The following is a 72089-nucleotide window of genomic DNA, read 5'->3' on the forward strand; positions in this document are numbered from 1 at the left end:
CTCAACTAATGCAGGGACAATAGAAAATAATTTCTCCTTTACTCCTCATTGGCGGAGTGTTTTTAGGGCGCCCCCATTGGTCCGCCACTGCGTCGAATTCCTTGGAAAATAGAAACTATGCCTCAGTTAAACATGAGATAAGGGTGAGATTCTGACAATAATATACAACCGCACAGCATATTTTAGGAAATTTTCTTTTCTCAAGTTCTCAAAAAGACCATCTAAGATTAAACATCTCTTAAAAACACATGTCACCCAAAATATCATGATTAACAACCATCGTAGCTAAAAAAATGTCAACTTGGAAAAACGAATTTCGCGTCCGCTCTAGAAGTTCACCCAATGTAGGGCCCACGGTTCATCATTCTTTAAAATATCTATAAAAATAAGTCAACGTTTCCGGAATGCTCTGATAAGAGACATAGTGATATATGACCTGGATATGTCGGCTTGGACGTATGGTATGCCGGGTCTTGATTAGGACGCAATGTCAAGGCGATTGCGTTAGTGATAGAAACCGATTTGGGAATAAGTTTGTTTTATGAAGTAGTTGGTGAGAAGTGACAGAGATTTATTGATAGAGGCTACAGTCATACCAACGAAACCAACTCTAAATCGGCCGATGATATGCCACTGAAAATAACGTATCAGCTTTGGTCGATATGGAGTCGGTTTTGTTGTCCTGACTGCGGCAAGAGCGCGCCCGTGAGGTGTCTGTGATGCCCTCCTAAAATGTTTGTTCCGACTCCGGTCATGCCGGTGCTAAATTAATCGTGTCCATTAAGATAAAATTGTAACACGAATCCCTCTTGATTTTCAGAAAGACTTCAGATCATTGATATATCACGTCTTTGAAGACAAAGGTTTTGCTTTATTGAGTCAGGGATAAACTTATTTACCTTGTATAGATTAAATGGTTAAAATATAATGTAGGGCGATGCGATCTCCCAAATTGGATACTCACGATATATCTTAATAAATTGGGACATGAAGATCCATGATTGGGATAACCTTTTTATAGATGTAAAATTAATTGACAAAGCATTGGCGAAGTCTACATGAATTCATTGCTTTTAAAAAAAGGAAGTGATTAGGACGGCGTCGACATAAGTATCCAAAGTATTACTTACAAGACCAAGCCAGAAATACATTTTCTGCAAACCTCTATTTTCTTTTCATTTACAAGAAGGCAAGATGGCCTCAACATGGTTATCAAAACTAACGGGGAAAAGAGAACTTTCTTTTGAAACTTCTAAATTTGTTCATTATTTAGTAAGAAGGTAAGATGATGGCAACCCCATTAAAACAATCAAACAAACCCAAAACTATAACGACCAAAAAGAACGTTCTTTGAAAACATCTTTTTTTTCATTTATAAGAAAGTTGATGCTTATATTTTCTTTTTGATAAATTGTTTGTTTGTTCTTGTTTTTCTTTTATATACAAAGAATACTCCGGAAATTATAGAGTTTCTGCTACAATTCTTGCACGCAAGAAGGGAAACGTACATTTTTGCGGAATTTTGTCTTTGATGATATTTCAAACGAAATAAATATCGTATCCATTGTATGGCTTCTCATTAAAATGAGTTTTCTGCGTGGTAAATTTATTATCTTTCCCTCGAATTAACATATTTCCTTTTCTATATATTTTCTTATTTTATTTGATGTATCGGAAATTATTATTGTATGGCTTCTTATTGAAATGTCTTGTCTGTGTAGCAAATGTATGTTCTTTCCCTCGAATTAACATGTTTCCTTTTCTATATATTTTCTTATTTTATTTGATGTATCGGAAATTATTATTGTATGGCTTCTTATTGAAATGTCTTGTCTGTGTAGCAATGTATGTTCTTCCCCTGGAATTCTCTTTCACATTATTTTTTTTTCATATCTTTTCTTATTTTTTATTTGATGAATCGGCAATTATTTTAATTTCTTTCATTCAATTTCTTTACGTTTGTGTGATCTCCTACAAGATAACGCCGCCAAATACAGTAGGACTTTTTTCGTTTCATGTCAACCCATTTGAGTTTTTTTTTTGGCATTGATATTTAGAGAACGGCAGTTATACAGTGATGTATGGCTTTGTAGTACTTCGCGATTTTTTTATAAAAAAATAGATTTGTGAACCCAGAGTAATATAAAAATGAGCTATTGAATAATGATTATTGGCAAATTCTTTGAAAATGCACGTTCTGACGAAGAATAGTGGATAAAACAACGAGTAAAAAGTACATTTTACGCTCTTTAAAATGTTTGTAGCGACGATAATGATCACCGATGGCCTTGCCTGACTTGTATACAATTATTCAACGATTCTATTCGTGGAACGAATCCTTGAAGAATTCATTCTCAGAGTATATTCTTAAACTAATCGAAATTCAATGGGAACGAATCCGTCGCAAAGTCGAGTGATCGAAATTCAGTAAATCGTATTTATTACTAGTTGAGAACAAAAACATGCACGATAAAACTGTGTCGGTTCACTATTTTATCTATACATTGCAAACGATCATAGTTTAACTTCATGCAGTTATCAACTAAATGACATGTAGGTTTAACCCCTTCTGTTATGATTGCGAAAAAGGATGTAATGTGTCGATAAACATGATAAAGAGAAAAGGTAACAGAAGAAGATTTCAGAACTACTGCCAAATAGATCGAGAAAATTCCGATAGCTTCCGACTCTAAAGATAAACTCTTGCAACGCAGGAAAACAGTGCATTCCTGCTGCTGATAAACTGGTTGTAAATGAAAGCATTGGGGACATATTCTCATTGGCTGATAGGGGTGCGTGGAGGGAAATCTGCGCATGACGTAGCCAGTGCGACGAGTAAGGACAAGTGGAGCTTGAAATGCGCATGCCCAGAAAACACTTGTTCTGAATTTATTAAATATGCTAGACCTCCACCCATCTCTTCTTCTTCCGCCATTTTTTTCTCTCTTTGTCTTTCACTGTCGTTAAATCACTCCGACCTCGTCTTTTTTGTATCTCGGTCTTTCTGTCTTCTCTCTCCCCATCCCTCTCTCCCTGTCCTTCTCTCCCCTTCTTTCCATCTCTCTCTCTCGTCCCGTCACCGGACAAGGTATTCCGGGCGGCAATTGAGTTATACGTCACCAAGCCCTTCCCACTATCTACCAATCGGTGTATATTACCTTCCATTCCCCCTTTTTTTACTTTCTAACTCCTTCCTTCCCGCTTTCGGAATGCTGGATGTCGGTGTCATCCGTCCGTTAATAAAATCCACTGTTCCCATCCGTACTGGTCGCATTTCAATTCATGCTTTCAATCGCATCACTTCACCCGCAAAACTGCTCTCCCTCTCGATCACCAATGTGCTTTTCTTCACTGACACTGCGGCTTTAATCAACTCTTCTCTTGCAAAGTTGATTTTAATTTTCTTTTTGCTTTTCCTCCGAGCCCCTTCGATCGCAAAGTTGCATCGAGGTGTCGTCATCGTAGACATCAGATTCATTCATAAAAAGGCCGATTTGGGACAAAATGCTGGACGGCATCTGTGTGATTTCTTCCCTGTGGATAGGTACTATCATCTAGTCTTCAGGCCCTGAATTTTGTTACCAGAAATTGACTTTGAAAGAAAAGGTAAAGCGAAGCCAACCTTCCAACATCTCTTCACGAGGATTCGACAGGAGGAAAATCATCTCATGGAATAGTATTTTGGAAACATTAGATTGCATGCCATCGCTGAATAAAGACGAGTCTTTATTGATATAATTTTTTCATTTGGATATCTACACACGAGAGCCTGATCTGTGGCGAAAGAAAGACCAGTGGTATTTACCGGGAAACGGTCATCCTTTCTTCCAGAACCACTGTATTTTATAAATGTACGTATTGTATTGCTTTTACGATTATTACATTATTACACCATCCCTTATTGTAAAGGCTAAAATAAAGATGATCACCTAACAAATAGTAGGCGCGTCCGTACACCAACCTGTTATTTCTGTGGTAAGGTGTTAGGATCGGTCCTTGCCTGGGTTGGCTGGTGTGGTGAAGACCAGAGTTTTCTGCTCCTGGCTCTGGCGTTCAGTTATCTGTTAAATGCAGTTTAATCATGTATGGTGAGCGGACTGTGTAATAGTTTCTTATATTCACCCGGGTAGAGAGTACATAATTTTTTTCTAGTTTTTTTTTTTAAACAAGAGCACACCAAGTTACCATAGCATTTCCATTTATTTGAAAGCAAGATAAAAGAGCATTGTAGATTAAATGCCTTGCTCACGGGCATAGGTGCCGCGGCCGGGGATCGAACCCCGGTTTTTCTATGTATAGCCAGGCGCCTTAGACCACTCGGCCAGGGCACCTCCACCTCTAGTGACTGGAGTATCGATGGCGGGATGCGATATCCATTAAAACTCCTAATATCGTCTTTATGTTCATGTTTCAATTGTATTTTTTGAGGTAAGGCAATTTAATGAGGACCATAGATATAGCAGTAATAGTGAATCATGAATGACAAAAATAACCATAACGATGACGATATTACTTTAAATAATGATGATGATAATTGTAAAAATGATCATAATATAATCATAATATTTAAAGTAATTATTACAAACATGAGGACTATAATTTCGATTATACTTACTCCAATAATGCTCATGAAGATACAGAACTTGACTAGGTGGATGCGATGACACCATATGGATGGGAACACTAACTGCACATGGTAATAGAAAAATCATTCCATCAGCAATTAACTGAATAGATTGAAATATGTATACCAAATTTGTGAAAGTAATAGAGATGAAATGAAAATATGACAAAATATAATATCGTGAAAGCAAATAATAACATGAATCAATATTTCAGTAGATTGAAAACGATCAAAATCCGAAAATTTGCAATTTCCACATATGCATTTCTTAAACTATATAATTGCATTCTTATATTAAGGTGATGCAATTAAAAAAAAAAAAAAATCATAATTTCTAAAATTGAAACGCAGCAAAATGAAGCAGAATAGCGTAATAATAGAATAGAGCAGTATTCATCTTTCACATGAAAATATAAAGTAGACAAACAAACACGGAAAGCAGCTTGTTTACAAACACACTTCAATATTCTGTAGTAAACGTAAAATTTGAAATCACCCCCACCTTTGAATTAGCCATCATCACATATACTTTACTGATCAGGATATCACCCATTGCAATTTTGAGGTATCACTGTGACATGTATCGGTATTAGGTGTATTTCGTCATATCGCAACTTATTCATTCATATATAAAAGAGAGAGAGATGGAAAACTGTCTAGTATTAATAACGATAATAACCATCCGAAATTATAAGTGCACTGTGGGCATGTTGGGATTTGCATTTTGATTGGCAATTTTAAACTAGTGATCGTTCATATTTTGCGATATATAATTCCACCCCTTCCGTCCTAACTTATCCTCAATCTTTAGCGCGCCGTTTTCATGTCGCACCCTAGCTTATTCCCCCCTCTTTCCCCATCTTATCTACAATTGCCTATTTAGACTCTCTCACATACATGATACATGACATATTTCTTGTACTTATCCCTGACCCTAATTAGCCTAGAAAAAAAAAACACCTTGTCAACCCCTGCAGTGTCTGCCTTATTTCTAATTCTCTCTCTTTCGTTAATGGAAGAAATGAAGAGAAAGTGTTAGACGCCGGACTCTCTGCATTGATGGCTATATAATGAGTTTTGCTGATTGGTCTTGAGTATGTCCTTCCAAAACTAAGGTGTCGTGTGCGCAATCTCGCCATGGAAAGCTATTGGATGCTTTACCCATTCACTCCGCAAAAAATGAATTAGAAATCAGAGTAAAACACGTGGGCGCAGGATACTAACTAAGGCGCGAAACCAAACACATTGAAGAAAATGCATATCAATAAATAAATAATCAACATAAGAAATAAGGATTTGGAACTGTAATAGAAATGCCGGTAGTGGAGTTAGGGTAGGGTGATTAGAAATACAGTGCAATAGCGTTTTGTAATCGCATGCCCACCTGCAAGCATTTATTTTGTAGGCGAACTTGGGAGAACAAATATTATTCCAAACGCAGTAAAATTACTGCCTGGTCCCCAAAATTATTTTCATATAAGAGATATGCATTTTTTTTGCTTTTTAATAGAGAGGAAAATTATCTAATGTATATGTTTTACAAACATTAAATAATTATTATATTTAGGATAAGTTTGAAAAGTACAACAGCTGCTGTATATATAATATACGCAAGGGAGCAATGCTTTTAAATTACCGTTTTCGCTTTACACATAATCTTGTAAGATTGCACGAGTCGATGAAACCGTATTAATGCCAAATCAATTCCCGTTTTTGTGCATGTCTGATTTAGCAAAGTAAGAATGGCACGTTGCAATAGATACAAGCTGAAATTTCTCACTCGTTATAAGAAAATATATTCTCTATAAATGTGGATAATTATTGTTCTTGGTTCGGGAAATTTGAAATAAGAAATGTATGAATTGTGATTTCCGTATAGTGTGTCACTGCTTGCCATATTGATTTATTTTAATCAATATTCTCTCATTGCACACTCCATATTTCTTTAAAGATGAAACACCAAAGTAATCAAATTCCACCAATCATAAAATTAAAAGTCTTCAATCGATCAACAAAATCATTATTTTTGGAAAAAATTAATGTAACTATAATATAAACCCTGATAATAAATGTATTGGAAATGTGGAAAAAGCAAATGAAAAAAATCAAGATGATTAGTCATGAGTAATGATTTAAAAAAATGATATATTTTAACAAGGAGATTTCATCAATCGCACCTTTTCCTGATAGCGAACGTGGGCGAGACATATTGGATAAAAGCAAGTATAGTGTTTGCTCAGCGATAGACATTTAATTTGCTTTCATTTTAATGTGTCTAAAAATATCTTTAACCACTCTCACTCGCTGTTGTTGTAATCTCATAACCTCTTAAATGAGACAGGAATGCGATTGAATTTACCTCCATCCATTAGTAAGGGCGAAGGCTGCGTTACGTCACCGCAGAATCATATTTATTACATTATATTTATATTAATTCAGTGAACAGCGATATGTCACTGCAATGAATGTAAGCGGGAGCATCACTCCTCCATCAGATCGACGGGGGATGGTTGGGTGTTGCTAAATGTTCATTCGTGAGCTTGAATAAAGTGGATTACTGGCAAGGAAGAAGACAAGCAGCGGATCATATTTAAATCAAATCTTGAAATCGATTAGAACATTATATCATTCGAAAGAAAGGTTTTGTGCTATTTATATATTATTTCGCGGAATTCTAGAGTCAGTTATTACCTGCGAAAATAGGATTTTCATAATAGGATTTGAAATGTATTCATTATAAAAGATAACATTTAAGCGCACAATAGAGTTTCCTGGAATAAAAAAAGCAGTCGTTAGAAAGGAATATACATACATACAAACCACTCAACAGTAAACCCCCCGATAAAATGAAATAATAAATGTTATCAACATTGTTAAACAAATTCATAAATGATAATTGATTGAACACGTAGCATAAAAATACCAAAATACATAAATATATAAACGAAACGAAATGAGTAAATTCATTTTTTTTATCAATTATGTACGGATGGAGTAGGCCTACTGTTTTTGCTCATTCGGCTGTTTTGGATGTACTTTTATGTAAAGTTATTAGGCTATAGTTAAAAAAAAAAAATGTTCTCACTAGCTCGTATCATGATGTATCCAGCTTGTTTAACTATTTCTCCGTTGGAGATAAGGAATAAGCGGATATTTGATTTATGGATTTATATTGAAATATATTGTTTAAAAACGACTTTTTCTTTTCATTTATATTTCACACTTATTAGTTCATTTCATATTTTATCAAAGTAATTACGCTACATGTTTCATTTTATTGTATCCCCTTCTGCAGATATAACCTATTTTCGTACACCCCACTGTACACCACCAATCCACAAATCATGTCATCATCTACGCTATCATCGCAGACGTCATCGACGTCGTCGTCATCGAGACCGCGGTCATCATGGCTCCAGGTCATATGCTTGACGGTCATCGTGTACATTTTTATTTTCTCTACTGCATGCTGCCAAGCCGTGCCCATCTGGAAGTCCACCTCACCTCACCAGCTGAGATCAATGAGTGCTAACAAGATCGACGACGATATCGCGACGGCCGCCGGCGGCGGAATCCCGAGTTTGCCGGCTGGTGACGGCGAGTTCGACAGCCCCGAGTCGATACTGGAGAGATGCATACAGGCTTCAGCGGATGGGGATATTGAGGAGAATGTTTTTGTAAAAACTCTGTGTACGCTGGCACTAATTCATACCCGACATACTAATGACCAAACAAATCATCAAGGATATGTTAAAAGAGGTGGGTACCATAAACTATTACCATGGTTACTGTGTGTTTGGTGAAAGGGCGGGGAAATTGGGATAGGGTAATTCGGCTCCGGTATTTTCTGGTGTTAAAAAGATGTACCTTTGAATACGTGATTTTCAACAGACTTGTGTCTTGGCGACATGTGAATTTTCAAACACTGATAATATTAATGTCACGAATATAACTTGTATACATACTTATTAAAGCAGCTAAATAGTTATAATCTTCAACTAAAAGAGATCGATAAAAATAGCAATGGCTAAAATTATCATTGCCATTTTTTGCAGCAGGTCCATGACCATCAAAACAAAACAATGTAACTTGTACATGTATTAGATTGACCATTGACATCGAACGTAAGGGTGAGAAGTCTGCGTTTTTTGGTTTTCTCTCTCATCATTTATTAATATATTTCCATCCTTCTTGTCTTCTTTTATTATTCAACAGGTGCCTCATCGGATAGATCTGCCTTTGGCGCGTTTGGTCGGTTTGTGACCCGGTTACGGTTACATGCCGACGAGGTAGCCGACTACCAAGAAAAACTGAACCGACTACAAGCACTGGGCATACTCGATCCGGATTACAACCTCATATCCGTGCCATCCGAAACAGCGAGTCTGATGAAACAACAGGGATAAATTATCACCTATTGACTAATTGTCCAAAATTTTCTTGTCCCAGTCGTTTTCCAGAGAGAACGCTTTAGCCAGTTTTTCGGTTTGAATTAAGCTCGACTCACGTTTAAACCGGCCAACTGGAGAACCGCAAATTCGAATGAATTCAACGTAAAATAAAGACTCATCTCCTTGAATTTCAAAGCCAGTTTCTTTCTTTGATTTGAACAAAGAAAATGCTGTTGCTCAGTTTTTTTTTCCGATGTCAGCCTGTTGATGCATTTTCAAGTCGGACTGATGACAGAGAAAAGACACCATATCTCAGACTTAGGCAACATTGCTCATAATTTGGGAGAATTAATAACGAAATCGTCAATTATTCAATCGCTTGATCAACTACTTTATTTTACGAGTATCTCTTCGTATTCAATATGGTGAATGAGTAAACCGATGGGTCTTATGAGAGAGAAGCCTGAACTTTCCCTAGAACTATTGGATTTTATCATGTTTCATTGTGTAGGCCTAAATATTATGATTCGAAGGACTTCGCTTTTTTTCTTAGCTGGTAAATTAATGTACCCTAAATGGACACATTCCCAATCGCTTGAGGGTTTTTTTTTGCCAAGAGATCGACTGTCCATTAAACTATTCCAAAAATATTAGGCACTAATCTGCACACCAGATGGCGCTCTTACTAATAATTCAATTTGACGATAAATTATTGTCAACGGTCGGAGCGCTTGAATGGACTCTGTGTTCATCAAAACCATTTTCATGAACTGGCTATTTATAGCTCTGGATTGCTTCTATTTATTTTATGATGTCCAATAGATAATCTCAATTTGCTTTATACTATCATATTTTCTCTTTTCTTATAGATATTTCTTTGTTTTGGCGATAGTGCAATATTACGTATTTATGAAGGTTTTGTATAGTAAAAGTATTCTTTGCGTCTGAAAATATATTTTTTTTGTTAAAGCTATGCGAATACTTGAATTATTTGGTTGAAAATGTCCGGGTCTAATTGATTTTGATATTAAAAATGACTAGTCTTAACGACCATGAGTAAACCATTCCAAGCTAATATGAGTGGTTGATCATTGTAATAATTTTCAGTTACATTACTAATCATGTTCCTGTATCACAGTAATCTATTGAATAAAAATAAACGGTTAAGATTTACCCATATGCTTAAGTTGGATGTCTTGTATCAAGCAAGCAAATCAAAATGGTCACGGACATTACTATGTACTACTCAATGGCCCCTCCTTGTCCGAATTTGGCATATAATCTTCAGCCAACAATCATTAAAAATGGATAGCGTCTTATAAAAAGTCGCACAAACGAGACAAATTATATCCCGTTTTAATTCCATGTAAAGTCGAATGCGTGTGATAAGCATGGTGTAATTCAATATGTGATGACGTAATGTGTGATGACGTAGGCGATCACATGATAACGAACAGAAGTTATTTTATGTATTAACAAACAAAAGCAAAACAAACGTCCAAGAAAGTACTACTATATGCACCGTTCTCTGCCGATGATGCACGCTTGTAGCAGTTCTATTTATTTCTCTATAAAATAAATAAAGTACTACGGTTTCATTTCTAAAACGTCAACTTGTTATGGAACGTACTTATTGAGCTTTAAAACGATTATAGGCAAAAAAGCTGCAATTAGCACGGATGTATGACAGTATGTCTAAATAATAATAAATAAATGTCTAAATATTGTGATCAAGCAATTCTTGATGTTTTTGACAGAGTATTTACAAGGAAAACAAACAACTCGTTGGCATGTTTAAAAAAAATGCAAAAATTCCGTTTTCTATATTACAAACTTCGAGACACTTTGCAAATAATATCGCACTCATTTAGTAAGCCTCCTGTTTTTTTATGTCTCATATCAGAATTCAAACTTATTTGATAGAAGATAAAAACTAATATCAGGGAAGTTATATTCCTCTTTTGAAAAAAAAGTGTAGACTCACTTGTGTTTGCATGTTAGAATAAACGAAGATATTAATGCGATTACGTTTTTTTTTATCTGAATATACTTTCTATCACACTAAACTGACGATACAATTTTCGAGCAGTTTCTTTGACAGAATGATAACGATGACCACTCAATGTGGTTAAAACTCTACTACTTAACAAATTAACTTATATTCTCCTTTAAGTCTCTGTTAAGTATTACGTGGTAATGAAATACATTACGTAATAGCTGACAAACTATGCTAACCATATTGAATGGCAATGACCCGGTTATGATATAGTTATGTTAGTATCACTGTAATTGCAATGTACATACAAATTATTTTTTATGTGTTTGCTGACTGTTCATAAAGTATAAGAAACATCAGAAGATTTACATTTGAGTCCCAGAAAATGTGTATGGAGTGTGGTTTCCCTTCTCACTATAGAATTGTAAATAACATAGATGATTATCAACGGAGGGAAAACGACAAGTATTTAACGATCGTAGATGGCGCTGCCAAGCTCTGGTATTCAACTGTTTCTCAACCAAAATAATGTTATGATGGTTCGTCAAAACGATTTTATATTCACCTTTTAAATGTTGAACAATTAAGGTGCACAAACGTATCACCAAAGGGTTATTTATTTCCATGTTATCATCAAGTTATGTAAGTTATGTGATTAAAACTTACACCTACCGTAAAACAACCCAAACCAGTCAATCGTTTAGTCAGAAAACAATCGGATTGAACATTGCTTTCCTAAAGCTTAATAAAAAAAAAACACGCGGTGCTTTACCAGTTTAGAATCCGTTTAAAATCCATATTTTTAAAGCCATCGTCACGCCATTGTCGATCGTATCTTTATGTGAGAATTTTGTTTGATGAAGAAAGTCTGAAATAAATTGCATGATCTGAGTAAAATTAAAGACATATAATTTCTGGATTTTTTGTGTGTGCATGTGTCATGTGCTTGGGTTTGATGCACTTTTGTGTAATGAGTGAATGTCTAGTGTTGAGTTGATCGATGGATTGGAAGGAATTTATTTCGCTTCAAACTTTCAACAATAAGATTACGAAGGAATGCGTAATAAAAGAAAACAAAAGTGGAAGTGGGAGAAGTATAAGATGTAGAAAAAGAGGGAAGAGAAAATGGAACCAAGAACAGAATTTGAAGGAGAAGGAATAAAAGGTAAGCCAGGGAAATATCGATATAGAGAGAATGCAATCCGTTTGCCAATAAATAAATAAGAGAAAAAGGGAAACACAAAGGGATGTGGAATCGAGAGAGCAAGAGAGAGAGATGGATAGAGAGAGGGGAGGGATAGAGGAGGGGAGATATCAAGAGGGGGGTTATAAATTAAACATAGACGTAAGAAATCCATAAAACATGTGTTTATAAAACTTGGAGAAAAATATGTATTATTTAACAGATTACTTATGGATAAAACGACATTTGGAAATTACTGAACACACTAAAATCTTAGGATTGCAGTGGGGGTCAATTAATACTCCAATTAATACTCCAATCTCACAAGTGGTAGTCTTCACTGGATAAGTCTGATAAAATTAAAGATCGAGTCCACCCAGAAAAAATGTTGATTTGAATAAATAGAGAATAATCAAACTAGCATAAAGCTGAAAATTTCATCAAAATCGGATGTAAAATAAGAAAGTTATGACATTCTAAAGTTTTGGTTAATTTCACAAAAATAGTTATATGCATATCCAGGTCGATATGCAAATGAGGAGACTGATGACGTCATCCATTCACTATTTCTTTTGTATTTTGTTATATGAAATACGAAATATTATAATTTTGTCCTCATTGTCAAGTGAAACATCGATGAATTCCTCGCTGAACTGTGGAACTAGCATTGTTTAATTTTATATGGTTCAGTCAAGTTGGTCCTTATTTTCAAATTTGTAAAAAATGAAATATTGTGTAATTCAAATAATGAAGAACAAAAGAAACAGTGAGTGAGGAAACTCGTCGACTGTCTCATTTGCATATCACTGAGATGTTTATATGACTGTTTTGTGAAAATTAAGCGAAACTTTAAAATGCCCTATATAACTTTGTTATTTTACATCCGATTTTGATTAAACAAATTAGCGTTATGATTCTCTATTTATTCAAATCAACATTTTCTGGGGTTGACTTGACCTTTAAAAAACCCCAAGATGTTTTGGCGATCACAACAACCAACCTGCGGATAGCCGCTGATCCTCGAATACCGGGGGAAGAACAACAAAGAAGAAGATCTATATTCAAATTCATTCTTGTCCCCAGTCATTTGGATTAATGTAAGATCTATGAAATGAAGCACAAATTATGCTACCATAATTGAATATAATAGAACACGTTAATTACCATATCAAAGTGAAAATAATGAACATAAACCGTTTACTTTTTTCAATCGAAAATCTACAGATGGCGCTAGACCATTTTTATGTGGTAGAAATATAGACTCGATGAGATCAGGATCATTTCTTTTAACTTTTTAACTTTCAAAGTATTCACCAATTAACAGAGATGTGCTCGAGGTCGCCGGAGAATACCTTCTCTCACAGATTTTTTTTATGTGACACGGGCCGAGGCCAATACCGGCAAATTGTGGCCTCGATTGCATCCCTGACAAGTAAAGCGGAAGTTCAGCCTAAAAAAAGTTTGTTGTTAAAATAGCAAAAAACTCATTGGTGAAGATTTAAAGAAAATCCGTAACACATTAAGAAAGTTATTTATTTCTGACGTCATAAACGAGCAGCTGCCCCATGAGTGAGCAGCTTTTCTACATATCGTAATACTATGAGAAAAAATCAATGAAATGTCATTTTTTTGTCAGAAAATTGAAAATGTTTTTTTTATTTTACCTTCAGTATATCAATACACAAATCATTTTACACCAGTTCAGACTAAAAAAGAAAATTAAAAACAAGCCATCATGAACCATGACAAATGTGAAATTTATGTATTTCATATGTAACATATGAGTCAGCTGCTCGTTTATGACGTCACAAATCCAAAAATTAAAAATTCTCATAGCTTTCTTAATCTTAAGTGGATTTTCCTCAAATCTTCTCCAATAATATTTCACAACATAAATTTCTTCAGGGTGAACTTCCCCTGTAACATGTCAAATGAGGTCTATTATTTGCTATTTTACCTTGCATCAAATAGATAAACTATGCTTTAATATATTGATACCAACCTTTATGCCTACTTGTTAAAAATATACCATCATATCACCCATTCCATCACTATTATTGTAAGTAAACATACTTTTAATACTTTATTTTGATATAATTAATGGCAATGTAGGCCTACTTCTATTAAATAGGCACCGTTAATCATAACAGAGCTATGTTCAATTCACTTCGTATCTCGACGTTAACCCATTAAAAACAACCAACAAACATAAAATATACATGAATACACAAGAATATATATATATATATATAATGCGCATGAAGCGTTGTCGAGAATACATGTTGACATGCTTTTTATGTTTTGCAAACTCTCAGTGAAACGGCGTACGTAAAAGTTGAAATGAAATAATGCTTGATGAAAGACTAGTAGGTCAGTTGTTGATAAACAACAACTGACCGAATATATCTCCGCTCAGCTCCAGTTCTCGTCTTTACTGGAAATGCGTGGTCAGTCTGACCATGTAATAAACTCAATGGTCTGACCTATTGATAATAGTTCAGAAGCATTTTGCAAACAATAAACAAGGAGCTCGAATCCGCTGGAATAGGTCAATATTACATACTGGGTACGACTACGACTACGAGTCTTTGTATAGCGTGTTGGACCTGTGCGAACAGTATCAGTGATTAGTGAATTTATAACACGCGGTGCAATCAGTATTCCCGTACAGTATTGGATATACACCGTATAGTACTGTCCTGCATTATTTCTGTACGCCGTGAAATCAGGTGAGGCCCTGTTTTATAATAACACTTGTCAATTTAATACATCGTTCTTTCGTTGCATGTAAACTCGCAATGTATGTATGGTCGTGTGTAGAGAGAAGCCTTGTTAAACTGCTAAGGGGGTGTGTCTGCAATAAAACACGATGTTATGTAATGTTGGCAACTTGGCATAATATCTGTTACTTAAAAAAAGTGCACACCGGGTTACCAAGAATGCGAATAGCATTTCCATTTACATGCTGGATAAAAGAGCATTGTCAATCGGATAACAAATAACGAAGCCTTTTGTTATTGAATTTTAAAGTTTATCAATATCTTGTGAAAACAGTTATATGCACATGGTCATGAATATTCATTAGGTGGGCTGATGTTGTCATATCCCCACTTTCCTTTTTCTTATGTTATTACATGAAATCTTTAATGTTTCATTTTTTCATACATGTGTAAATGATGCGTCTCCATCGAATATTAAGTTACAGCAATAAATAGCTAACGCACTTAATCAGTTGTCAATACGATTGTTTTAGTTCTTGGTAGAATTTTTTTGAATAAACCTAAATTTCATAAAATAAACTACAAAAGAACAAGTGGGAATATGACATCTTCAGCCCAACTAATGAATATTCATGACGACATGCCTAGAATTGTTTCACCGGGATAATGCACATCTTTAAAATTTAATAACTTCGTTATTTGTTATCAGATTTTGATCAAACTTTCAGCATTTTGCTCTGTGAATTTTACTCTATTTACCAAGATATAAATATCTCCAGCATGGACCATCCCTTTAAATGCCTTGCTCACGGGCGCGGGCGATGCACTGGTGCCGCGGACTTTCCAGTCAGGCGCCTCATACCTCAGACCACTCGGCCACGGAACCTCCTTTGATATACAACATCGATATTCAAATGCAAATATTTGAATCGCGAATAAGCTGTTCAATTCGGAGATCTATTTAACGACATATTGGTAAACAACCAACTTCTTATTTCAGTCTGAATATACATGATAAACATTAAATTCATTTACCAGTATAAGTCTCTTTATAAAGGACGTGAGTATGGAGAAAGAACAAGGATGAAAAGAAAAAAAATATTTATTGACACATTGTTTTTAGTGGGAAAGCATATATGGGATTTCCCTATTTTTTTCCTGCAGTTTCTTTATTTCTTATTTCTCATTGCGTCAAATGTTTTCTTATTTTGTTTACATCCTTGTGCTTTCTCCGCATATGATCTTCAAAAGAGATGTTACGGTTATATGAATTCTAATAAATGTTTATCATGTTTATTGTTTAATTTCATACCCATTAGTTACGAAGTCCTACCATGCCTATAGACCTATTCATTCACGTCATTTACACTTATTAGGCCTACTTGTTGCAATGGGTAATACCTCATCAAGCTTTCAGATCGAAACATACGTATACGAAGAGTTTCTAATTGTTAGTGTCAGTGATCGGGTATATAGCTGTCACAAGGGAACTCGATCCACCTACGTTAATGTTATCATTATTCTATTAAAGCGTGCATGTATGCCCTTCATAAGAAGTTCACAGCAAACATTGGTGGGGGCAAAGTTTAGTGGAATGATGTAGATCAAATCCTTAATGTAAATGTTACTCTCATTATTGCATAATTGAATTTGGACTTCGTATCCAATCGAACTCAATGTTGACTTTGTACTTTGTATCTAATCGAACTCAATAATTACATTCAACATGCTGTCTGCCAATGTTTCAATTTTATTATGCGCTATATAAGAGAAGTATTATTATTATTATTTCATTCATTTGTGTGAAGTTTCATTTGAATTTGAAACAAGACGAAGGCTCAATAGGTTCCAAAAATCTACCTGGGCTCTCACTTAACTTTGGAGTAAACAAACGTGCAGGGACCGCGGTAAGGTTTTGAAGGGGGGGGGGGCTGAGCCAAAAGTGGGGGAGGAGGGGGTCTGACCATGCACAAAATCACAATCAGACGGTCGTTTTAAGTTTTGGTGCACGGTTGTGGGGGGAAAAATTGGGGGAGGGGGCTGAAGCCCACTCAGCCCCCCTGTTTCCGCTGCCCCTGATGTGTGGTGTGAATCGTAAAGACTAAGCTGCTCTTTCCCATGTCATGACGATCCCAAATCAAACAGTCACAGAACGCGATAGCATTCCATTTTCTATTCATAGTCGATTACTTTATTCATATTTAGTCTTCTTGAATCTCATTTGAATTAAAGTCCGTTTAAAGCCTCCATAAAAAAGTTAAATTAATGTGAATCGTACTCGAATATCACGTAATAATCAAATCCAACACTAGTTCAGTGGCCTTCTATTTTGTTTTATTTATTTATTTATTTATATATTTATTTATTTATTTATATATTATTCATTAATTCATCTGTGTGTTATTACTATTATTATTATTGTTTTCATTATCATTTTTATTAACATTATTTAGTCGTTTATCTATTTATTATAATATTATTTATATTATTATTGTCATTTGTCAGTACTATCATTATTACTATTGTCATTATCATTTTTGTTTGTTTGGGGGAGGGGTCCCCGAAGTCCAAGTTAAAAGTAAAGACAAAGCTTAAAACGAGATGATCAGAATTGTAAATGAAATAAACCTTTGAATGATGATGAAAAAATGTAAACTCTTATGACCCTTTTTTCCACTTGTACCTTTTTATCAAATTGTCTGATTTATGTGTATTTCTATAATATTTTTTTTTCAATGTGATATCCCTGTTATCGTTATTCATTAGGCATATCATCATTCATTATGCATTTTATGTTTTTACTTTCTGTACTGTCTTCAAAATGATAAACAATAAATTGATTAATTTTTATTTCTTTGTATTCATTATTATTCTTTTGTGGAGTGGGAATGATTCTTTCTGCATGAAAGTACTAAATGTGGTTGTGTCCTTATTTACAAATCTCCACACTTTTCCCAGATATAGATATCTTGAAACATGGCTGACGTGATAACAAAACTCAAACGGGATGATGACAAGGCTTGGTTCAATGTAGAATGGTCTGATGGTTACAAGGCTCGGTTCCCATACGTCTTCCTATTTGATAACTGCCGATGTCCGAAATGTTTCCACCCGAATTCCTACCAACGGTCCGTTCTCATGGCTAACATCGACCCGGATATCCGACCGGCCGGACACGAGATCATAGAGGGAGGAAAGGTTATTCAAGTCACGTGGCCGAATGGTAACGTGAGTCCGTACCCCGCTAAATGGCTCAAGGTAAGTCAATAGTTAATTAGTGGGTGACAGTAAAGATTAGTAAGTTGACATTCTTATTCATGAACCAGCAAACTTATAACAGATCACGGGGAAGTTTGATAAACATTTCTGCATGGTACACTTAAATTTATAAGAAAGAATAGGACAACATTGGCCCTGTTGCTCTGTCTTGGTAACAAAAATTAAATATTACCCAAAAGGCTCTAAATTGGGCATTTTCACTGTGCAGCACATGTTTATTCATTGAGACCATGCTATGACTAGGGGGGGGGGGGGGGCTTGTGGATCATCGACCCCCCCCCCCCCCGCCCGCCGTTTAGAAAGTTTACCCTAAACATTTCTGGCTAATTGCGCCACCTAATTCATATACATATACGATTGGGGTAAAATGTTTCATTTATGTATCGACTCAAATCAAAATCACTTCATATAAGGCCTATACTATTTTCTTTTTCAACCTGTCAGATGCATCAATTCGGCAAGAAACCGTACGACCCCTTAGAGTCCCTTGAAATCAAATCATGGGGAAAGGAAAAACAACAAGATATTCCAACATTCAACTACAAAGAAGTCATGGAAGACAACAATGTTCTTTATGAGTGGCTAGTCAAATTACTCACAGACGGCATCACTTTGATCAAAGGAACTCCGGGCGTAGAGGGCGTAGTAGCAAAACTTCATGAGAGGGTGTCATGGACAAGAAGGACTATATACGGGTAAGTCTGGTTCGAGAGAATGGTTAAAGAAAAATCGTTCTGAAGTGGAGGAGGTTGTAGGTAGGGTTGAGTTATTGGGATCACGGAGAACAGGGCCAGCAAACCCCTCTGAGAAGGTCTCACATACAAGAAGGACTATACATGTATATGGGTAAGTCTTATTCGAAAGAATGGTTCAAAGTATCTTCTCTAACTAGGGGAGTTTGTTCAATGATCTGTATAAAAGAGATCATTGGGTTTGTTAGGAATAGGGATGAGTAATGGGGATTATAAAGAATATGGCGTCTTAGCAAAGATACATGAGAGGGTGTCGTGGACAAGGATGACTGATGATAAAAGATTAGTCTGACTCGGAAGAATGGTCCAGGGGTCCGTTTCATAAAACTTGTTACAATAACAAATTGACACTAACAGTTATAAGCTACTGAAACCGTTTATTTGTTATAAAAATCAATCATTAATTATCATAGCAAGTATTTATGAAACAGGGCCCAGATGGTCGTTCTAATATGACAGTTTTGTTTACCCCCCCAAAAAATGGTAGAGTTATATGAATCAAGACAAAGAGGGCATCTTAAGGCTCTGTCACATCGCCCGTATCTCACGCGCAGTTGCCCGCAGAAGCGCACGCAAGTCTGGTTTGCACACAGAAAAGTTTTAAAGATGCCAAAAACTTTGTTGCGGGTGAGTTGCGGGCAATCACCCACAGGGCCTTTAGCAGATCGCCATCAGATGATGTCACGGACAAAAAAAGATTATACGGGTGAGATTCAAAAGTCTATTGAGGATCGTTCTAAAATGGAGAAATGTGATGTCCTTCGATTGAAAGGGCAGCTGCTCCAATGAAGCACTTGCTTGTTGTAATTCCAGTGCTAGAAATTCACCGGTTAAACCATGATCAAAATAATGGGCAATACTGCAACGCGTGAACATTTGTTTTAATGTTCCTTATATTAGTGTTATAATTATGGAATTGATATCAATTTTTCTTATATTCTGTAGCGAGATATTCAACGTGATCACGATGTACGATGCCTGCAGTTTGGCTTACACTGCTAAGCAGCTCGGATTGCATGTTGATCTCCCAGGCTTTTACCAGACTCCGGGGGTAAGAATGCACTCTGACACATTTTTAGTCAAAATTTAATTTAAGTATTAATCGGAGATGACCATGTAGATTTGACTAGTCGGAATGACTCTCACTCAGATCATTAGATCTCACCATCAGGTGCTACTTTTTAGGTTTCCATATACTTTATTTTGACAAGACCTAGTAAGATTTGACTCTTCATTGAGTGTGATTAAACAAGATTACCAGAAATCACGCCAATAATCCTACCCTACCATCCTATTCTTACTGTATTTCAACTGAATTCATATCACTGTGCAATACTACTTTTTAAACATAAACACAATTTACTTCATAAATCATTATCTTCGATGCTTATTGTAAATTCATCTGTGCATGATTATCACACAAGAAATAAAAATAAATATCATTTATGGACTGTTAATAGAAATTATGTATCATTTTCATTTAGACACCATGCACCAGTTGTGTGGAATAATCTCCCCATTGCAATACAGTCTCTCAACTCAATGTATGCTTTTAAAAGCGTACTTAAATTCTGTCTTTACTGCACTGCCTGTTTTTGTTTTGGGTTTGTGCGGACTTTGTATCTTGTTGTGTTCTGCTTTGTTTTCATTGTACAATTATCATGATTATATGCCCATTACCTATTCATACATTTTCTTTACTTAAATATGATTTATAACTGCATTTAATCTAATTATATACTGTATTTATCAAGGGTGGTTATCCAGACAATTCCTTTTGGTTTTTTTATGACTGCCCTATTCCAATACTGATGTGTTCTTTTTATATTGTATATCATATTTTAATATTATATTTTAAATCTTTCACTGCTCAAGTTTTCACGCAATTGTATGATATGTGTATATTTTATTGGAATTAAATAAATAACTTGAATTGAATTGAACCATTGATATGATTCTAGCAAAGTATTATTCAAATCGAAATGACCAGCGTTTTAGTAATGTCCTCAAAGAAAAGAAAACACTCATATTAGTCAAAATTGATGAGAGTAGTAACCAGTTTAGATGATCAATCTCGGCATCGTTTTTCTGGGACGCTTTTATAGTTTTTTTAAAACAATAATGATGATCTACTTCCTTTCCCCTTGCATTGTCTTTTTCCGTTTTATTCGTTTTCACTACGTGAAATATCATAAGGGGGCGGTCGCCCGTAGCCACTTCCTGACATGAGAATGTTTATTTTCATTTATGTATGCCATATTTTCACTACTTTGAAAAACAAAATAGAACTGGTGGGTTTAGTAATCGGTGGTGTATCTGTTAATAGGCATTCAGGAAGCAGGGACCAATGAAGAAATGCTGCTCACATGAAAAAAGGTTTCTGTTTTAGAAACCCAGAGTGATACAAAATAACAGAAAAAAATCTACAGTTTAATGAACAATACCAATGGTAACACACACGAATAATCATCCAATTACTGGTGGATCTTTTGAATTGATCGCAAACTTCAGTATCCAAGGCCCTGTTATCCATTTAAAAAAGATTTCAATATAATTTTCATTATTATATTTACCACATCTTGGGCCCATTGCATAAAAACTTTGCCATAAAATACTCTGGCAAATTTTTTACGAGTAATTTTCAATGGCATAATATTAACGGTCGCTCTTAAATGCCGATGCGTGCATGATATGCAACGCGCGATCTTATTGATAGATAAGCAGTAGTGCGCGTCCTCATGACACGATCTGACCAATGCGGTCAAGTCTTTCATACCGTATACGCAACTTGGTATTTAAGTGCGACTCTATGTCATACTTAAATCTTTGTGAAACACCCCCAGGACTCATCAGCCAATCAAAACAAAGGGACCGTTTCATAAAAACTCCAGCTAGACGCCATCTCTATGGAAAGCCAAACTGAACAATTATCGTGTTTGATGACGGGCATAAGGTTTCCATAGAAGCTACCATTATCTTTAATCTTAATGAAACATCCCCTGATTTCTTTTAAATTGTCATGTAATGTTCATCGTTCCAGGTTCAGATGTTGCATTGTATCAAGCAAGTCGATTCTGAAGGAGGTGATAATGAGTTTGTTGATGGGCTTCGGGTAGCTGAACAGCTTGAGCAGGAGTATCCTAAGATCTTTCAGAGATTAACCACCATGAAGGTTGACTTCAGGACACTAGGGGCTGAGTTTGTACCTTACCATACTATGACGCAACGTCCTGTTATTGAGTGAGTTCATTTTGAAATCATTGTTACCAAAGATACTACAAGGGAAAGATCGGACAGTACACAGAGCGCGCAATGAAACGTTCGGGAAGAGCGCCCTACAGCGTTCAGTAAGATTTGTGTATCGCGATATGGGGTATCCCAGGCCTAATTCATTTCCCATAGACTCTTGTGTTAAGGTGGCACTTAAAAAAATTTCATAAAAAATAAGGAGGAAATTCGAGGGTTGAATGTTTACTACCAGTGGACAAGATATATGTCTGACATTTCATATCTGACCAGAAAAGGGTACCTCGACCGGCTCATTTTAAAAAGAAATCGGCATTTATGAAGACTACACCCGACAGGATCAAATTCATCACTGGAGAGAGTAAAATGGCCCTAATCATTCCGCCAGTAAAAAAATAGTTCCAAAGTAGTGATATATCTTTCCAATTTAGAAAAAGGAAGTTCAGTAGGTACCCTCCCTTGAATCAGTGTTAAATTGTCCATCATATTCATTTTTGTCAATCAGCAATATCAAATTTAAAATTGAGCAATGGGTTGGCTCGAAGAATATCTTTGGCCTGCCAGTTGTAGTTAGGCCCGTGTGACCATGGTTGTGTACAAAACATAATTATGAGAGAAATGGTGGAGGGTGAAGGAATAGACGATTCGTGCATCTTAAGATTTTTTTCTTCCATTTTTTTTTGGAAATTAGAGATGAATTTATTTCACAGGTTTCTGGGTAATAAAAGGTGGAATTATTCCCATGCGCTGCCCTTGTGCCCTCTCCAAAATCCCCCATCTCATTTCCCCATATGTTTTCTACACAGCAGCGTGCCGATGTGCGATGGTTTACTTACTCAATGCTAGTTGGGCGCCCTTCCCCATGAACATTAATCGTGCGTTTCAAATATCGTCGAAGTGTCCAATCTTTCTCTTATAGTATCTTTGTTGTTAACTATCATGGGAACTGTTTCATAAAGAATTACAACTGCCTTTAGCCATGATGTCATGTTGTAAACCCATATCCTATTTCCACATAGCAGTGTTATAGACAGGTCTTCATACCGGGGGGGGGGGGGGGGGGGGTTGAGGTGAAGACGACCCTAAATTCATGCCATTTTTTCTCGATTTGTTTTCTTTTCGCAATTATGGCAACATAATTGGTTATGTTGATTGCGACTGACTGCCAAGTCATGCTATCACGGTAGCTACCCTGATGGTAAAAGTATAATAGTTGTATAATTATTTACTTTAAACCAAACAGGCCTCTGGTTACCATTGTGCTGTTGTATTTCAAACACTAGGAATCAGTTGCATGTTTTTCCTTTTTTCCACTAGAAAAATGGCATCATAATATTTCTATTTTTCATCATCATCGTAAAATACATTTAGTCACTAAAGAGACTGCAAATATAAAAAAAAGTTGCATTTTCTACCCATGAACTGCTCTAGTAATATTTAGACGTTGCTTTATGCGAGTATCATTTATTTGACCAAAGGCATGCCCTGTCCTTTCTGTAAGATTATTCCGTACAAATATCATGTATATGCCTGTCTCAAATCCATATCTTATTCACACTGGGCAGTGGCATGGACAGGCCGTCATACCTGGAAGAGGGGAGGGGGGGGGGGGTGGCAAGACTGCTTAAAGGTGACATCATTTTTTTATGAATTAAACTATAAGAGTACACCTCCCGAACTTCTCATATGAGTTGTCTTCTTTCCTCTTTTTCCTTATCTGCACCACTTTTTTTATACTCCTCTTTTTCACCCCACCCCCCTACCGTGACACCGCTCCTGAATAAATGCCTTGTAACATTGATACCCGTTTCAGGTACGACCGAGAAGGCGTCTTTCAAGGTATAAACTACAATGATGGTGTGAGGGCGCCCTACTGGTCTCTGCCCGTTGAGGAAATCACGGAAGGATACAGGGCTATGAAGACGTTTCATCGAGCAATGTACGATAAGAGAAACTGCATCTACTACAAAATGGAAAAAGGTATCTACTTATTTACTTCATACAAACGCCTATCCTATTTTTGAGCATCTGTTTTCATTTGTGATGAAATCACCTCTGGTAATATCTCAATTGTATTTTTATGGTTTCGTTGATCAAGAATGAGAAGTAATTTCTAACGTGCAATGTACCTGCTTCAGATAGGATGCGTAGCTTCCAAACTGTAGTTGTTGCTATTAAAATACTTTAAAGCTTGTTTACAGTCTACTTTCTTTCTTTTATTTTCCTTCAATGGACATTATGTTTGTGTGTGGTAAATGCAACCAAGCTTTGCCATTAAATGGGGGTCAATTTTTAGACGATGCAAAGATAAAAATAAAACCCTGTGCATAATGTGAACCACTGCTCGAGGACTGCTGAGGGTTTCACGATTATTTTTCACCAAATGAATTTTTCACTTTTATAACAAATTACTAAGCATGTCCATTCCATAAAGAGTGAACTAAAAAGATTATGGAGTGAAAATTTATGTTTTTCATTCATTTTTGAGTGATTGTTGGGAACTTCAAATTTGTGTTTTTCGTTCATTTTCTTCTGATGGATCATTGTTCAGGTCATTTAAAATGATCAGAATTTTCACTCCCAGTCCAATCATTTTATGGTTATGTACTAGGGAAACCACTCTTGTGAATGAACATTTTCCACTATTTCCCCGCTCCTCTCAGGTGACATGGTTATCTTTGACAACCGTCGAGTCCTCCATGGTCGTCTTGGCTTTGAGGTTCACGTCAAGGAAGGAGAAGAGAGCAAGAAGAGACATCTAGAAGGAGGATACCTTGATTGGGATGGCATCAAATCAAAGATGAGACTCCTACACGAGGAGATACATGGACTAGAACGGTTTTAATGATTTTTCAAAACGGACGGGGATGTCTTTTGTTGGTAGATTTGTGCATATCAAAAAAGGGAATCCATTCCAAACTGAAAGTTGTTTTTACATGAAAAGGAAGAATCAGACAGATAGGTGAACGTTCGAACAATATCAAACAAGAAAATAAGATAATTATGAATTTTCGAAAGTGGTTAAAAGTTTTAATCATTATACCTATGAAGATTTCAAATTGGCCACATTGTTGATGTCAATGTGGTGAAGGGTATCATGGTCAACTCTTTCGTTTTCAAAAGTTATACTTCAAATTATATTTTTATTGATGAGGATATGACACGATATGCCCTGATGATAAATGGTGATTATTTTTACATGATCAATACGAAAGCATGATTGCTTGTAAATAAGCAACCATAGGACCGACGGCTTCAGGTCCTCTCCGAGTGATCTGGTAATGAGGATAAATGCCTACTAAAAGGGCACCAGAGCGCTAAATTGGGGTAATAATAATAATAAGCCGGGGTAATAATAATATTAACAACGCGCCTCGGAATAGAATATTTCTAGATAGATGGCGCTATATAAATGCCTATTATTATTATTATTATTATTATTATTATTATTATTAATCGAACCAGGGTCCGAAATGCCTGCTCCACCGATTGAGCTATCGCGCCTCACTCTCTGTAATGTATTTATATATTTTGATTACCTTTCCAGATGAATAGGTGCTCATGGAAAAAAAAAACAAATCCTTGATAATCAAGTACACAGCCAATTGTCCCTACCACTTGTCATAATTAACTTACTGAATAAGTTGTCAATTTGAAATTCTCATAACATCATTATTTAAATGGCCATGACGTTCTTATTTCTTGTCCATTTTCTTAAATCTCCACCAATCAGATTTCTCCCCTCTCCAACACAATTTTATGGCCACGATTTGAATCTCTAATCTCTAATAGTTTGAATCTCTAATCATGATTTTACATTATTTTTACATCATTATTTTTACAACATTATTTTACATGTAGTGTTTCTTGCATTTTGATTTCTATTTGGTGCATTTCAGGAAAAAAAGATAAGTTTCCATGGAAGTAATAAGATTGACATGTGAAGAGTTTAACTGTGTATACAAAAACAGTGTGTGATATTTTATGTGTGTTCTGACAAGATGGATTTAAGCATTTTCAATGAAAATGAAGGTACGGACCTGAAATTGCTCCCGTAATATTTTAATAACTTCAAATTAATGTATATAGACTTGCCATTTTCTACCCGTAATTAATCTCGGAAATACATAATGTTAGTTCACCATTTAAAATGGCAGAGTATTTTTTTCTTAAACACTTTGAACATGCCGGATTTAACATGGTAATGATGATTTCAATCCAATGTGTTGAATTTCAGCACAGAAAATTACAATACATTTTATGCTGATGTTTGAAGGAGAATGAAATACATGTATATTCATTGATGATACCTCATTATTATTCGAGTACAGTTTTTGTAATTGTATATAGAAAGATATTTTATTTCAGATTTATATAAAGCTAGATATGAAATTTTAATTCACATAAAACTAATATTCCATCTGATTCTCAAATGTATTTTTATAAATTCTTTTTAAAGTTCGTGTCTTTAAGATGGCCAATGTATAATTGAAAGTAAAAGGCTAATTTTTGAACGTCGAGATTTTAGTATTATAGTTTTCAATGGGCAATTTCATAACGATTTGAATGTATCTAATGTGAGTTTTTCAATGGCAATACTCGATAAGAATATTCAGGTTGAAGCTTCAAATTTGAATATAAGGGATGATGCAAATATTAATTGTAATAATACAAAATATTTCGATAGAGCACGTATCCACCTTTTTAGGTGCCCAAGGCGCTCCTATAGTTACCCCGGCTAAGCCTCGGCTACCGATTCCGATATAATGCAGATAATATAATGTTGATATGATTTGGTTACTAGATATGCTTTCAATGCAAAATATACATTGACCTTGAAATCAAAAGTCTCTTTTGTGTGTGTGTGTGTGTGTAGTGATGTGTAATCCTGTGTTAATCAAGAAAGGATAAATATCTGTGTATGTTGGGAAGGGGGACTGGGTGGGCTTTACCCCCACTTTTTTTTCCAAAACCGTCTATAAAAACAAAAAAAATGACTATTTGATTTGTTTTTGCATAGTCAGCCCCCCACTCTGGGCTCAGCCCCCACCCCCACTGTCGAAACCGTTCCGCGGCCCCTGGATCCATGCACTATTAAAACAGATAACAGTAAGATAATTCATTAAGAACTTGTCGGGTTACCCCAGTTGTTAATGGGGGGTTTGAAAACTCCCAGCAATTTTTTTTTTTATTCAAATGCCTTTGACCCCCCCCCCCAAAAAAAAAAAAAAAAAGACCCGTAAAAGAGCAAAATGCGTCTGAGATGTCCACGCATATATCACGTTTAATGTTATGGTTAACCGCTCATGCCTCATTGCGGCCTTAGCATAATTTTAACAATTTTACCTTGTACCTTGTAGTTCCATTCCCTGAAGTCCTCCACCAGGAAGGGTAACTCAGGGCTGACGAGAGTGGGAGTATTATTACTCTGTTTTGTTTTGTTGCAGGTTTTGCATGTTTAGTTTTAATTAAAGTATGTCAGTGCTTTTGGAGAATACCGTATCGGCTGTGAGACTATTCCAGTGGGAGCTTCAGGGAAGAAGGAATTAGCCAGTTGGGTGGTTGTGATGGAATAATTTATTTGTTTATTTATTTATTTTTTAAATTTATTTATTCATGCATTTATTTATTTATTTATTTATTCATTCATTTATTTATTGAATTTTATTTTTATTTATACAGGTTACCTTGAGAAATCACATCGTAAAACAAAAACACATTAAAACATAATTTCAAAACTATGTGTCATTTGATTCCCTATTTCAATGTAGAATAAAATGTAAATGAAGTTAATTGAAGTGAACATTATTGTACGCGGAGGTACCCGTCTTATGTGGCATCAAAACTACTAAGAAAAGATTTCCCTGTCGTAGAGAGAAGGGAGTCTTTGCAAGAGCCATGCAAACGCTTTCTGGAACGTAGATAATGAATTGTCAAATGCCCTTTATGATAATGAAGTCTTTGTCGAGGGTCGTCGGTGACTTTGGGCAAACGACATATTTTCGACTTTCGTCAGCTCTAAAAGGTCGGATGAAACTTCTGTTCCGATTACCGACCCTCGATAACAGCTTCATCTTGATTTGACGTGCATTGTCAATGCGTTTGCTGTGTATTCCGTGTAGCTGACCAAAAATTTGCTAATAACGTATCATGGAACAGTCAGTGAGTTTAACCGACGATTTGATTTAAGCTACTGAAATCCTTGCATCTGATTGGCTCAGAGCAAAACAGTCGGTGGAAATCATTCCTATTTTTTTCATGAAACGCTTCCCAGGTCTCAGGCATTTGGAGAGAAATATTATTCCAACATGGCTTCAGGGTTGTAGATCCTTATGCTGAAGATCTATCTTTACATATATAAAGATAATAAGAATTAAAGAATTAAATGAAAGGTTAAGAACCCACTGCACTGTTCGTATAACAGTAGGAGGAAACCCCGGTGTAGTGGTCCACCTGCACTCCCCCAATCAGTTATATCGGGAGGAGAGACCTGCGGGTCATAGTGATTCAGTTCGCCTTTCGCCTCCCGGGCACAGGTGACGCCAAACAAATAATAATAATAATAATAAAAGATTTGGTCCTTTGTTAAATACAACCCTCGACTCTACATCTATCGTAATCATTTTCTCCAGACCCCCTTTTACATGTTTTAATATCAATCACTTTCTTCCTTCCCTTTACATGAATATTTCGTGAGAAGAGGGGGGGGGGGGGTGGGGGTGGGCGGCATGGCCCGGTTGATTTGTTTAGCTTGCCACAGCACTTGTCAAGAAATTATGGACCTAATCTGGTTATAAATGCAACATCTGACTTGCACTTTCAAACTTTATCTTTCAACTTTTTTGCATCTTTTCTTATCTTTCACACCTCCTTCTTTATCTCGTCTAATCTCTTATACTCTTTTTTACTTCATTTTTATAATTTTAATATTGACCCTCGTCATCACCACCACGACCACAACCACCACCACCACCACCATCATCATCATCATACCACCCACCAACACCATCGTCATCATCATCATTACTATCAGCACCATGATCATCATCACCAACCATCACCATCATCGTCAACATCATCGTCATCATAATCGTCGTCCTTAGAATAATTTTTCTTGGATTGGAGATTATTGAAAATAATGCGATTATCAATAAATTATCTGAATTGTTATCAATAAATTATCTGCACAATTCAAATCATGTCATGCATTTGTCTTTTTCAAAGAGCGCCATCAAATTCAAGGCCAGTCACAATATCTTCTCTAAACCAATTGTCGACAGTGACAAAATAAAAAGGGTAAGAAAAGAAAAGTACAACTGAATGTGATAAACTTTATTGGTCTAAATATATGTACACAAATAAAAACGGCTATATAATTGGCATATACACATAAAGATGTAAAAGCGTTAACTTTTTCATAGAAATCGGGCAAGAAAATGAACAGGGAACACTCATAAAAAAACATTTTGAACTCAACATGAGAAAACCTGAACAGCTCTATACACACATTGATATAACATTTAAATAAATTAACAAAACAAAGTCTAAATGAAAACAAAACAAATACGATTTTATAGTATCATTACGTTTTCAAAAATTAAATCATACTTAAACATAATGAAGTTTCCCATCAAACTATAAGTAATATTACTATTCTTTAATGAATTTCTGTAATAAAATTTCGTTTTGATACAGCCAAGTACAGATAAAGGATCTTGAAATTATCTTATAATTTACTGTCACATTCCAGGAATGCTGTCGTCATTCTGTTCTTCAGTTCAGTTTACTTATGTTTTTTTCTATGGTCTCCTCTAAAATGAGGTTGTTTCTTCACAGAGTAAAGAGCGTCGATCTAAAATGTAGTTTATCTAAGATGACTAAGTAATGTACTCGTATATGAAATTTATTGAGATGAATTTCAAATTATCCAAAACAATATACCTTGAACTGTAAAATGCCTTGACCAAACATTTTTAGAAACTTTAACATGAATTTTCCCAGGACATCAATGAATAATTTCGACAGTTCTTCAGGGGGGGGGGGGGGGGGGGCTGCGAGATGAAGGGAGATCAAAAAGGAGATTCTGTTTCAAACATGAGTGGTGAATGTAGTCCTCGTTCTTTAAATATGACATGCCACGTTCATAATCGATGCTAATTTAGTGTGCTAGGGCTAAACCTTCCCCAAAATGGAGTTTATCCAGATCTAGGTCCTGTTCTGGATCATGGACCCGTTGAATAAAAGTTACCATTATTGTAACTTTGTCATCCAATGGTAACTTGTCTGGAATCCTTGATTTTGATTGGCTGTTGATCATCGTTACAATGGTAGTTACCACTTGATAGCAAAGTTACCATAATGATAACTTTTATGCAAGGGGTCCTGGTCTTCGTATCTTGTGCAGAGTGATTCTAAAACTAAGGCCAATACAAATGATAAGGCTTGTTCTAAACTCCAGACTGTATTTCTTTCTTTTGGCTATTAAAACCGTTATATATTCTACGATTCATTCTGTATGCCTAGCACCTGGTCTAATTACTGTTTGGTTAAATGCAATTTCCTAATAGTTGCATTAAAATAACCTGAACATTTTGGAACAAATAGGTAATGTCAAACAGGGTAACAAGAGAAATTACTACTACGTCAGAAGACAATGAAAGGAAAGTGTAAGTTGACAAAGTGGTTGCAAACAAACCAAAGTTAGGCCACTTGCAGAGGTCAACTAATAATTATACCGAATGGCGTATACCATGTGTAAGTGTAACATTCCCAAGGGCATAATCAAAACAAATGAATCAGAAATTTTGCATCTGCATCGGTAAGATGCAGAGCCTGACAACCTAGACAACCATCTTGCATCTATTATCAAGTAATATTCCGACATTTACATGAAATGCTTTGTTACTGCATCATCATCAACATGGATATCACAGAGGTATTATCCTCGATATTTTAATTTCAGATCAAATGTACTGCATTTAGAAGATCTATATTCATTTCACAAAGCTGGGGCCCGTTTGATAATCAGTTACAACTATTGGAGCTTTGCTATTTTGTCTACTACCATGGCAACAGGTCTAGTATCATAATGGCCAAGTTACCACAATAACTGGTCGTTATTGAACCGGACCATTGCTGAGGTAATAAATGTATAGCGAGGAAATTTCTCAATATATAAAAATTGCCAATTCGTCTACTTCCAACTCGTCTACTCACCACATGGTCTATCTTCACTTAGTCTAATGCCATTCCGTCCATCAACGTTTTGTATACCAACCATTTGGTCCAAACATCACTTCGTCTATGACCATTTCGTCTCATAACTAGTTGGTCTAATATTCGATTTATTTTCATTCATTTCCCCAATCAACACTTGGTCTAATTAGACCAAATGGTATAAGGACTAATTGGCTATTGGACCAACTGGTTATTAGACAAAATGGCAATTAGACCATGTGGATATTGGACGAACTAATGGTAGACCAAATGATGGTAGACCAGATGGCAATTGGACAAATTGGCATTGGACCAAATTAAAATAAACCAATTTGTTCTTCACCCATGCTACAAACATCTTTTTCTCAGTGAGTCTTTAGTTAGTGGCACTAAGCAGCTCTGTTCTTTCACCGACATAATTATGCTACACTACCTGTCAATAATATGAATTTTGTTGAAAATGAGGGTAGCACCTTAATTTGCCAGGGAACTGACAGATATCCTGATAATGCTCACTATGCTAAATTACACTAAAGTCTCTGCAATATTGTACACCATTTGTTCTGAATCGTCTTGACTGTGAAGTGAGCTCAGTCCGGTGTCTGAGCTAGAGTCCGTGTCACATGACCTCGACGGCGATTTCCTATTGGTCATATCAATCGGTGAGAAGTCATGGTCAATACCCTGATCGAGGCTCGATTCCATTGAGCTGTTCTTACTGCGCATGTTCACCGGGCTTGAATGATTCTGTTCCACGCATACGCGGATTTCGTCATCTTCAGTCGACCTTTCATGGACATCCTTCTCCAGTTGTGCTAATTCATTGGTCAGTTTGTTCAATCGATCACATTTATCGTTATAAACTTTCTCAGTCTCGTGGAGCTCACCTTGCAAAGTGTCAATCTCACTGCATTTCGCTACGGATGCTTGTGCGGACCGTTCTAACTGCGTTCTTGCAACGCCTATATCCTTCGCCGCTCGGTTTTGCGTTAACTTTGTACTACAAGCACCTCGTTTCTTTTCATACCGTCTCGGTCTCGTGCTAGGTTTTATTTCACTCATATCAGTAGGGTCAGCCTGCTGCTCAGAGGTTTCCTGAAATATTTCCTGGGCCAAATCGGAAACGACATCCTGAGTTTGTCTTAATTGTTCATCTGCGTGAAAGAGTCTGTCGCAGAGTGCCGTGTACTCCTCCAGATCACGAATGGCTACTTCGTGAGGAGCTGAAGGAACCCGCGTGTTTGGATCAGGACTCTGATCTCCCAAGCTCAAATGTCCAAAGGATTTGGCAAAGTGACCCGCACTATTGCCTTCAGCCGCCTCACCATCATTACCTGAACCTGATAGATAAGCTTCTTGAACATAATTCCTGCCATCAGCATGCATTCTAAAATTGTGCAGCCTTGTTTCATACATATCAATATCGGTGTCTACAGATGATATTGTTTCTAGGAGATTGTGCAACTGGTGACTCTGCTTTAAGATCCTCTGGATGAGGGCCTCAGAGTCTTGTTCGTTTAACAGGAGTTTCGCCTTCCCTTCGACTTCCTCTGCGAGTGTTGTTGGACCCTCTGCTGTGACTTTCCCGCTTGAACTGGATGTCGAAGCGCTAGAATCACAATCTAACGGCGGCGGGCACAGAATGCGGACGTCAGAGAAACCAACGTCACTCTCATCCGCCCAACTTCGTCTTCGCTTTTCCTTTTTCTTACTTTCGCGATTAACCCGACCTTCACCACTGCTAGTCTTTTTCTTCAGGTCAAAGGCTACAATCCCTTCTTTAAGGTTGTACTGTCCCTGGCTCTTCATCTGTTTGGTCTTTTCTCTGAGCTTAATCCCACCACTTTCACCGTCAACTTCACTGTCTAAGCTGTTACGACGTTTAGAAATAGCAACGCTCTTCCTCAGCGTGAACTTAACGTTGTCACGCTCAGCTCCCCACGCCTTCCATAGCTTATACATCCGCGTCCGTGGGCTCAGCTGACGCTCGCATCCCCGCCACTTCTCGAAGAGGGCGTAACACTCAAGATTCGCAGGAGACAGTTCGCACTTTGAAAGTTTGTAACGGTCTTGAAGGAGAATTGCGATGACATCCTCGCATCTGGTGTGACGGTTGAGGCCTCCGACGATCTTCTCCTTGCCACCCACCCAGACCGGCAACTCGTTCATCTTGAAGGTTGGATGTTAGCGCTCTAGAGAGGGCGTCTCTCTTCCGACCAACACCATGGGGATATCTACATGACAAAAATAAAGAAAGAAAGGGGAAATAATAAGAAACATGATTTGAATTCAAATGTTGGTAAAGTACCAATGACAATATCATTTAGACCATGTACAGAAACTAGAAAGAATCCAGAAAAGAGTTTGTAAAATTATCTTAGGTAAAAGTTACTCAACTTATGAAGATGCTTTAAAACGATGCAAACTGGATACACTAAAAGATAGACGTGAACAATTATGCTCTGATTTTGCAGTATCTGTAAGCAAAAATCCACATTGTAAAAACTGGTTACCGGAAAGGAACGTTGTTGGCATGACTTTACGCAATAAACAAAAGTATAAGCAATACAAATGCAGGACCTCCCGTTTTAAACATAGTGCAATACCGTATTTTATTGATCTTCTTAATAACTTGTAAAGTGTATATTTTCATTGTAATTCATTGTATACTGGAATTTTTTTAATGTACCATTAGTTTTATCATTATTACATAATTGTTTTATGCTACATGTGCAATTGTTATACTTTTGTAAATACATACATTTCGGCTTTTTAGCTGCAGTATGTGTATGACTGTTTTACTGGAAATAAATAAACCATGAAATGAAAATATCAAATCAGGCGAAGATAAACAAAAGAAACAACATAAGAATCATTTTGATGAGAGTCAGCTAGGTAGGTATCAATGTTAGCTTCGTGTTGCCTCGATCTTGAAGTCAGGCTGCATATTTCACAGACAAATCAAAATTCCAAATCTGTCCGAGATGTAAAATTCCATTACTTACTTATTGAGTACAACATCCAATAAAAATAAAGACGAATGGAATGTGAAATGTTCTATCCTCAGGTCGACAAGATACGGAATAAAGTTTGAAAAGATCTCAGGTCCTCGTAACACAAAGGTTAACGATTAATCGCTAATTTGAAATAACAGTTTTGATTTGTTCCTCGTCAGTCTACTGAGCAAAATGTGTAGACAACTATGATAGGACGTTGCATTTAGCGATTAATTGCTAACCATTGTGTAACCGGGCCCATGTCAACAATTAATGACCTTTTCTTTGAGCTATACTTCCGACAAAAAAGTAGGTAAATGCCCGGAAACCTCCAAAATGGTTCACTCCACGTTCAGCACCAGTTATAGCCCTTCAATTTGTCAATACGTGTCACAGCATTTGACGATTGTTCATATCTCGTATAATTGATTGTTTTGGGGTAACATGGTAAGTTATTGCTTATACGTTTGTATCGAAAGTAAATTGTGATCAGTTATTGTAAGTCCCCAAATAAATAATGATTCTTGTATAATTGCATATTTTCCATTATTGGCTGCGTGCTTCGAGTGTACTTAATGATTTTTCTTCATATTTTTTAAACGGATTTATATACTGAAGTAAAAATAGATTTATCAATTGCTAAATTACAAGTCATAATTGCATTCAATCACACATTGATTTCCTGCTGCGGGTCACTTTAGCTTATTCGCCTCAGTTACACTGACACGAAAGTGCATTTTTAGCACGGGCTGGTGCTAAAATTATACTTATCGATATCTTTGAAACCACACCAAGTTTGCAACCGATTGCGACAATTTGTTGAATGCATTTCATTTTAATCAAACCGATTCGAAATAATTACAAAGATTAAAATAATGACGGATGTAATGCGATTTTCATCATGTTTCAAAAGTGTAACATGACTTAAAACATAAACGACCGAGCAAGTACAACAGAATAGTTTAGTGACTTAATTCAATAAGAGATATGTCGGTGTTAATCTTGAATTATACTTGACATTGTCTGCGTGACAGAATTTAGAAACGAAACTTAAAACTGAACGTATAATATTTCTCGTAAACAGGTGGATCAATTGACGAAAGAGCAGATTGAAGGTAGGAATCTGATTCCCTTTTTTTATTTACTATTTCATGTGATTCCGTTTTATTTTTCAAGAACCTTGTAAGTTGTAAGCTAATGAAACATTTAAGAGAACAAATTTATGTTGCAGTTGAATTATTATGACATTTGTATCGGGAAGGGGGTGGGCATAGGCAGTCGATGGCGGAGAACTGGAGGACCCCAGAGGGGTGTGGCAGGCCTCTTACATACACTTTTTTTTTTTCAAATTCCCCTTCCCCTAACAGATAAAAAAAATATCTCGCGTATTGCCATTATGTTACGTATATACAGTGGTGTTCAAAAGTTCGTGAATCCCACCAGAAAATGAATGTGTTCAAGTTCTGCCATGCTTTTAGATATTCAATTGTGAAGTCAGGTGATAAAATACATTCAATAAAGTTTGTTTCTCCAGGCTCGAAGAACATTGTAGTGTCGTTGTTTACATTCAACTGTTCAACAATCAGCCTGAAGAAGTCCATTTTGTGATGAAGTTCACTAACTTCTTACCACAACTGTACATGTTGGAGCTCTGCAGCAGAATTTCTCTTACTAGGTTTCAACACCAATACAAGCACTAAGCTTGATCACTCACTGGTTAGTCTTGTCCCCGGAGGCGCGTAGCCAGGGGGGGGGGGTGGTGGGGGCGGTCGCCCCCCCCAAAACGTCCCCAAAAAGAAAAAAAAAGAAGGGAAAAAAGAGGGGAGAAAAGGAAAAGGGAAGGGAGGAAAGGGAAGAAAGGTAGCTTTGTGTTTTTTTTTTCTTTAATTTTTTTTTCTCAAAAGAGAAACTCCTTCTCTCTTGCTCTAAATTTATATATGAATTTTGCTTCCGCGCGGCGCGCGGTTAAATGATAATATTGAAGTTCTCCATTGTTTCCCCCACCCTTTCTCTAACCCTGTTTTTCCACCTCAGCTATATGTGTTTCTTGCCAGTTAAAGTTCAAATGTATACATTAGGGCATATAATTAGAGTAAGGTTAGGCCGAAGTATATGAAGTTATCTTTTTTTTAATTGATTGCGCAACTTCTGGACGGGTCGGCCCTAGGCGGGTAAAATCTTTATATCAATTTCTGCCGTCACCTCCATAAAGTCAACTTCTCCTGCTTTTCAGCTCATTACTAAACAACCATAATTTGGGGGCAAACAGGTTCCTAATTTGAAAAGAGGAAGGTATAAAATTCGTGTCGTATTAGATAATAAAGTACAATATTTATTATCAAATTCTATTAAACTTCATGTCATTTCCCTGCACATTCATCTCCTGTCCTGTTTTGCGCACTCAGTTTGAAATTTTGAATGACACTTAGGGTTCTTTATAATTCAAAATGAAGCGCTTCAGGATAAGTCAAAGAAATTAGGCATCCTTTTTTATATAATTTCAATGAATCACAGAAGTTTCAACTTTTTGCGCACTATTTTCCTTGTAATGAAGTTCAATAATCTTAGAAAATCAATCGAATTAGACCCGATGGGGTATTAGAGATATGATGAAACGTCCGCCCTTTGAAACTTCAGAGTTTCATTGCTCTGCGCGGGGAGGAATATCTTCCTCCCGGCATATACACTTCTTCTCCTCTGTTTTGCGAGTTATGCACTGTCGCTAAATTGTTTGTAATCAAATCTGATCTTTCCAAGGGAAGTATTCAATATATCTTTGAAAATACCCTTTTATCGGGACTCATGGCAGAAAAAAATTGAAAAAACGCTTTAGCTTCCGCGTGAAGCGTGGTTATTATTTTTTAATTTCCTCCATTTTATTCCCTTTTTATGCGTTCGCTCACAATCACTTTTGAAAACAAGGTTCATGAAAAAAAGGTTAAAAATCACAATATTGTCAACTGAATTGGAGGTGATATAGGTACTAGTGACAAGAGAGACGGCTCCTTTTCATTTTGATTTATGAAACACCAAAAGCTTCGCGCTTCGCGCGGGAGGGGGAAACTCCCCCTCCCTGCATCCACCCCCTAGGGAGCGCGCTTCGCGCGCTCTGTAAGTGTTGGCACGCTTCGCGTGCGATTACCGCCGCCTCCAAAATGAAATCCTGGCTACGCGGTTGCGGGGGGGGGGGGGCACTTCCATTGACGAGTGGATACCATGCGCGACCATGGGGTCTCGAAAAGCACCCTAAACAGATATTTCCCATATACTGAAAATGCACCCCTTAACAAGTATTGGCGTGGGGGCGTGTGAAACCATACCCTTAACAATTAAGTATTGGAAACAAAACGATACCCTTAGCAAGTATTCCCTGAAATAAACCCTTAAACAAGTACAGGAATATTTCATTGTTATGCCACGGGTCCTTCGGTCGTTGGTTTTACCTTAATTTACACATCATTTGGTTTAGTACGACCCCACCTTCCACACCTCGTGTAAATCGGACTCTAAACACGTAGTGTTGGGGCAAAAAGGACATCCGTTATAAAACATTTTAATTTTGTTTTATCATCCCCGCAAATTTGACCCTAAACTCGTAACTTTTCTAGCGAAATAGATACCCTTTTTTCATTATTTTGGTGTTTTTGACACCCTTATCACGTTACGTACGTAACGTGCCCTATCTTGAAAAAGACATCCCTTTTACGTGTTTTTTGGTCGCGCATGGTATCCACTCGTCAATGTAAGTGGCCCCCCGGGGTCTTGTCAGGACTTGGAGGCTACACTAAAACAAGTACGACCTTCTTCCAATAATCATGATATTCAATGTTCTCTATTAACAGAATACAGAGAGGCATTCGCCATCTTTGACAAGAACGGCGACGGTATCATCACAACCAAGGAACTGGGAGAAGTGATGACGTCATTTGGGGAATTCCCGAATGAAGGGGAGCTGAGAGAAATGGTTAACGAGATCGACGTTGATGGTATCATACAATATTGTATACCATGTTTAGTATACTTATTTCCAAATATTCCGTCAAACTCTATACGATGAACATTAATTGTGGGTTCACTTGATAGTTACCAACGTGAGTTATAAAAAGTAAGCCTCTAATGTTTATAAATTTTCTTTCATCCACTTTGTTTCTATGACCTTTCGGATAAAACAAACTGAAATAAAACGCCCGACAAACCATGTCATGAAACGCTCCCTTGTTGAATGCCATTATATATCCTACTACCGAGACTATCCTTAAACCAAGAGGCTGAACTTGCTGGCGTAATTCCTCCGTTCAAAATTTTATGGCAAACCATTTCCATCGCTTTCATTATCGGTTCCATATATCACAGAGTTCGAACAAGCATTCTTGTAATGATTAATGACAATTTGCAATCCAATTCTCTTTTTTTTTTCGATAAAGGAAACGGTGAGATCGATTTTGCCGACTTTCTTTCCTTGATGGCCCGACCTATCACCGATGTACACACGGAACAAGAAATCAAAGAGGCTTTTAGAGAATTTGATAAGGACGGTGATGGATTTATAAGGTAAGGTCAATGTCTCATCTGTACACTTCCAACCCATGATTCTTCGTGTCTACCAGCAGTTGGCTTACTTCCCAAATCGTCTTATACCATGTTTACCGCATGGGCTAAATCACCTTGGTCTACTACCAATGTTAAGATTGAAACATTTGAAAGATTTGAACGAAGAGATACATAATTTCGTTATTTTATGTTACTGTTACATTATTTTCAATTTGCCCCTACTGTCTCAGATATGCGACCGTGTCCTGGGCTCTCTTTCTTATGTCTAATTCAATGTATAAAATGTATCTGTAGGCCTACTGTTAATTTCAACGTTTCCTTTATTGCATTTCGTTCAATAAAGTAACGCAAAACAACCGTTGATCGTGCTAAATCATGTAAACCTATCCTATAATTTACAATCTGATACATAACTTAAAAAAGGAACCTAAGGTTATTCATTAACATATGCTTGTACACTGTCTCTGCATTACGCAAGTGTTACAGATTTCCGTAACGTGATGACGACGGTCGCCGATACCCTGACTGAAGAAGAGCTCGAGGAGATGATTGAGGAGGCTGACGCTCACGGCCAAGGTCAGATCAACTACGAAGGTAAGACATTCATTGAGATATTTCGATATCTATATTTTAATTAACAGTGAATGTGAGAGTTTCGTAGCGGTTCCGACTCTCACCTTGTAATCAGAGGGTCGTGTGTTGTAACTCCACAACGACCTAGCCTAAATCCGCACTTTGCCACTTTTCACCCACGTGTTGGTACCCGTTAGGAAGCGAAAGCCTATATGTGCATAATTATAGTATGCCTACCAACGTGTAATGACCTATCTCGTCTTTTCTGATGGTGAAAATGACGAGTTTACATAATTAAGTTACAAAAGTAACCTAATTGAATAGCGCCACCTGTAGGAAATGATGTGAAATGCCGTGCAAAATTTGGAATCCAAAATCGACTCATTGTTGGTAACGAAATTTGGGGGATGAACAAGACTAGTAATCTTGTATAAAGTAAGCAAGAACTCGGAACGCAAGCTAGGAGGGGAGAGTATTCACCATGCATGCTTCACCCGCGTCAGTTATTAAGCTACAAAAACAAAATCTTATTTATGATTTCTGCTAAAAATAGACTTCCAGTTTATGTAGTGATCGGCCGATAGAATATGTCTAAAAAGTACAGCTCGCGAGCGCTTTATGTTCACATTATAGGTATTATGGTATCAAAGAAATAAAGATCTTGGGGAAAATGCACTTACACTCACAAGTATATCAAAAGTAGACAAATAATAATTGCCTTAATTGATCTCAAAATTGTGTATCACCTTTTTGCCCATTTTTCTTTCTTTCTTTTTCATCATCAGATTTTGCAAAGACTATCGCAGAAATGTGAGGAGATACACTCGGTTACACATTCATTACATTGGATGGAAATCCCTCGTTAATGATGATCTAAGAATGTTCATCTGGATGCGAACTCTCATTATTGACTGCATGTGGTACTTAGCGTACCTTTCTTAAAGGACAAGTCCACCCCGACAAAATATTGATTTCAATAAAAAGAGAAAAGTTTAACAAGCATAACATTGAAAATTTCATCTAAATCGGATGCAAAACAAGAAAGTTATGACATTTTAAAGTTTCGCTTAATTTCACAAAACAGTTATATTTACATCCTGGTCTGTATGCAAATGAGGAGACTGATGACATCATCCACTCTCTATTTCTTTTGTATTTTATTATATTCTAATTTTCTCATTATTGTCAAGTGAAACAACGAGTAATTCCTCCCTCAACATGTGGAATTAGCATTGTTTGATACTAAATGGGTCCCTCACGTTGATCCTTATTGTCAAATCTGTACAAAATTAAATATTGTATAATTCAAACGACAAAATAAATAGTGAGGGACATCATCGTCTGTCTCATTTGCATGACACTGAGTTGTGCATATAACTGTTTCGTGAAAAATAAGCGAAACTTGAAAATGTTATAACTTCGTTATTTTACATCCGATTTCGATGAAATTTTCAGTGTTATGCTAGTTTGATTTTTCCGTATTTTTTCAAATTAACATTCTTCTGGGGTGGACTTGACCTTTAATATTGTTCACATATCATATTATTTAAACGACATGCTCAAACCTGTTCAATTAACTAATCACAGGTGAAGATTACTAGTTTATCGGTTCTAAGTAATGCATTTTTATTTGCTGAAAACCAGGCCTACATCGATTTGTTTCTTTTAGCATGTTTAGTGAACAATAGGAACTTGTACATGAATACATCGGCAAAGCAGTGCTGATGCATGTAGGCATACTATCTTATAACTTGATACACTCTTAAACATGTTGGGCAACATACTGTCCACACAACATTTGGTTAAAACCTTATCCAATTCTGAGTAGTTTTAAACCAATAATGTGTGATTTGGGTAAAAACTGCACAGTATTGGTTGAAAACTACCCAGAGTTGGATATTCCTTTAACCAATTGTTGCGTGGACAGTATTTTGCCCAACATTTTAAGAGTGTGCAGTGTGTTATATCGACATATTCAATCCCGGCAAGGAATAGAACTTTGGGACCACGATCCAAAACAGGCCAAAGTATCCAAACATGACATGTAATATTCAAAATTTTGAATGGGTTTTTATACTGGGTTGGTAAATTAGTTAAGGTGTCTTTCGGCGATGCTGAATAAGAGGCCCATTTTACCCAGTTCCCAGACACCGAAGTGCCTCCAGAATCCCGTGATTATGCTTTTGTTAACACATCTGTCAAATTTGTTTGCATTGGAAATATGACAATGAAAATCTGACTTAAGATTACAAGAGCAATGAAAGGTGGGGCAATGTTTAGGTGTATTTGACCGAAATAAAACACATTCCCTAAAATGGGGTCTCCCATTGCAAAGGCTTGTTGGATTCATGGATCACCAAGCAGTTTCAAACACGAATTTAGCGCTCGGGTGCAACCCCAAGGTATCGATAAACAGGATGCCATCAAATTTCTCACCGCATTAAGTACCTGGTTGACATAACACAGATAGAGAACGGTTTGTTTGGGGATCGGTCGTGGAGCCAACGCGAAAATCATTAATGTGGGGCTGGAATGGCTGAGGGCGTGTTTCCAATACCTAGGAAGCTTTAGAAATCAATAGTTTATCTTTAAAGGATGCCGCTGGAGAAAAGCACAAGGACATTTTTACTCCACTTTTCTTTTTACTTCCACAAGTCACTTAAGCATGGGCAAAACAATGTAACATCTAGCTACTGTACAAACAGAAACCCCCAGAACATAATCCTTGAGCACATTACAAATGGAAGAGGGTAACATTTGAGAGGAAGGGATTTAGATAATGCAATGATGCAAATCGATCATTCTAACATGAATGTGCTACTCCTGATTCAAATAGCATGAATATGGTCATAACAAGAATGTCAAATTTCTATCCAATTTTTTTTGACGATATCGGTTTCTTTCTTATATATGAATCTTACAACAAATCTATTGAGAATTGTGTACGTATCAGAGTGTTAAATGTGCTGGTAAATTCAGCAAGAACTGAATACAGTTTTCAATCAAATTGACTGATTGAATACTTTTATTTTTCAAGTGTGATGATTTGAAACTGCTTGGAGTGTCATCACCACTGTGGTGAACTTTCACACATCTAAAATATTAAATATTAGGACACTCTCTATAGTATTGATATAAATTGTAAATTATTTGACTGGTAATAACGGTAATTTTTCTTCCATTGGTTCTTGCATATTACAAAATACATACCTATGTATATATTTTATTTATTAACCGTGCCTTTTACTTCTGGCGTTTAATTACTGATTGCTTTTCATAGCGAGTCCTTCAATGTTAAATTCTTGATCTAGAAATGCGGTTCACAGAGAGATTCGTAAAGGTAAAGGATGTTAGTAAAGTATAAAACTCACCCATCGCTACAATGACAGGTAATAGTTTTGAAGTTTGATAGAGGTCTAATGACAGAAAGTACACTGCAAAAACTTCGGTGTTGATTAACACCAGCCCGGAATCTATATATGTCCACACCAGAGAAGTATTGAAACAATGCCAGTTTGGAATCAAACCGATGGTGTTTTAATACTAATTGTTGTATAAACACCGATCTGGTGTTAGACCAAAACGAAACTGGTGTTGTTTAACACTTCTCTGATGTGGACATATATAGATTCCAGGCTGGTGTTAAATCAACACCGGAGTTTTTGTAGTGTATTCGAGATTTGCATCAGAGTTGGCACTCAAACACTTTCCATCACACATTACTTTTAACAGTTCGGTACACCTTTGAGAACAGAGACATTGCACTTGATCATGTATGTCTTGTATATCAATTTGTCATTGATCACAATAAGGAACTGATAGGAATTAAATAACTCCGATATGACAATAAGGGCCCTCTTGTTTGAACCAACAAATGTTAAAACAATGATAATTGCACTTGTTCAGGGAGGAATAAAACTTTGTTTCATATGACAACGAAGAGAGAATTAGAGTATTTCATATACCATGTAATGAAATACAAAAGAAATAGTGAGTGGGTGTCATCAGCCCCCTCATTTGTATACCGACATGGATGTCAATATAACTATTAAGTGAAATTAAGCAAAACTTTAAAAATATCGTAGTTTTCTTATTTTACATTTTGCTTTTGATGATATATTTTTTTCTCTCTTTTTATTCAAACCAAGTTTTTGCTGGGTAGGACTTGTCCTTTCAGATGGACATTCTGCACACAAGTCTCTGCCAGGGTCTTTAGGCTACATATTCACACCATTTTCCTCGGGTGAGTGGTTTGGATAATATTATCGGGATGGATTCCAAACTTTCGTTGTGGTTGGCTTATAATTAAAGTCACGCGAGTGAGTCGCAAGGCGGCTTACGACTTTGTTGACTTTGTAACGGTCGATACGGATCTATACCTTGAGGAAACCGCAAGAATGTCAGACACGTCACGCCTCGACAGAAGTCAGGGATAGTCATTGTGATCTAGGAAATTGTAGTTTAAAGAGAGTTATTGATATTTTGTGCAACCACGAACAAGCAGGTAGGCCTACATGTTGAGACGATGACGGTGGGTTATCTAATAAATGAAGACAAACACCAGTCCATTTTTCATGCAGAACGGAGCCACGAGTAGGAACCACTTTGTCCCGAAAATCTAGAAAATAAAAACCATCAAGAAATGTTCTGGACACGGTTTTTCATATATACAGTGTATTATAAATCAAAAGAGTTAGTCGTTGATCTACCTTAGAATGATCCTGGTTGAACAGTATTCATCAAAAGGGGTAAATCAAAAATTGTACATGCAAGCAGGTGTATCTTAACTAATTCTTGGAATAGGAGAAGTTTATTCCAGGAACAAGAGAACTTCCAAGGAGCTTCAAACTCCTTGGAACTATATAGAACGATATTTCACTCATGTTTAAAATTGATATTTTACTAAATACACTCTTACTCTTAACAATGCGAACTTAATCAGGACCGGCGGGTATACCCGTATACGTAGGATAGCAGGACGCGCTACAGTGTAAACAGTGAGTAAGTGGCGTCGCCATCCTCATTTGTTATGTAAACTCCGGTCAAACATTTAAATCGATTTTCATGTAGTCCCCTTTAATGGCGTCCTTCCCATCTCACAATAAGCACATAATCCCATTTTCACAATCATGACAATAGTGTGTGTAAATAATCACGCTTCATAGACAATTACGGAAGCCAGGGCGTATCAAGCTTCTTCGTCAAGAGAATGATCGTGTAAATAATCAAATTCATGATGGCAGCACTACTAATAAATTCCAAATTCAACTAGAATTCGCATGAAATTATAATCGACAAACACATTTAAAATGATACTACAGACATATTATGCATAACTCACTCGCGTCAAAGTGTGGTCTTCAAATCAAGACAAAACGTTACAAATCGAAACGTGTTGTCTATAATGCGCATCTTCGAAATAGTTGCAGGAGCAAAAGTAGCAGCAGGAAAGTGATATCTGGCGCCCTCTATTAGCCATACTTCTCGTAATCGCGATGCTTTTCTCACCAAACAGGTGGGTGTTTCATCAAAATTTCATGAACATTAATTTTGTGAAATTACAAGTTGTCAGCTCTGCCAAGTTTTTTTCAGGTTGTTACCATGGTAATTGTCAGATATAACAGACTTTGTCGGATGACACATTCGACGAGTCCTTCAGATTGTACACCTTGAAAGCATGACAATGGACATTTTCAAGGTGAACTAAAGTTCTCAACAATGAGTGTTCGTCGCCGTCGTCATCATCAGGTTGATCTTAAAAAAACGGGTAATTCCCTTAACCGAATGCTATCAAGCAGGTACGGAAGAAAGTCACCGCTTTGCACCGAGTCCTGAATTTCCGGACTGCGTCAACCTGAAGTGTCACGAGGCTTGGATGTGATCATGATGAACTTCATGATAACGATGGTGTTTGTAGGGCAACTGTCACACCAACGTAACTAGGGTGTATTCCCTCCTTGACGCACGACGGGCTCAAGAAATGCCCGTCACATTACAAAGAACAGCGGGCAGGTCTTTGTCGAAAATGTGTGAACCAGGACAGCAGATTCGTCCCAAGTTTCAAGGCTGGCGAAAACATGCAAAAATGTAGTTTGTCGAGAGCCGAGGTCTCGATGACGAAACTGCATGATGATTTGAATCACCAAAGGGCATTTGACAATGGGTCTATATTTGGATTTTTTCCTAAAGACGTCGTGCGTCGTGTGGTGAAAACTCTTCAATGACTCCAAACTGACCGATTGTAAAGCATGCAGGTAAACAAAAAGGATGGGTAAAGCAAGGAACACTGTGAAAAAACTCTATATTGGGACTTGGGAACGATTTTTTTGACTGGGGGTGCTGATACCAATTTGACAAGCGAAACAAAACAAATTCAGGTCATTTTTGTTACACTTCTCCATAAATGGGGTGCTGCCTATGGAAAATCATACACGAAGCTCCCCCGTTTCCCAGGGCCATGTGGTATAATTGTAGTAGGTCCATAACAGGGGAAATAACGCAATAGCTTTGGTGGGTCTGGGGTCAAACTAGCTGATGTGACTGTGGCAAATCATGATGAATGTCATGGTCACGATGGTGTTGTACAACATGGCTGGTTGCATTCTGGTGACAGATTCACCAGGTGAGTGCCGCATCAACACTCGTTGAAGGACTTCCTCTCCATATTACAAACATTGTGTCATGAAACTACAATGAGTTCGCCGACATACCACCCTGGCCAGAGAGACATGTAGGCCTACTTAGGTCATAATAATTTGAATTTATTTATATAGGGGAGTAGGCTTACTTTATACACCTACAAATCAAACTAATATTCAACAATGTTCATTACCCTTTTAACTAAAGGGGATTAGATGGACGCTTTGTTGTGTTGTATATAAACACGACATAGTGTCCATCGAATTTCCTTTAGTATTTGACTGATTGTTACTATTCACATGCTATATCCATGACAATATGGAAATATTGTACAAAATGTGTGCTGGTTAGCTTCATTTGCTTGTATTTATCTCTCGTGAGTTACGGCTATTTATCAAACTCTGCCAATTCCTTTTTGAGGCATCTCATCTCATTAATTGTTGACCAAATTATTCCTCCATATCTGCATCATGTTCGGTGTTACCCGGGACGGAGTTCTGATGCGTACGAGATACAGGCCTATACATTCAAGGACGACGTAAAGAAGTTAAACAAGATAATATTGATTAGTTAGATTGATATAATGAATGTGGCCTTCGCGAAGGTATGGCGTGAACATAAATCACTTAAAGACAATGAATGCAAGATTAGTCACTTTTCAAAATCAATTTATGCTGGCGCCACAAGCTGATACAATTTATTTTTCAACAAGTTGATAATATCGTTTATCTAAACTTGCACACACTGATATCAATAATGCCTGTATCATTTTCATATATTGGACGCAAGATAAAAGAGAAAGAGTTATTCTTTATAAATACCACTGCTAATCGATCTCCAATGTATCTGATTCCTTCACATACAAGCCTTGTGCGACCGTCACACGAAGCCATCACCAAACCGACCGATAAATACCATGGACCTACTACACACCATAGCCGTTTTGATGGGTCCGCAATCGGGTTTGGCGGTGTGACAGTTCACTGTTAGAGAAGGCTCCCTTTTCAAAACGATCATCCTATTCAGGAAATCTAGGATTCAACGTAATATATGCACATTCTCCACACCGTGGGCATGAATGAGACCAATATGGGAATTTTGTGACGCACGAACTTACTGGAAATATCATCCAATGACCCCACACCCGGATGCCTCCTGAACTTCGGGGTTGCCACTTGCGCTTGCCAGACGTGACCTGATAACTTGTAGTACATTTTGTACAGAGAACGTTTGAAACTATCCTCGTATTACAGCAATAAATTATCTCTAACCACATGAAATGGCTTGTTCGTATTGTTGACTAGAGAGGTATATGCTTTTACCCGATTACTAACAAAATCATAAATAACAAGAAATTACTTATGGATTACAAGGATTGACTTGGTTTCAAATACAGGGCAACCAACTTAGCAGATGTGTTTCTAACCAAAACAATGCAAATAACTGAAATAGATCAATACATGAATAAATAAAAGAAGGTGGATAAATGAAAAAGAAAAGCACACGCATGAACACAAAATAATATGTGTCTCTTACTATATCTATATATTAGGGTGTGAATTGACTCCTTACTCATTTTTTTTAAACAAGTGCACACATAGTTACCAATAATGCATATAGCATATCCAATTATTTGAAAGCAGGATAAAAAGCGCATTGTAGATTGATTGCCTTGCTCACGGGCATAGGTGCCGCGGCCGGAGATCGAACCCCGGACTTTCCATGTGTAGCCAGGCGCCTGAGACCACTCGGCCACGGCACCTCCACTCATGTTTTAATTCACACGATACGGTTCAAACCTCCTAAGCGGGCTTCTAAGCCAGAACGACAGAGCACGTGGAACAAATCTGTGTTTCTTGGACCCTAGGAATCTCCAAATGTTGGAGGGGTCAGCTAAGAGAGAGATACCCGATGTTTAACTTCACTTCAATGAGTATACCCGCCAGGTTTATAATACCACTTTGAGATGTCATTTCGAAATTGGTCCTCTGAATATCCAAACGTCTTTATGATGAGGTCGAACTCAGAAACCACTGGCTTAGCAAGTAATACCAAACATTTCAGGAAAGGTGAATAGAAGTCGACAAGAAAGGCAGAATCGACACTGGTAGACTTGACCGAGCATCACGTGTACGCATGATGCTGATGGAAACATGATTGCGGTAAAGAGAACGTCGGGGGAACGAACGTGAGGAACTGAAAAAAAAAGATGCAGGGGGCGGGGGGGGGGGGGGAGGGTGAGGTGGAAGATGAGTTGGGGATCGAGGCCGGGAGAAAAATGAGAATGGAGAGGAGATGGGATGGAGAGGAGCCGGGAGAGGAGATGAGAGGGATATTTTCATTCCGAATAGTGAAATACACTACGAATAATTCCTAGAACAATACTCACTCATGAACTTCTCTTCTCTTGAAATTACCAATATCTCCTGACTATTGCAACATCCTTCATCTATCAGATCGCTTTTGGAGTATAAATAAAATCAAAAGGCATGTGTGTGTCGGATCATTCAGATGAAATTAAAGACTTTTTTCTTCATATGCGACGTTATATTCCTGTAAAATAAATCCAAAAGTGCACAATCTGGCAAGAGAGAATGTACCATTTGTTGTAGAACAGAAATTGAAGTAAGTCAGCTGAGTTGCGAGAGCCTGAAACCGAAGTGTGTGGATCTCGACGAAGTGAATTCCAATACTGAGCTGACTCGCACAATACTCCGTCTACACATGCTATGTCACTACGCGACAACCGTGTCGATTGCAGACGATGGATTTACCTCGCTAGAGTTCCCCCAGGCCCTTTGTGTGGGAAACCATACAACAATCCACGGCGGGTGTGTGGCACCTCAAAGCGGTGCGACTGGGTGATTAAGCCTATGGAGTGTCACCTGTCAAAAGCTATGTAAGCCTCGTTGTGACTGTTTGACTGGCTTTGCGAACAATAGACAGCAAATCTCGTAATCGATGAACGTCTATTCGGCAAGTGCGAACTTTCAAAAGGCTAGCTCTAAAGTTATGCCACTCGCTAGCAGGAAAGCTTTTGAAAGTCTTACGCGAAATTCGCGAGAACTAGTTTCTCTGTTTAGTTAATCTCGGCAAAAGAAAAGGCGATACCAGGTAGGCCAAACCCGATAGCACAGGGGGTAAATCACCTATTGTCTACCACCATCTCCCACGAAATTGAATAAAAGGGACATGGGAGAGGCTGTAATGATTCGGCGTTAAATTAAGTAATTGGAACATAATAATAATAATTTGATCACTGTGCTCCAAAATGGGTTAGACCAACCGTTCATTCTGATATTCGAAATCATTCATCCATAACTGTTAATATCGATTTATGATCCGTGATATTCATACATTTTCAATGATCAGATAGCATGTTGAAGGGGGAGGGGTGTTAAATTAAGCAGTTGAAATACAGTGATTTGCGTATGGTGCACTACAATCGTTCTTTCTCATATTCGAGATCATTCACACATTTTGATGCTTCTTGAATTATATAGGCCTACTCTGTCATTTTTAATTAACCAGATGACATTTTGAAGGGGGGGGGGGGGTGTAATCAAGAATGGCAATATACCCGTGATCGTCGGATACTAGATAAGAGTTACATGGACATCGTAATGTCTCAGTGTGAATACAGCAATGTAATCTAGACATGGCATATTCAACCGCAGTCAGTAAAAACAAAAGTATCCATCATGAGCTTACACAGATGCTACTCTGTCTAATCATGAAAATACTATGATTTGTATGTTTAATTTTGTTATCTAATCAATGAAAAACGGAAAAAAGTATCCATCACTTGTTTTCGTTGTTCATTCATAATTTGAATTATACTCGTTAACATTAATTTTCCAAGAACACCCTCGCAGAGAAACTTGTAAAACTGTCATGTTACATAACACACTTTGAACTGTGGACAGTATCTAAAGTGATTTATCCGAGTCGTTCCCCGCTAGAACCTTGTTTCATGTGTATTGGCTAATTGACAAAAGAAACCTCAAAGCTTCTTTTCTCCTGAAAGCCAGAGGAACTGGAATACTTGAATGTAATGACTTGATTGCTCGGCAAATACTTCACGAATAAGCCTTCGGAAGTCAAGACTAAAAAATACAGAGGAATGTACCCAACCATTAGAATCATCTAGGTATACAAGTGCCATTGTCTGTGTATCCAGGTTATCTCAAGGGTGTCTAACAATAGGCACGCAGTATGCCCTTGAGGTTTCATATTAGGTTCAGAGAAAGCCATTGCCTGGATACTCTTGAACTTAAATCCACATAGATGGAAGCCCCTGGAGAACGTTTCATGAAACAATGATTTTTCAATGGCAAGTCATAAGCTACTGAAATCGCCGCATCTGATTGGCTCAGAAGAAATTAGTCGATGAAAATAACAAGACAATTTGCTTCATGAAACACACCTATGATAAAGGTCATTTTCCTTTGAAAGCTGAAGAGCCAGTCCAGCATCACCCGACTTAACATTTACATGGAACCACAATTGAGCCAGAATTTGGCATCGGATGTTAAAGTAGTTCTCTAATTAACGCTATAGAAAACGTTAAATCCACAGAGGTTGTGATGAAATTGATGACTGATAAGGACAGTTTTGCCCTCGCATTTTTGCTCATCCAAAGTAAAAATAACCCAACAACAACAAAATTACACAGGCGTGGCAATAGACAGGGTAGAAGGGCTTACTTCTATCATCAATTCATCCACTTGATTAAATTCTGCTCCGCTTTATAATCACATCCTATCACATTTGACATGTGGAGAAAGCAATGTATAAATATTTTTAAACAGAAGAACTTTATTTAAGGCCATCTTTCATTAACTTCCGGCGCTAATTGAGAGCTTTGTAAAATCTTATAAACTTGCGACAATTGAAAGATTAAATGTTTGAACAATATATATTATTATGAATAGGTGTAGTTAAAAGAAACTCAAATTTACTGGCTAAGTAAATGAGTGGAGCATTAACGAGTTTACCAGTTTACTACAATGTTTGTTATCGTCTTTTAACTTCAGAGTAAGAAGGGAAAGAAGAAGAAGAAGAATACAAATCTTACTAACGTTTGTCCCTTCAGACATCATAAATGAATGGATATTGATTGAATAATATCTCCTATTGAACGGGATAATAGATATAATTAGCTGCATTCTCCATTTCTAACATGTCTTATGTAAGAAAAATAGGTCATTTATCAGAGTCACCTTCTCTAATCGCATTGCGATTAGTTTTCTTTTATTGAAAAGGCAGTAGCGGCAACAGGGGAGGGGGGCACGGGGCATTTGCCCACTGTCAGGATCGTTGCCCCCCACTCCCCCCGAAATTTTTTAGAAAAAAAAATGTATAATGAATGTTGTAATGGTTATAGGCATTAGGCACAACATGAAAGGGGTGGGAAGCAACGTTCGCCCAGATTTGTTGGGTACGGAATAGTTGACATGGTTGATGGCGCTGTAAGATGATACCCAAGGCCATGATCATGACGTTTGCCCGAAAAATGAAGCTCGCTCCATCGAATTCCCTTTTTTGCCTTTCCGCCATCATATGAAGATAATCGTTCGTAGTATCTTTACAAAAATGAAATACATTTGGAATATGGGCACAATACTGCCTCAGCTCTCCTGTCTTCATGGTCTTGGGGGAGGGGGGGGGGTATATCTGGTCTTGGTGGTAGTTTTACTCATAAATTAAGGATGAATGCCCTACAAAATAACAATAACAAATGTTTTAAGGGACGTTGTATAACCTGGCAAACCGTATGGTTGTGTGCTTTTACTGTAAATGCATTACAATACAGATTAGGACACCATTTAATGGAAGGCGAAAGAAGAGGATTAGATAAATCTGTAAAAGACTGATATAATAATAGCTTAATTAGACTATAGCTTTTTGCTGAAGCGTGAACACGATCTTTTAGAAATAAAGCAACTTCCGATATTCTAAATCCTTTCACTCAGAGCTGATTTTGTCAATTAAGATTATGCTATTGGCTGATTTTAAAAAGCAAAGGTTGAACGAAGGAGGCCACAGAATGAAAAAGACGTGCTTAAAAAGCATCTAAGTAAATCTTTTCATGTTTTTAATAAGATCCGACACAATCCAAACTGACAGGCACGTTTGGACGCATCAGTATAACAACAACAAAAAATCGATGTTGGTAAAATGTTGCTCTGTTATCAAGTTTATAAATAAGAGGCCTTTGTTGAAGCTGATACAGATTAGAATATAATGATTGTTGCGATCGGACCCATTGATCCTGATTAGGTATAAACACAGTGGGGTGCAAGGGGGCAGGGCCCCGGGAACGACTTTAAAACGGATTTCACTACGAAATGAAGGCCATTTTGGTCCCTGGAAATTAGACAAGCAATACAAAAGTTCTGTATAAAAATTGAAATTTTGTTATATTTCTCCATTTTGTCACACCTACCAGAATTCCAGGGGGTGCTGCCAAAAATGGGGGTGTTCCAGCATCCTCACTTCCTAGAGACATGGCCATGATGGTTGGGGGTGGGTAAGTAGCATGTATACCCCCAGTCCAAAACTGACAATGCGCCTGTCATTAATGTGGGGACTGCCTACAATTTTTGAGTGAAACCTTTCAATTTGTAACTGAGCTTTGTTTATGAGATGAATCCAGGCTTTCCATAAAAATATCTTCACACTGTTGAATTCGAGCATTTTAACAGTGTGAATAATATGTTCACATAGTCCACTATGTGAACACACTGTGATCACACTGTGTGACACTGTGTTCTTACTAGCAGAGTAATGTTGACGCAACACCTTGTGACTTCTACTCATCACCAATCAATATCCGTTTATCAACATCTATAATTAGCTCTTATAGATCGCTTTATCATAATAGATGATGTTACAAGAACATCCCCGAAGAACTTGTATCGATTTTAGCGTCTAGGAAATGAATACACACACCCGTTTGTTATCCTTTGTCGGCTATAACTTAGGAGGAGGAGGGGGGGGGGGGGAGCGAAACATTTTGAAAGGAAAGTGAAAATGTCAACAGAGATTTTAACAGTCGTCAGATAGCTCACACAAATAAAGTCAACGAAATGAAACAGTGATATATCTAAAAGAAAACCGTTCTTTTGACCATTGAAAATTTGAAACGATCAATCATCATTGATTGGCATCAAAGCTTCCAAAAGTCAGATGCCATACATGAGAAGAAAAAACAAAAAAAAACAAATTAGCACTTTCGACATGAACATGTAATAAAAACACGGTATACACAGACTGAAATATTGAATTTTGTCAACAATCAAATTGACAGATTACACATACTCTACTCCAACAGCAGGTGTACAGATGCGGATAAAAATCGTGAAATGGATGGTCCAGGCTGGATATGTTTATATCAAAATAAATAAGGTAAAATTCACAGAGCAAAATGCTGAAAATTTGATCAAAATTGGATAACAAATAACGAAGTTATTGAATTTTAAAGATTTGCATTATTCCAATGAAACAGTTCTAAGCATGTCTTCATGAATATTCATTAGGTGGGCTGATGATGTTATATCCCCACTTTTTCTTTTGTATTTTATTATAGTTTATCAAAAAATCTTTTACCAAAAAACTAAAACAATTGGGTTGACAACTGATTAAGTGCATTAGTTATTTATTTGCCGCAACTTATTTCATCATGATGGAGACACATCATTTACACATGTATGAACAAATGAAATAATTATGATTTCATATAATAACACAAGAAAAAGAAAAGTGGGGATATGACATCCTCAGCCCACCTAACATGCCTAATTAATATTCATGGCGATGGGCATATAACTGTTTTCACAAAATATTGCTAAACTTTAAAATTCAATAACTTCGTTATTTGTTATCCTACATGTCCTATTTTGATGAAATTTTCAGCATTTTGCTTTGTGAATTTTACTCTATTTGTTTAGATCCAAATCTCAATTCGCTCCTTTTTCCATTCACTACTATCCTTAAAATAATTGACATACTGATATTTTTTGAATTATCATCACTTATACCATTTCCCGCAATTATTTCGGTCTCCGCCTGATACATTTTCGTTGATCTATGTATGCAAGATAATGATGCGATACAAGGAATTGAGTGAGAGAGATATGAGGATGCAGATTGACGTGTCTGATTCTGAAATGGGAGGGGGGTGATTCATGGGGGCGGTCATGGGCTGCAGAACATGAGCGGCACCCATCCGTAAACCACTGCTTCCGACAAAGTGACCCTTGACGGTTCTGCCGTTCATTTAACAGAATAATTAATAGGATTTATCGATTTTTGCCGTCTCTTAAAGGCTCTCTTATCAATACAATTTCGCTTCATCAAATAAAGGGCGTGTTAATTAGATCTTCAACATAAAACGATGACTTTTCTAAATGACAGCTTGAGTGTTTCGATACAATCATGATGATCCCGTGATATTCCCTAATCTACCATCGACAATAAACGAGTTCGAATGATGAACGTTTGACTGCATGATAAAAACATCACCTCTCGTACCATGGAGATGCTAATGCGATAAGAATATGAAATCTATAGAAAATGAAAGTGGTGGATAAACAGTTACAAAAATTTCCTCCATAACTTGATTTTTTTTCCTTATCAGGATGTGGGAAGCATACCCGAAAAACGCCGGATTTCCAGAAAATAAACAGTTTGTGACACGGTGAGAATGGAAGACATATGTTTTGCATTCCACAGGGATTTCCTACAGATGATAGAGATCTGTGATATATTGCTTGTAAGAGTCACAGGCAAGGATGGTGTCATCCTCTCAAGAAGGGGTTAGGGCGGGGGCGTTCGCCCTATGATTTTTCGATTACAACTCGGAGTAGTAAAAATGACGAAAGAAGAAGAAAATATCAAAGGCACTTTTAGCCAGAGCAATGTTATACAGAACAATGTTTTCCCGACTTTTTGCCGGGAACGCCGCTTTTAGCAACACCCATATCAAATGCATAGGTTAACATAAATTTGATAATATAAAATCTGAGCTGCAAGGTCTCGAATTTAACGTGTGTCCGTGATAAAATTAAAGCTCTAAACGCAATCGCGTCCGAAAAGTATTACTTGGTGCTTCAAAAAGTGAAATACTAAGTGACCTAAAAAACACCATCTTAATTTCATCATCTCTGCAAACTGTTGTCAAAAAATACCGGTGTTATATACAAGTTGAGATCAGTTTTTCCTAAAGAAATTTTATTTATATTATATTCCTCATTAATTGTTCCTTACTTAAACTACGGTGTGCTTGCCTGGGGCAACTCACTTAAAACGCAATTGCAAAAATTATTCATTGTTCAGAAGAGAGCTATTAGAAGTATATGTAATGTCAGTTATCGTGCCCATACAAATGTTTTATTTCATGACAATCACTTATTGAAAGTGGAAGATATTTACTTTATGCAGCTAGGATCTCTTATGTATGATTTTGATTCAGGAAGTCTCCCTTCAGCCCTGGCACTGATATTTAAGAAAAATAGTCAAGTACACAATTACAATACTAGACAATCTTCCACTCTCCATATATCTCGTGCAAGAACAAAGTTCACTTTGGGCACTCTAGTTTGCACTGGACCCAGGTTTTGGAATGCACTTGGCCCTGACATTACACATGCTGTCAGTTCTACAGTGTTTAAACGAAAATTGAAATCTTATTTACTGAGTAACTATGGAAGTGATTCGTAAAGCCTATTTTTCGTGTGTTATTTATCAGTTAATGCTAAATTATCAATACTTAACATCCCCCCCTTTCCCGGGCCTGGCTGGTCTCTGTCCTCATGTCCCCTTTTTTGTCCCTTTTGTACATAAATGTGTCCCTCTTCTCTCCCCTCCTCTCTCTTTAGTTATCATATTATATTATATTGCCATTTCTTTGTTGTTTATCCAATGTTCTTTGAATTCGTAATGAGGAACCTTAATTTACAAGCATTGCTTCACTTAGGTCTCCTCGTCTTCCTTTAAAATTATTTCTTTTCTGTCTTAAGCTGTATAATGTATTTAAAAACAATGTTTTCTGCATACTCTGTTTTATATATACCTGTTTTATCATGTACTCTGCTCATTGTTTCATACACACTTATATGTTTGTCATGTATTCAAACTCAAAGTTGGAAGACAAATAAAATGAACTTATGAACTTTACACTTTATGAGTTCTATTAAAACAACTCGGATAAGCGAAATTATGAAATCGTGGTTACGTTGTATTATGTCATTTTTTTTTTTTTGCTCTACTACATGAACTCATACACAATCATGTTTCATCTTGGTTTGAGAATTTTTAAATCGGCTGTTCGCTAGGCTAGCAAAGTGACCTGACACAGTGAACAGCACATCACTAGAGGTGTTCAAGTCAAAGATCGAACAGAGCTACCTACGATACGACTAAATATCACCGTGCCCTCTCTCACCCGCTGCATTCATACCAATTGGTCCAGCAGTGTACACATCCAGATCCAGAGCAAATATCTTTAAGTTTTGTTAAACAGAGAGTAACATGACGACTCCGCCCATGGTTGAAAGTATCTTCAAAGTTTCAATCAGAGTCTTTGCCTGCAGACTACGTGAAACCGACTTCTGAGAATCTGACTGACCAATCGAGTCGGTATATAGTGCAGCATTAAAGGACAAGTCCACCCCAACAAAAAGTTAATTTGAAAAAAGGAGAAAAATCCAACAAGCAAAACACTGAAAATCTCATCAAAATTGGAAGTAAAATAAGAAAGTTATGACATTTTAAAGTTTCGCTTAATTTCACAAAACAGTTATATGCACATCCTGGTCTGTATGCAAATTGGCAGACAGATGACGTCACCCACTCACTATTTATTTTGTTTTTTATTATATGAAATATGAAGTATTCTAATTTTCTCCTCCTTGTCAAGTGAAACAAAGTTTTATTTCTCCCTGAATATGTGAAATTAACATTATTTTATAGGTTAATGGTTAAGTGAAATTGGTCCTTCATGTCAAATTTGAAAAAAATTGAAATATTGTATTATTCAAACAATAAAAAACAAAATAAATAGTGAGTGATGGACATCATCGACTCTCTCATTTGCATAACACCGAGTTGTGCATTTAACTGTTTTTTGAAAAATAAGCGAAAATTAAAAATGTCATAACTTTCTTATTTTATATCCGATTTTGATGAAGTTTGCAGCGTTATGTTTGTTTGATTTTTCTTTATCGATTCAAATCAACAAATTTCTGGGGTGGACTTGACCTTTAATTTGCAAATAAATTGCATAACCATAATTCCAGGGTCATTATTCCTGTCCTAGATTAGTCTGCAGGCACAGACCCTGATTGAAACTTTGATCAGCAAGTGTGTCTCCACGCAAAGACTAGCACACTGGGCCTTCAGCACACATAGCATGAGTAGGCTGCACATACAGACCCTTAACTCGAGTGAAGGGTTTGGACAGCAGACACGTCCTAGATAGACAAATTCAAAACACACTACGTTGTAGGCCAATTGTCCATTCATGGACGGTCCCTCAGTCAAAGAAAAGAATATAAGATCAAAGTTAGATCACATTTACCGATTTCTCATTGAACGCTATCGAGAATTTGTCAACGACCACTTATCCCGTCCCTCTGTAAATACTCAATCTTCTATGGGTCGGACGCCAAGTTCGTTACCACGGTGACGGTAATCCAAGAGTTGCAACCGATCACGCTCCACTAACAAGGGTTCTACTGTAGGTAAAGGTAGTATCAATCGTCGTTGAATCAAGAACGTGATATCCAATCCCATGAGAATTAATCACCGATCATGACTACTTGACAGTTTAAACATGGTCCATGGTTTAAAGTACAAAAGTTGGATTTACGTTGCTTGTGCTCCGTAACACAACGGTTTCCGATGATTTCAAAATATGAAAGAACCGCACTGATTGGTTCCCAGTCAGTATGCTAAAGAGAGCGCACATGCAACGATGATCTTGATTGGTCATTGGTATTTAGCGATTGATTGCAAACCTTCGTGTTACGGAGCCCTGGACTGACCAATGTTCCGGTGTTAAGTTCATTTTCCTCAGAGAGAAGGTTCTTATGATCGAATAGAGGACCAAGGACTGTTCACAAATCTTGTCAAGTGCTCGCGTTTTTTTTTTTTTTTTTTTTTTTTTTTTTTTTTTTTTTTTGGGGGGGGGGGGGCATTTGCCCTATACGCCATGCCTGTGTCCCGTGACAAGTTTAGCTTTGCATTTCTTCACAAGCAGTTACGGTTATGGTTAAATTACCATCAATTAAAAGTAGACCTGATTATAGGCCACTATGAATTAATAACGTTTAAGAGGACTGGGCAACGGAGACTGTCGAGTTTTCAGAGTGTCAAGCGGACCAAATAAATTGTAAATTGGCGCGAAAAAACTTGAAATTGATCAAACTTGACAGGAGTGTGAAAAGAGGGTAGGATTATGGGACGGGTCACATGAAGTAGCGTGACATCAGAGAAAGAGAGAAAGAGAGAGAGAGAGGGGGGGGGGGCGCAAGTGAAACAATTCGCATTTCGATTTTAAGCATATTCGACGATAAGTCACGAAAGCATTAAAGGTGGAGCGTTAGCACTATTTCATCACGGGGTTGGTAGAAGAGAACAACGGCTGACATTTGGTGACAGACACACAAAATCCACTCAGACAACATTACGATATTCACCCCTCCCCCTCCACCCCCCCACTGTCCGTTTTCTGTCAAACTGATAGGTCCCATAGGCATAATACACCCTCCCTGTTGCTCATTTAAAAATTACATATGAACAGATAATTAAAAAAAAATCAATTCGGACAAACTAAAGAAAAATTGAAAAAAATATCGTGTGGTGAATATATGGATATGTGTGTGCTGGGTATGGTGTGGGTTGTGTGTGAGTGTGTGAGATAGAAATGGACATAGAGCAAGGGAAGGGGTGGGGGGGGGGGGGCTTGTACACTGACTAATCCTCCCTTTTCCCCCAGGTCTATCCCTTTTCTGCTATGTCGACAAACGAATGGCCCCAAGTGGGTACATGTCATGAGCCCCATTTGCCATTATAAATCTTTTTTTTCAAATAAAGAAAACTCGAAAAAAGGCGCGCACACACAAGACGCCTACAAGGAGATGAGGGATAATTCAGGTAAGATAAAAACGCATTTTCTGTTAAAAAAACCTTTGGATTATCAGGCAATCTTGACATTGCGCGTTACTCTCGTTAAGGTTTTCCGTGATTTCCTGATTTGAAAAAAAAAAAAATTTAATGAATGTTTTATATTACGTCAGCAATTTCTTAATTAAGACCTTGGGCTTTATTCGTCGCTGCAACGATAATCAAGAAGAGGACATTAGAAATTGTTTTCTTTTGGTCTGTTTGTATTCTACTATTTCAATATCACCCATACTCAAAACAGCAAAGTGTTTCATGTAAATTTATGCCATCCAAATATTTTTCTTCAATTTTTAGGACAAGGATCCAAACTTTGAAACAATTTGTCCATCGCTAGGATTATTTCTAAACGGGATTTTCCTCAAATATTTGTTTTGAAAAAGAAAGTTGTGTATTGGGTCTAAATTAGATTCCCCATTATATAAGAAGATTTTAAAATAAAAGAAACAAAACAAAAACGACATGGCCAATGTGTGACTTTCAAGTTCACCACACGCCCCAAGCTGTAATCTCGGGCAAATAATGGGTTACGCCTTCTATCCATAGCCTGAGGTAAGGGACATTTCATGGCACCCAAGACGTTGAATGAGAGGTACATGGTTACCATGACAACGGGAAAATGTTGATATAGATATTTGTCATGGATGTTAACAGTTTCAGGGATTTATCAATCAGGGAGGTCATGGCTTTAAAAGACCTCCAACCGAGTCCGTCGAATTGAAATGTTTATCAAATATCACACAGGGCCAAACCGAACGTGTTAAATTCTAATGGGAAAGCAAATAATTTCCAATTGAAGATAAGCTTTTTACGAGATGGAGTAATGTATTTCTGATGCATATCTCAGTTTTATTTCATGCAATGTAAACAATTCTATGTGGGGGTATCGTTACTAAACGTCGCCTAGTAAACTTAAAGATAGTAACAAACATTAAACACTGATTTAATATCCAAACTAGTTACGACTGTTCCTATGCAAAGGTGCCCTGGGGCGTTGCCCTTATTTATTTATTCATTTATTTGTTATTATTATTTTTATTTTTGTTTGTCTGTGGGGGGAGGTTAGTCTGCAGGCACAGTCCCTGATTGGAACTTTGATCAATAAGTGTGCCTCCATGCAAAGACTAGCACATACAAAACTTGCTGTTCCAATACAGGAGCCTTCAGTACACAAGGCATGAGTAGGCTGCACATTCAGACCCTTAACTCGAGTGAAGGGTTTGCCCAGCAGACTAGGGGGAGGTGTTGAATGAAACACATTTTTACCATCATTGCCACTGAATATCCTTTCATATCTGGTTGGTACATTATTTATCTTTATTAACGAATCGTTCACCTATTAAAAAACGCTGATTTATCTTTTCGTTCGTTCGCTTTTTCGCTTTTGTAAATATAATTTTGCGCTCTATAACTCAGTTACTCAAATATTTTGACTCATAACGGAAATTGAACATGAACTTATTCTGAACAGATATTGTGTGTGAAGGCTGACCAATAAAAAACGGCTTATTTCCAACTGGTCTATATTAATATGCCAATTCGTCCAATTACAAACTACTCTCATTTGGCCTACCCAACGTTCGTCCACTATCCACATGGTCTAATTTCCATTTCGTCTACTCACCATTTCGTCTAATAACCAGTTGGTCCAATGGCCATTTAGTCCATATACCATTTGGTATAATTGGACTAAGTGTTAATTGGGCGAAATGAATGAAAAAGAAAATGGATGAACGAAATTGTCATAGACGATCTGGTGACTAGACGAGGTGATTATTGGAGCAAATGGTTGATAGACAAAATTTTGATGGACGATGGCATTAGACTAGATTAAGGTAGACCATGTGATGAGTGGAGTTGGCAATAGACGAATCGGCAGTTTACCAAACAACACTAACATAGATGGTTATGTTTGCATTTGTGTGAACCCCCAGCTCCCCGGTTCTGCGGCCCCCCCGCATTAAAGGGATGGTACAGGATGGAGATATTTATATCTCAAAAAATTGAGTAAAATTCACAAAGCAAAATGCTGAAAATTTGATCAAAATCGGATAACAAATAACGAGGTTATCGAGTTTAAAAGATTTGCATTATTCCAGTGAAACAGTTCTAGGCATGTCTTTATGAATATTCATTAGGTGGGCTGATGATGTCATGCCCCCACTTGTTCTTTTGTATTTCATTATATGAAATGAGGTTTATTCAAAATATTCAAATATTTTCAGCCCGGACCATTCCTTTAACTTTCATTTGTAAATCCCCATTCCATTTACAATAATGTTTGAATAAGCAAATTAATGAAATTTAATCATTCTAAAGACACCATCAACAAAGCTGAAGATAAAATGTGTTCAACTCACCGTAGCTGAAGAGGGATTCCTTGAAAATTATCGCGTCGAATTCTCGTGATCAGCAACCATCCATTTCACTAGATGTTATGCTGAGAAAGTAATAAGGAGAAAAAAAACAAAGTCTTCTTCAAGAACTGTTCTTTTTTTTTCATCGGTGGACACCTGTTTGTATATCACCAGAACATTTAACTTCCTACAAAGTAGTTAATAGAAATAGGCTCACTGACGAGTTCGAAAGACACTGTGTATTCGCCAACCAGCGAAACTGCGTGTGGGACAGAACTGTTAGTGATTATGGTGATGGGATAGTAAACTGCTATTAAAACAACATGAGATAGTATCCTACATGCTAACGACCTCATGTCGTCAAAAGTTGGCAAGTTAGTAAGCTGGGTAGGGTATTCAACTTATCGTGTATGGAAGAGTGGATGGATTTATACCGTACACACAGTTAGTCAGTGTTTACTATTTTGACAATGAGTTGTAGGGTCGTTGACACGTGGGTCATGACAGTCGCATTAGAAACTGTTTTAACATCCAGAGGAAAAAAAATAAGACAACGACTTTCAATGACCCCCTCAGTGACACATCACGGACATTCGCCAACGACTTGTTTTATCAAAGATTTAGGGTTCGAATCAACGACATGGCAATCCATTAGACCCCATTTCTTTCTGCAAGACACCAAACCCAGAGTCGCCCCTCTTTAAAACCAATTTATCAAATGCAACAATCTGACAATGAACACTTCAATGGACCCTGGTTATGATGCTGCTGAGAATGGTCGCGAGTGACGTAATGGCAACCCTTGTAGTAGTGAAGAGTGTCGGCACAACGGGAAGGAGGAGGGCATGATGGCACCCACCCGGCGCCCCTCCCCCGTTTAACCCGATGCCCACCAAGTGTTCCCTCGAAACTAAAAAAAAAATAATGAAGAAAAAAAAGAGTGCAATCTACCCTAATTGTATAATTAACCCCAACAGTTTTTTGGCCATCCACTTGCAACCCAATTTGAATATCTTCATGTTGGTTCTGCCACCAATCAAGTGGTGAAGTGTTGTTGTAGCTGTTTTTCCACCAAGTATGTTCTAGAATTCTAAATGGTTCTTGAAGAGAACCTCGCCTTGTTCAAGATAAAAGACACTGACTTCAAAATATCTTGATGGCAGGATTATTCGTAGAGAATAAAGCGTTTCCAATAAACAAATGATTTCACGAGTAAGTAAAAACATCCAATATCAATACAAGATATTCGCAGACCACACATGCTACACTTGTATGTGTGTTTTTATGAAAGACTTTTCATGGATAAGCATTGTTCATTGTGTATGAAGATTTGAAAAAGATGCCCTGCTAGCCAGGGTGCCGCATATGTACTAACTCAAACATGGAACTGAGAAATAGAGCAAACAAAATTGACTTTCTTTGTAATGAGTTTACCTTCAAGGCATTAGGATTTAGGATAAATCTCAACAAACTTTTGAATAAGAAATAAGCCAGGATTCTCCAGAATGCCTCAAGAAAAGGAATCACAATGTTGTTGACTTGTTAGTTTGAAAATTTGAAATTGTATGCATTGATGACTCATTTTTTAAGACCGCTTTACATGCAGCTTTGCAAAAATTATATTTAGGGGGAAAATAATTTAGGGAATGAAAACCTTTTATTTTGTTACATGCATATTGTCAGAAAAACGCGCCCACTTTCTATCTCGGCTCATTTCTCTCTTGTCTGTGACACAATGAATCTATTCCTCACTGGAAATGGGTCGATAACGATGTCTATGTAATAATAATGATGGTGATAATAATTTAGAAGATGACGTTGACTGTAAATACTATGAACCAGCTATGGTGAAACCAAATGAGATCAAACTAAATCATTCAATGAATATCATGTGATGAATGGATGACATGTGTATCGTGTGATGAACAAAAATACAAAATGGATACCATTTCAAAACATGAAGTAAGAACTTTACTTTCTCCACTTTACACGATTTACGAGAAAAAAAAAACGCGATTCTTGCCATGATTTCACGGAAGATCATTGACCGAATCAATATCACTTGTAACAATAAATAAAGAGAAACCTGTTTATTTCTAACAGTGTGTCATTCACATTGTAAATATATCATGCATTTGTAAACAAGATCCGGATTCTCCGAAATGTTTGAATCAGGTGAAAACTGATGGCATAGACTGTCGCGACTAAGGGGGATTTAATGTGCCAATTGAAACTAAATAACGGGTTTAGGGCTGAAGAATAGAGAATACAAGTCAGTGTAATCTCCAAAAAGGGTCGTTAACCGTACAGATGTTGAAATGAGAATGTTAAACGGTGTTAAAAATTGGTTTTTCGTGAACTTTTAAGTGTTTTGTTTGTCTTATTTTATTTATTAAAATCACATAAGTTTCAGCCTGGATATAATATTCCACATAAAATTGAAAGGATGATACCGGTTCGCATTCTGGATGTTTACAAAGCACCCCCGTGACATATTGTGCTCTGTGTAGGTGGTAAAGCAGATGGGGGGAGGGGGATTCTTCAAAAGGAACAACGTTGATAAAAGTTATACGGTATCCCCAAAGAAAAGCTAATATGTCTGTTGCATTATGCTCAAACAACGTCACTAGACCTGTAACAGACGTCCGCAATCCTAGAATTTATCAAGATCAATAGGCAGATTATTCGGTTCCAAACGAATGTGAAAACATTGAATTGTAATGGTTATACAGACATCACTGCACTGTCACGCAAGCCTGGGGAAAATGGTGGTGTAAATATTTTGCAAATGCAGGCCTAGGCAGTAAATCAATACATTTTCTCAAGATTTTGACCATCAATCAACATAATCAGCCGATCAGATATATCCGAACGAATTGCTAGGGCTTGCATTACTTTCCCGCTTTGTCAAAACTAAATGCAACATTGTAACGTCACATATTTTGATAACGGGGTGGTTCGATTCTCCCGACTCCGCACTCGGTTTATAAGTTTTGTTTCTCTGGATGATGATCGAATCACACTTTGGTAACTTCTTAAATTTAAGGTAGCTGGAATTCCCTGATATTCTTGTCTCAAAACCGATGCGAGGTAAGTTGAAGCAAGTATTGTTGTCCTACTTGCTCCGGTCTGAATTACCGTCGGGGCCAAAAAGGCCTAGGCATGATGATCAGGTACAATAGGGAATGAATGGAAATATCAATCATCCATTTGTAAAACCGATTTATTACACAAAAGGGCATCAACACCGATCTGGATGCACGTCTCGGGGGCCGTTTCATAAAGCTGTTCGTAAGTTATGAGCGACTTTAAGAACGACTGGTGAACCTTTCTTACACGCTAAATAATCACCTATGAACATAATGGTGAACATCATTTACCACAAGAAAAGTTCACCAGTCGTTCTTAAAGTCGCTCTTAACTTAGGAACAGCTTGATGAAACACCCACTCGGAATGAGCCCACTATCAGAGTGCACGGGTTTTGCCATGTTTACACAGTAAAAACGCTGTTTAAGATTTTATACAACGCTGTTTACTATATGAACCTTACAGTATTTGTTTAACCGTTTAAACAATCATGTTTAATTTATTTAAGATTAGATATTGAAAATTAAACTTTGTTGCTTAAGATTTAAACACTGTCTTGTTTAAACTTTTTAAACAATAACTGTAAGGTTCATATACTAAACAGCGTTTTATAATTCTTTTTTTTTACTGTGTACCATGCTTTGTATTGATCTCATATAGTTGTTATCCTCATTTTTTCTCTAACTGCTGCTGGACGTCTTTATTTCAATCAAGAAGATATCACTCTAACATCTCCTTGGTTCAGTATAATCATAATAAATTATCTCAATTACTGGGTAGAATTCCCCTTTAACATGTTCAATGTCTCTTGTGAATCAGAGCAATTGATATCACTCATCAGGCGACTAATTAGCCACATACAGTCACCTATACTTGAACTCATTCTCATTGTTCATGACGATATCTTTATAACGTTTCGTAGCTCTGACATTCTCTATGGAGGTTTAGATGAGGGGATGGGAGGGGGGGGGGGTACCTGGATCCCAAACATCATAATTCCTAACTCTACTGAACGCCGTAAATTGTTTTAGTATAGTATATTATTGCCTTGAATGTCCGATCGAATATCTTACTGAATCGGTAAGTATAAGTAAAAAAATGTGTATATTTTTATGTTTTTTTCATTAATATTCTTGTTATAATGTTTTATATTACTTCCTTTGTATTGTTACGTTGTTTGTTACAAGGGGCCCCTTTCACAAGCTCTGCTACTATGGGGTCCCAAACATTTCATGTTATATTCTTTTTGCCAACCTTTGTACTTTATTATATCGCCTAATTGTTAAGCCTATCTTTCGAAGTATGAATATGTTCAAGTGCATGAGAAAACATCCAGTACATCAGTCAACACGTAGGGAACTTGTACAATTAAAAAGTACTTTATTACATGTATTTATCAAGTTTGTATACGACCACTTTAGCCTGAGCATATACAGTCTCCCTTCTCTCCTTTCATTTCGGTCATAACATTAGATTGCATTTATGAGATTTATCCTCAATTGGACAGATGGGGTCATGTAGAAGAATGGGGGTAAATTATAATCACAACATGTTTAACAGTCATTGTTGACATTGACCTCTTAAATCCTATTTATGTGTCATGACAACTTTCAAATCACATTTCCAAGCATGAATCATTTTGCTTTGGGTCTATAGCCCATCTGCGCTACAGGTAAAGCAGCAGACGACCGCAATATTGATTCTATTTTTCAAGCAGTGGGGGGGGGGGGGGATAAACGAGGAAAATCAATAAATGAGAGATGAACAACAAGAAAGGATTTTATGTTTTTAATTTGTTTCCATGTTATGTCTACATTAGAAACAAAATTGTAGGCCGCCTAACCCACTCCCTCTGTGAAAATGCCCTGGCGCCGCCCACGGGCTGATCAGAATATTTTTATCACCTCTCTGATTTCTTTGGTTATGAAGTTCTTTGATAAAAAAATATTGTCTTAGTTATTTACAAGTCTAATTTATACCCTTTCCGTATCATTTCATTTCTTTTCTTTTCTCTTTATCTTATTTGCATATTCTACCTTCTTCGGTAATATTCTTGAAAGGTCACAGGGGCGAAGGCTCCTTTCACCCAATTTTGGTAGCGCCACCCCCGCTCGGCCGCTCCACCCCAACCCGTAATAGAAGCTACTTTGCCATTCGACTTCTAGCCTCGTTCACGATGTAAAGCAAGAATTGACTATAAATAATAATCCTATTCCATAATGAAGCCACCTGTCTTTTATTCCAATTGACGCACCGATCAATCATATCTCTTTGTGTGATTTCTCTTCTAGGTCTATTTTCCGTCAGGTGACGGGTCAATACATTGATTATCCACAAGCTGGAGAAATGGTTCCCATATTTGATCGGTGTACATCCCAATGGCACATTAACAGATTAATATCCTTAACCCGTCAACAGTCGTAATTCACATTTACTACTTCCAACATAGCTTATTAGATTGCGCTAAGGCAACATTTATTTTAAAAACATTGAATTAAAATAAAAACACTTCCGAGACGATGAGTAAAGTATAAAATAAAATATGACGAGGACACCTCCACATGTCCACTGGATGAGCTCAGGATACCGTCTCAAAAATTATTCGTAAAGCGGGAATTCTGTTACATTGCAAGTTCCACGCTATTTGTGTATTTTACACTTTATAATGTGATATTATATGAGGAGGATGAGAGGATAATTGTCAAAGAATTCAGGCAAGATATTGAGTTTATGAAACACGGTCTCATCGTCTTATCAGTTTTCAATATGCTCATGCGCAAAGTGAAAAGTCCTCCACTGTCTCTGTTGTTATGACAACTTCCTAGTCTCAAACATCTGAACTTGCAAATGGTCATTGCTTTTTTCCTAATTGACCCTATAAAGCAGAAAAAGGTCACTGACATAGCTAGCGGTCAATGACTGTCGTGGTACTCGAGAGATATGAACTGTTAGCATTCTGAAACTTGTCAACTTTGAGTCCATTCACTCTGATGAGGATTCGCAAGTGAAAGGTATTGATATCGACCTTCTTTTCAAAAGAAATTGTGATGATTATCAGCAAGAGGGCAATTAGGTTGAAGAAAGGCAAACAAAAGTCGATTTTTATTGGAGATTAAAAGGAATAAGTAGCTTGTAAGTGGTTAGTTTGAGGGGAAAAAAGTATGCCCGCGAGGAGAAGGTTTAGGATTTCAGACAGCGATGAAGAATGGGCCTATCAACTGAACAGGCATGGCAGGAGAAAAAATGAAGAAAACGAAATGAAATTATCGTATTCGTAAATTACGACAACAAAAAATCTATAATGATAATAATGATAATTAAAGAAATATCATGAATTCTGTACTGAGGACAAATAAGACCCAAAATAATACTCTCCGTCATTCTTTCATTTATTAACAATTTAAGAATGATACAACATACTCTGGCATACCATGTATACTTATGCAATACTGAAAGTTAAATGATGACGATATTGTTAAATGAACTAGTAAAAGGAGGCAATGAAGTCTATCAGAGATGGTTACATAACTGTGATTAGAATGAGAACATGGTGAATATGTATTGTGTAAGCGAGAGAGGGAAGCTATACCGAGCTGAGCACAAATACAGTTTTTTTGTTATATTGAACTTGGAGGATCTGGTACACATTTAATCTTATTTAAAGTTTTATAATAATATGCAATAAAATTGATTCGTTCTACTGGGAGGGGGTAAAGTCCCTGCACAACCCCATTCCCCGCTGTGTACGAGCATGCTTGAAAAAATGACAAGTGAGAAAAGAACAGTGCATACATTGCAGGAGGGGCGAAATCAACCTCTGTGAGGCAATATTCTAATGGGCTTTCTCACTTTTGTATTATATTATCAGAATATTGGTTCTGGATGCGTGACAAACAAAGCAAACGGGGTATTTGTACCTCCTTTCTGCATGGTTAAATACCTGGAGGAGTTTTATAGAGTAGCTTTGAGTTATAAGATTTGGAGTGTAATATGAGAAACCACTTGTAATTCTTGTAAAACCAGCAAGAGGACAAATCGGCTTCTTTCTGAACGAGCGCTCTCGAATTTCATCCGAAATATGTTTTTATAAGACCACTGCAGGGCAAAGAAACACGGGAGTATGATTTCAAACTTTATAGAAGTTTTTGAAAATATCAGGGACCCCTCCCCCTGATCATTTATATGAGGATGAAATATTTTCAGTATAGGCCTACAATGGTAGTATTAACAATGGAGGCCACAGGGAAGGGAAGAGTATCATATTTTTTATGACAAGAAATGTTACACTTTTTCAACAATGAATCTAGTACAGTAAAGAAGAGTCAAACTTATTGCGTGTTCACCGGCTAGCCCCGCTGCCTGAAATAAAGATCGTAGCCAAAAGATCGTAGACAAAACTCGGAATATAGACCTATATGATTAGAAGAGGGGGGATAGGGGTAATGAATAGGATTCCCCCATGCATAAACCAAGCTCAACCCGATCACAGCCACGCCAACAATCGATTGTATTACCATAAATGTTATTTTCATTTTTTTTTGTGCTCACAAACAGCTTTTCCTTTTAAGTGAACTGCCACCTGCGTTGTATTCCTAAAATGAGCCATAACTCATTAAGACAAGATCCCTTCCTCTTCCGTCCCCTCTCATGGTCTAAAACAATATAATCAAGCCTATTTTGATAATATATGAAATATTCTTATTTTTTCCTAGCCTGTTCCCATGACAACGCAGGATTCAGCAACACTCAACTAGGTTTTCAAGGTCATTAATGACATTTTGAGGAAGTCTTTCAAATCAAGCAATTGACATCTTGGCCATATTCCCAAAATCTAATTTTAAAATTTATTTTGAGGGGATCCTCGATGCTTCCTTAAACGGAATGTCTGGACGCGTATTATGTCACTTATCATTATGATGAGCGACAATGACAAGAACTGTCTTCTGCATTGCGGTGGATATGAATTGAAAGCAACATGTTTTCTTGCCTATAGTTTTATTTTAGGTTCATGGAAGCGCCGTGGTGTAGCGGTTCTGACTCTCGCCTTGTAATCAGAGGGTCGTGTGTTCGAATCCCACCATGGCCTAGCGTCCTTTGGCAAGGCGTCAATCCACAATTTGCCACTCTCCACCCAGGTGTTAAATGGGTACCCGGTAGGATGCGAAAGTCTATGTAGTATGCCTAGCAATATTGAGTCTTGGAACTCTTGTTGAAATGCTCCCCAGGGAGTGGAGAAGGTGCATACATTGTATGAGGGCATGCAAGGATCAAGATGACCGGGGTAATAATATATCTGTAAAGCGCTTAGAGACGTCGTTCCGATGTGTTAATCGCTATATAAATGCGGAATATTATTATTATTTCTTTGATTATCTTTGCAATTTGAAAGATTCTTTGAAACCTGCAGTATTACGGCTACCTCGAGAAAGTTATTAAAAATGTTGCAAATGTGTAAAGTATTTCTGGTACTATATAAATATAACACACACACACAAGAATCCAGGGAATATTCGTTAAACATGCATACATATCATAAATGTATATGATTTATCGGTTATTAATTTATACTTGTAAAAATAATGATTTATGTTTGAAAAAATGCAATGCAATGAAACGATCATTTGTATAAAAAAAAATCAAAACTTACAAAAGGCATAGAATTGATTAAAGATTCGACTGAAAAAATGGTATAAAAGCCTTCAATCGTTAATCTAGACTATGCTACATTGATTTTGATGTGGCCAGAATTATTACCTAGCAGACAACCATAAATATACTAAACTATGACCAGCATGAGCTTAAGTTAACATCAGCAATCTTAAATGTAAAAATAATAAAAAAGAAAGACACTTAAGCTCATATACCATGTATACATAAATGGATGTAAAAGAACAACAATTCATTTCCCCTTCCACAGTTCCATGCATTTGACTTAAAACCATTTAACCATCACCATGATCACCGAAAAAAAATAAGTCTCTTTTCTTTTGCTATTCAATTTTTCATAATCATCTATGAAATGAAATCGAATACCAGAGCACTGAGCAGTGACTCTTCATAGTTTCTTGTTAGTATGATATGTAATTTCATGCATGATCACGCATAATTAGAAGCCCGCCTTCAAAATTGGCCCATCTCCGGATGAAAAGAAACTATATATCCACCATTATAAAATCCAGTGCTCATTAAAAGAAGCCTCATTAATGGCATGACTCATTTTGATACTATAAACATAATGAAATGTGAGATGGTCGAATTACTTCTTTTTAATGTATCATTTTATTTTAGGATTCCTCAACTTCGATTTTAATCAAATATTTCCATTTTCGTTTGCTCGTTAGCAATCACAGTTCGTTTTCCCAATATGCCATTCATTTTACATGTATGTTGACCTTTTATGAGGTCAGGTAATATATAAAACGTGCGAAGTCTTAGTTGTGGATGTTAATTACCCCATTCAGGTTCTTCTTCTCTCACCTCTCTTCTCCAATCCCCTCCTCCCTCCCTTTCTTTCTTTCCTCCTCCCTCCGTTTCTTTCTTTCTCCACTTTCTTTCTTTCTTTCCTTCCTTCCTTCCTTCCTTCCTTCCTTCCTTCCTTCCTTCCTTCCTTCCTTCCTTCCTTCCTTCCTTCCTTCCTTCCTTCCTTCCTTCCTTCCTTCTTTCTTTCTTTCTTTCTTTCTTTCTTTCTTTCTTTCTTTCTTTCTTTCTTTCTTTCCTTCTTCCCTTTCTTTCTTCCCTTCCTTCCTTCCTTCCTTCCTTCCTTCCTTCCTTCCTTCCTTCCTTCCTTCCTTCCTTCCTTCCTTCCTCCCTTTCTTTCTTTCTTTCTTTCTTTCTTTCTTTCTTTCTTTCTTTCTTTCTTTCTTTCTTTCTTTCTTTCTTTCTTTCTTTCTTTCTTTCTTTCTTTCTTTCTTTCTTTCTTTCTTTCTTTCTTTCTTTCTTTCTTTCTTTCTTTCTTTCTTTCTTTCTTTCTTTCTTTCTTTCTTTCTTTATTTCTTGCTTTCTAGACATTGTGTGCTAAAGATCGGGGGGGGGGTAATACTTAGAAACTTGTCAATCTACAATATTGGAATTAGGATTTTATAAACCTATATCATGATGTTGGGCTTAAATATATCTCGAGACAGGGAAAGAAAGGGGGGGGGGTAATATACTTGTACCTCAAACCCCATTGGTGCCGCAACAGACTGCCTCAATCTCTCAATTCCCTGTTTCCAGAATTTTATATTTATGCCTAACATCATGAGAAAAGTTTATAAAATTCTAATTCCAAAATATAGATTGACAAGTTTCTGA

At 37.0% G+C, this 72089-nt stretch overlaps 4 protein-coding genes across 5 annotated transcripts; 3 read left to right on the top strand and 1 right to left on the bottom strand.

The window, feature by feature from the left end:
- The first annotated feature begins 2949 nt into the window (after positions 1–2949).
- On the top strand, positions 2950–11913 carry LOC129268447 (uncharacterized). Its single transcript, XM_054905999.2, has 3 exons — positions 2950–3851; positions 7920–8383; positions 8840–11913. Exons 2-3 carry the CDS (start codon positions 7969–7971, stop codon positions 9028–9030), a joined length of 606 nt encoding a protein of 201 aa, XP_054761974.2. The 5' UTR covers positions 2950–3851; positions 7920–7968; the 3' UTR covers positions 9031–11913.
- A 2642-nt stretch (positions 11914–14555) lies between these two features.
- LOC129268912 (gamma-butyrobetaine dioxygenase-like) lies at positions 14556–27038 on the top strand. Of its 2 annotated transcripts, none has more exons than XM_054906379.2 (7): positions 14556–14923; positions 17873–18172; positions 18638–18888; positions 19891–19996; positions 21986–22185; positions 24005–24171; positions 24855–27038. In XM_054906379.2, the coding sequence occupies exons 2-7, from the start codon at positions 17891–17893 to the stop codon at positions 25034–25036; spliced, it is 1188 nt and encodes a 395-aa protein (XP_054762354.2). In that variant the 5' UTR covers positions 14556–14923; positions 17873–17890; the 3' UTR covers positions 25037–27038. The 2 variants fall into 2 exon arrangements, with proteins under 2 accessions (XP_054762354.2, XP_063960532.1); XM_064104462.1 differs by having other exon boundaries at positions 14628–14923; positions 17879–18172; positions 24855–25128.
- Positions 27039–29502: 2464 nt separating this feature from the next.
- Positions 29503–49079, bottom strand: LOC129268446 (ras association domain-containing protein 10-like). Its single transcript, XM_054905998.2, has 2 exons — positions 48556–49079; positions 29503–33641 (listed from the first exon to the last, which is right to left on the bottom strand). Exon 2 carries the CDS (start codon positions 33574–33576, stop codon positions 31933–31935), a length of 1644 nt encoding a protein of 547 aa, XP_054761973.2. The 5' UTR covers positions 33577–33641; positions 48556–49079; the 3' UTR covers positions 29503–31932.
- On the top strand, positions 34704–43599 carry LOC129268022 (calmodulin-alpha-like). Its single transcript, XM_064104463.1, has 6 exons — positions 34704–34850; positions 35488–35518; positions 38246–38389; positions 38828–38954; positions 39433–39548; positions 40313–43599. The coding sequence occupies exons 1-6, from the start codon at positions 34848–34850 to the stop codon at positions 40339–40341; spliced, it is 450 nt and encodes a 149-aa protein (XP_063960533.1). The 5' UTR covers positions 34704–34847; the 3' UTR covers positions 40342–43599.
- Positions 49080–72089: the final 23010 nt, after the last annotated feature.

Source organism: Lytechinus pictus, chromosome 9, assembly GCF_037042905.1.
Source record: "Lytechinus pictus isolate F3 Inbred chromosome 9, Lp3.0, whole genome shotgun sequence".
Lineage (NCBI taxonomy): Eukaryota > Metazoa > Echinodermata > Echinoidea > Temnopleuroida > Toxopneustidae > Lytechinus > Lytechinus pictus.

Bases quoted from the DNA above. Each gene is read 5' to 3' on its own strand.
- LOC129268447 (XM_054905999.2), top strand. From the start codon at position 7,969: ATGTCATCATCTACGCTATCATCGCAGACGTCATCGACGTCGTCGTCA. The intron at 8,384-8,839 runs GTGGGTACCATA...ATTATTCAACAG, and splicing joins TCAAGGATATGTTAAAAGAG to GTGCCTCATCGGATAGATCT.
- LOC129268912 (XM_054906379.2), top strand. From the start codon at position 17,891: ATGGCTGACGTGATAACAAAACTCAAACGGGATGATGACAAGGCTTGG. The intron at 22,186-24,004 runs GTGAGTTCATTT...TACCCGTTTCAG, and splicing joins ACGCAACGTCCTGTTATTGA to GTACGACCGAGAAGGCGTCT. The intron at 24,172-24,854 runs GTATCTACTTAT...CGCTCCTCTCAG, and splicing joins CTACTACAAAATGGAAAAAG to GTGACATGGTTATCTTTGAC.
- LOC129268446 (XM_054905998.2), bottom strand. From the start codon at position 33,576: ATGAACGAGTTGCCGGTCTGGGTGGGTGGCAAGGAGAAGATCGTCGGA.
- LOC129268022 (XM_064104463.1), top strand. The intron at 35,519-38,245 runs GTAGGAATCTGA...CTCTATTAACAG, and splicing joins GACGAAAGAGCAGATTGAAG to AATACAGAGAGGCATTCGCC. The intron at 38,955-39,432 runs GTAAGGTCAATG...GCATTACGCAAG, and splicing joins GACGGTGATGGATTTATAAG to TGTTACAGATTTCCGTAACG.